The 72,089-nt window shown below is 35.4% G+C and overlaps 1 protein-coding gene across 1 annotated transcript; it reads left to right on the top strand.

The window, feature by feature from the left end:
* Positions 1-34,678: 34,678 nt before the first annotated feature.
* obi1 (ORC ubiquitin ligase 1) lies at positions 34,679-66,833 on the top strand. The gene is made up of 6 exons (XM_039745375.1): positions 34,679-34,838; positions 38,426-38,561; positions 45,585-45,676; positions 49,185-49,430; positions 58,265-58,353; positions 64,696-66,833. Exons 1-6 carry the CDS (start codon positions 34,764-34,766, stop codon positions 66,185-66,187), a joined length of 2,130 nt encoding a protein of 709 aa, XP_039601309.1. The 5' UTR covers positions 34,679-34,763; the 3' UTR covers positions 66,188-66,833.
* The last annotated feature ends 5,256 nt before the right edge of the window (positions 66,834-72,089 follow it).

Raw genomic sequence — 72,089 nt, 5'->3', positions numbered from 1 at the left:
TTAATGCATTTCATCATGAAAGTGATAGCAAGTATAAATTTAAGGATTCTAAATGTGCAGAGAGCTGGAATATTACAAAGTATAAAGTTAATGTGTTCTGTGGTGATCGCTGCTGTCAGGTCACGAAGAAGCCCCAGAAGTAAGTAGCGATTAACAGCTGGGTCGGTTTTAAGATGGCGTTTACGATGGTCTACTTTAATGATAAAATGAACTATGAGGTTAAGTGGACATTTCGAGATTAACTCTTTCAGGGCTGATGTTGACTTTTGTCAAAAGAAGGAGTTGACGATGGTAATCAACTGTAAACTGTGCCAAAACAAACTATCATGTTTTAGTTGGACTGTCGTTGCTAGAAGGAAAGTTAGCTTCATTAGTTTGACCAAGATTTTCTGCGCTCGTGTGAGTAGTAAGGTGCAAACAAGCGCAAACATGGCACTGACATAATGGTGAGAGATCAAAGCTAATGAGTAAAGCAAAATACTGCGTGGACGACGTTTTGCCTATTATGTCTGAACTGGACTATGACTTGCCGGACTCAAGGCCAAGTGATCAAAAACGAATATGAAGTTCCAGCTTCAGCTGACTAGTCCCCCAACTAATCGTGTAGCTGACACGCCTACAGCAATGTTTGCCAGGAGGACTGCCACTTAACAATGGTAAGAGGTAGAAATCAGATTGCAATGCACTGTGACAGTGACTGCCGCTGCGGCTGCGCAGCATGCAGCAACAGACGTTTTATGTTGATTTCTGTGTGAAACCTCTGCTTTTCAGAAACTGTTTTTCGGAAAAAAATATTCAGCCCTCAAAGAGTTAAAGCCAAAATTTTCACGTTAGTCACAAAAATACAGCTTTTCAATATAGTCTTTAATTTTTTCTCTGTGGCTCAAATACACTGCCGTACATTCTGATGCTGTTGTGAAGGTGCAAAAAAAAAAAATGACACAGAAGATGGTATGTGAGACCTTTAAAATGTATCGTTTCATTATGATGGGGAATATGCAACGCTTGAATATAAAAGCACCACGAATGCATTTGTATGTCAGTATTTTGCTTCACCAGATTGAACCATTCATCAAACATCGAAGCCCACACATCGATCTCGTAGGATCCTCAAAGTGGCTTTCTGCCATATGTAGATAGTAAACAGGGACTCTGACGTCACATTCTGACTTTTATCACACTGCACCTCCCGACATTTTGCTGGTACTGCAACTCGCGCATGTGTCAGGTTAATTTCTGATGACATGTCAAATGAATGCTAGGAATGCATGGCAGCCATGATGTGTGCGTGTACACATTCTGAGTGTGAAATATAAACAAGCCCTTAGATAGCAATTTAGTCTGGCCATTGGTATACATCCTGCTGTTTATTAAGAGAGTCAGGACCACAGTTTAATGTCTCATTCAATGGATGGCACAATTTTTACAGCACAGTGATCCCATCACTACACTTGGGCATTGGGTTCCACATTCTGACCACAAGGTAAGCGCCCCATGCTGGCCTCACCAACCCCTCTTCCAGAAGCAACCCAACCTTTTGTTAGATGGTCTCCCATCCAAGTATGGACCCAGCTTGAACATGCTTAGGTGCTGCACTAATCCACAATCATCTGAGAGGAATAAATAAGCAGCTATCTTTGCCCCTGCTACTTCCTTAGTAACAGCTAAACTTTGCAGTTTAGTTTTTTTTTGATGTTTGACCTTTGTTATTATTAACTTGTTTACTTTAGTTTTGTAAATTAATTTAGTCATTTTATTTTTTCTTTGTGTTTTGAAAATTGTAAATTCAGACAGTCAGTCAGTTATATGTTAAATGTGTTAGTCATGAAAAGAGAGGGCTCGGGCCTACCCCAACTAGCATAGGGTGCAAGGCAGGGAGAAACCTGGAATTCTAGGTGAAGTTTTGAATTTTATTCCACTACAATTTTATGTTCATTTGTCTAATCAATTTTAAAATCGGGCAGCATGGTGGCGCAGTGGTAGCGCTGCTGCCTCGCAGTTAGGCGACCCGGGTTCGCTTCCTGGGTCCTCCCTGCGTGGAGTTTGCATGTTCTCTCCGTGTCTGCGTGGGTTTCCTCCCACAATCCAAAGACATGCTGGTTAGGTGGATTGGCGATTCTAAATTGGCCCTAGTGTGTGCTTGGTGTTTGTGTGTGTCCTGTGGTGGGTTGGCACCCTACCCAGGATTGGTTCCTGTGTTGGCTGGGATTGGCTCCAGCAGACCCCTGTGTTCGGATTCAGTGGGTTAGATAATGGATGGATGGATTTTAAAATCATGTAGGATTTTGGATTTTGTTGCTTTCTGTTTTTATTTTAAGCTCTTTTGGGTTTGACTTTTTTGTAACTATTTTTTGAATTTGTTTTTGGATTTGCTTCCTAAATTGTCCCTAGTGTGTGTGTGTGTGTGTGTGTGCCCTGCGGTGGGCTGGCACCCTGCCCGGGGTTTGTTTCCTGCCTTGTGCCCTGTGTTGGCTGGGACTGGCTCCAGCAGACCCCTGTGACCCTGTAGTTAGGATATAGCGAGTTGGATAATGGATGGATGGATTTGTTTTTATTTATTTATTTTAAAAATGTACTTGAATAATTAACACATGTATTTTTTGGTAATTTTGATAATTTCCCACATATCACAACAGCTTAGGTTCTCCTTTACCCAACTCTTTGATTAAGAAATGTTTTAACCTTAGTGTTTTGTTTTTTGTGCACTGTGTTCTGTGCAGACTCCTAGCAGTCTCAGAATTATCTCTTGTTTCAAGTCTGTTTTCCTGTACCTAAGCCAGCTTTCATAACCTTTCACAAGATGGTTATCCTGGATGTTAACCATTGTACTGGAGGATAACCTCAAAATACAGTGTAAAATTATAAATGGAAGTACACATGTATGAAACTGGAAATTTGTCAGATTTTAGGTATTACAGCAAGTTGAATGAACGAAACATTACAGTGAATGAATTGTATGCAAAAAATAATAATCACCTAAACCTGCATAAATTAGTCCAATTTCATGCTCATAAATTAAATGTCTAAAGATCACAATGCATTTTCCTTTAAAGTTTTTTGATTAATGATAATAAAGCAGGGTGAGTACCAGAAAGAACTCATGTATTTCTCATCTTAAACTTGGAGGCTGACATTTTAATTAACATAGTTCAATAGAAAATAGTTTTGGGACACTTTTATATACAGTATGTTGTATATTAGAATATACACATTTAATTTAAAATATTGTTTTAGGAAATACTACTTAAAATGCTTTGCTGAGTATAAGTCTGAGCTTTCTTCTTTCAGGGAACCAGAGAACCAAGCAAATCTTTATCATTAATTGTCAAACTGAGAAGTTACTCCTGGTCAGATAAAACATAAATAAGAAAAATCAGAAGTAAGCAATCCCAGATTACAACTTTAACAAGTGAGCTATGTGGCTGTGTCAATAGTTGTTTAGAGAGCATTAGAAAACAATTTCTACCACTTGTTTTGCTTCTGGTGAGTTCACTGATAACACAGAAATGTGATATAAGTGAACTTAAATGGTATTTCAAGGTTTCAAGTGCACTACAATGCAAACTATATCTTCAAATTTAAATACTCCAATGATTTAGTTACTCTCTAACACAGTATTAGTCTATATTTTGGGTGATTTAACATGCTATCCACAACTTTATTCTAATGTGTTTGAGAATATAAACGTTGTATATTCCTTGAAATTTATGCAGTATGTTTATCTTTGCAATACTGATATATTATGACTAGTTCCTGTTACAAAAAAAGCTTTTTTGTCTTACTAACACATTTTTTCTCCAGCTGTGAAATTAAAATAAAATTCTCTTTACAGATAAAGTCAACAGAATTGAATCCATCTTACCAATGTATACAGTTGTTAGATAAAAGATTTACTTGGGATTGTTTTATTGTTGCACAATACAACAATCTCTGTCAGTCCAAAATGTTACGTTATGTAAAAGTGAGTTTTGTCTTTTCTCAGAAGAAAATATAAGTGTGCTCAATTATTAGGCAAATAACTTTTGTTTGTTCGCTGTGAAGTTTTTCAGTGAGTGCAATAAATAACTAGCATATAATGACATATAACAATTAAAATAACAATTTTTGCTCTTTCAAAAACATTCAATGTCTAGTATAGACACCGTTTTTTAAATAACTTCAGTGAGTCTCCCATCTATGGAATCTTTCAGTTTCTTGATTTGTTCATGATAAACTTTTCCTGAAGCAGCAATTACAGCCTCTCAAATGTCATTCAAAGAGGTTTATTGTCTTCCCTTATTGTAAATCTCACATTTGAAAAGGGCCCACAAGCCCGTGACACTTAAGTCAGGTAAGGAAGAGACTCAGGTCGTTATTCAGTCATCTTTGGAGCCTTTGCTGGCTCACCAAGCAGTGGAGTACTTGGATGCATGTAATGATGTATTGTCTTGCATAAAGATCATGTCTTTCTTCAATGCTACTGATTTCTTCCTGTACCACTGCTTGATGAAAGTACATTATGTTCCAGGGACCGGCAGTAGAACTGTCAGTTGAGTTTTAGCTCATTTTCAACATGAAAAGGTCTGCTAGTTCATTCTTAAGTATAACAGCCTCTACCATGGTGCACTCTGGTCCTAATCTGGATCCTAAATTGGTTTGTCATGTGGTGGGTGCGGCAATGCACTGTATCAGTGCGTGCTCCTAACCTCTCTCTCTCCCACTACCCCTCCTTCACCTTGCTGGTGCCTGACTCAAAATGGCACCTTGTGTTACTTAGTGGTCTAGCCATGGGTCCACCTATCTGGTTCATCAACAGTCATTCTCATTTTATCTGTCTGTAAAAGTTTTGAAAAATCAGTCTTCAGGTATTCCTTGGCTCATCCTTGATGCCTTAACTTGTGAATCTTATTCATTGGTGGTCGTGTTTCATCCTTCTTTACCTTCGCCATGTTTGTGAGTACTTCTGGACTATCCAGGAACGTTGCGTTTCTGAAATATGGTGGCACTAGAAGCAAATGGGTTCCTGGTAGCTTCATGTTTGATTCTTCTGAAGTCTTTTGCAGTTAATTTGCACCTTTTCTTCTCCATGCATTTTTTACAACCCTGCTTACAGTTCGCAACAAAACATTTGATTGGTGGTCACACCTTGATAGTTTCTCAATTTACAGAATGTTGCATCTGTTTGAAAGGCATTTTACAATTTTTCACATTTCATTTCAGTTAAATCTCCCTTTGGCCTACTTACCTGTAGTAATGAAGCTGCCTAAAAGTTATGTACACCTTAACATATGATGTTAATTACTTTAAGCCATGCCCTTTCTCATTAATCAGTTACATAGCACCTGAAAATGACTACATCCAATGACTATTCAGGTTTGGAAAATGTACCTAGAAATAATGATAAGGTCAGAAAACTGACTTGCCTAACATTTGTGTATGAAGATTTTTTGACGTACACTTCTTAAATGCAGGAATTCACATTTTCAAATAAATTGTGATACAATAATGTCATATTCACAAAACGTTCTTATTATAAAATATTGAAATATCAACCAATCTTGTTAAAATGTATTTGATTCATATTCCAGATGATAATTTACTTTTTTAAGCAAAATTTTAAAAAATGATTAACATTATTAGTGCATGTTGCGTTTCCATTAATTGATTACATTCTGCAAGTCCAGCATTGTGATTGCTCCCATAGGTACTGACATTATTAGCACCTTTCAGAGCAATAAAGCCTTTTAGGATGAGTAAATAATTTAACACACAAGGCTATACTAGACTTAACACATGCAGATTTTGATACTAGAGCCAAATTTAATCTTTAATGACCATGCCGCATGCTGTGTGTCCATGGTCCATAACTAAAGCACTAACAGAAGACAGCTATTGCTTTGCTAGATCTTAATTACACTGATTAGTCTCACTTCTGATGGCAAAGCATTTTATTATGGGGTAAATTTCACTTTTCTTGTGCTGATCAATAAATTCACAGTCATGGTGTTATTTACTTTCTCATTTCTCTTTTTACTGCCTAGATCTGGAGTTTGATGGTAAAAAGAAAGCTTTTAATGTACACATCTACTTTTAACCCTTTAGTTTGAAGACTATTTTAAAAGCAATGCAGAACTATGCCAATATCTTTGAGCAAATTCTTATTATTTAAAAAAAGAGAATATAAATATACGTGTACATATGTATTTACACGATGACTTGTCCATCCATCCATTATCCAACCCGCTGTATCCCAACTACAGGGTCACGGGAGTCTGCTGGAGCCAATCCCAGCCAACACAGGGCACAAACCCCGGGCAGGGAGCCAGCCCACCTCAGGGCGTGCACACACACACACACCCACACACCAAGCACACACTAGGGATAATTTAGCATTGCCAATGCACCTGACCTGCATGTCTTTGGAGTGGAGGAGGAAACCGGAGTACCTGGAGGAAACCCACGCAGACAAGGGGAGAACATACAAACTCCACACAGGGAGGAACTGGGAAGCGAACCCGGGTCTCCAAACTGTGAGGCAGCAGCGCTACCAACTGTGTCACCATGCTGCCCTATGATGACTTGTTTCTCTTGGAAATGTTTAAGAAATGTTTATAAAGTAACATAAATAATGTATGAATCTAGATTAAACCTTTAAAAAATGTTTTCTGAAATTGTTCTATTTTCAATTAATGTTTTTATTCCAGTTGTCCAAAAATTATGAAACCTTAGTAGAGAAATTATTGCAAACTCAAATATTTTGCATGTGTGACCTTTTTCATTATAACTTTAAGTTATTGATTAAAACAGACTGCTTCTTGTTTTGCTATTTACTTGGATCATACTTTAATTTCCTGAAAACTACTATTGTGTTTTTTGCTTAGAATTCACAGCTATCTGAAAAACTTGATAATGTAAAAAGATTAGTGTTCACTGTAGTTGTTAAAAATGAGTTACCATATAGTATTCATTGTGAATAATTTAAAAATATTCCAAAACCCATTTTTTGTATTAATGTAAACAGTTTGCATGCTGAATAAGATCATTAATTGAAATATACTTCAGCATTTTTTATAGTAACAATAAAATGAGCAGAAATAGCAATTAAGTTGTAGTTACAGTATTGCTATTTGTTTCAAAATACAAAATATGATAAACATTCTGATATAAAAATAAGCACATGAGAATATTAAGAAATATCCAAGAATACCACAACAAAGCTGACAGTAAGACAATAACAAGTATGAACATTGACAACAGTTGTATTGTCTTTCAGTATTTTGTGTGACAGCCTTTTTGCAGTCACCACTGAGAGACTCCTCTAGTACAGAGAGCAGATTAGCTGCTAAATCTCCAGTTGAGAGATGTTATGTCATTCCTGTAGTTGGGCCTGGTAAAGTTGTTGCTCACTGGGAGGCAGAGGGTCATGGTTTGTGATTTTATAATTCAGAGCATTTCAAAGGTGCTTAATGGGATAAACATCAAGAGACAAGGTAGGCCAAAGCAACACCTGTACACCCACATTCATGCCTCAAGATAGTTGTGACCACAGCATTTGTGTGTGGCCTAATATTGTCTTGCAAGTAAGGTCGTGTCATTTTGCCCCACATAGGAATTATGTTTTTGCTGTGCAATCTCATCCCTGCTGTCAATGAAGTGGAGCTGCTTCTAGATTCTGTGGTGAGTGCAAACTCATCACCAATTACACTGTTCCACTCTACAACCAATTTCCTAGACACAGGTATCAGCATCCTTTCAACCTGTACACTCTGGTCCTCATTTCTGTATTCAACAGGCTGAATTGTGACACTTCCTTGAAGAGTTTTTGAGTGCCACTGCTAATGAGTCCAGCTAGTCAGCTGTCATTTCTAGGAGGTGTGAGCAGAGGACCTCCATCACCTTTGGTGTCTGTGCTGTAAAGCCAGCAGCATGCAGCCTATTTCTTCAGCGTCCAATCACTAATGTAGTCTTTGCATATCTGCCTGGTGGCAGTCTGCAAAATTACATCAGGCCTACTACAGGATTTTTCTAGTGGTTTCAGTCATAACTTTCATTTACATGATTTTAGTGGGTCATGGTGTACACTGGTGATCATCAGTGGCATAGTGTGACATGTCCAGCAACTCATTGATAGCACTCTGTAAGAGTGCCATGTTTGATTTTGTTTTGAGTCATAGAGATGTGTAAGACAGTGGACAATTAAAAAGCACTCAGACTAAACTACAATACGTATGGTATGAGCACAAGGAAAGGAAGAAATTGGGAGTTTCAAAGTTTGCAAACTGAACAGAGGCTTGTCAGTCTGATGATTTCTATATATCATACCGAGACAGAATAGAAAAAGAAAAAAGATAAGGCAAAACTGTAGCTGAACCCACCATACCTTGAAAACATTCCATATATCAACTGGTGCTGCCAAGCAGCATGTTAATCGACAACAAGCTCACATTATTTTGGAAAATTTGAAACTGTGCTGAGAAGATATGAGGAAATTATGTGATGGATTATCTCCTGGCTACAGCTACTTCACTGTAAGATCCACTTGCCTAATCATTAGAGAATAAAGGTCCAAATAACACCTGGAAAAATGTGAATAAAAATTATACTGCATAATGGTGATGATGACCATTAAAGTCTTAAAAACCAAGGTCAAAAACACAATATTATCTAAATGAAAAAAATACATTGATTACATTTCAATAAATCTTCGCAAATCCCATCTTGAAATTTCCAGTATTCCAGCATTTTATTATTTACCCTGGTTGTTTATTTCACTCATTGATATTTGTTATTATTAGGATACAATTAGGGGATCAAACTCGTCAGAAAATAGGGAAACAACAAAAGAGAGTCAAGAACTTTATACTGTGGCAAAAGCTTGAATACAGTATTTCTAAATTTCATATAAGAATACGAGAGGTAATAAAGACAAGCTGGTTAAAAAATAAGATTAATTAGAGGCAAAATAACTTACTGATTGTGAAACTGGTTTTGGAACAAAAGCCTGCAACCACAAGAGTTCACTTGGACTGTGATTAGAAAACATAATTGGGGAAAAAAAGTTGCTACACTGCGTAGGATTGTTAAAGCATTTTTAAGAAAGAAAGAAATAAAACAATAGGATTGCATTGTATGACGTTGGTTTAGGATTATTTATCAAAAGAGTCTTTAAATTTTTGGTCATCTTTTGGCATTTGCTTTATTTTTCATAAGAAGTCAAGGTGATAGCAGAGAACAATATAACAGTAGAGAAAAATTACCTTAAATTACTGTGTGTGTATTTTAAGAAACCATGCTTCACATTTGATTTCTTACTGGAGGGTGCATACTGACATTTTAATAAAATATTCTGTTGAATGGCATCACCGACAAAGCTGATTAAACATCACTTCATTTAGAATGGAGATGTGTAAAATTAAAAAAAAATGTTAAGGTTACAATGTACCTTTTATCATGTTTGATTAATTATTTTGATTTATTCCATGGTGTGTGATATTGCTTTTGGGTAAGAACTTTCAAACGGGACCACATCATAGGTATTGTAAGTGATCCTTATAGGAATGGAAATATGGAGAAAAGTTTGACTGATAGTATCAGCAAATGACTAATAATAAAATGTGCGTAATTTAGGCTGAATGAATCCAATGGAAATGGTAGGAACCAGAACCAGAACAGATATGAGGAAATGCAATATACTGAAAGGATGTCTATGTTATTGCAATCCTTTCATAATCATTGCAGCAGTATAATAATTCTACAATAGGATTTGAATTCATTGCAAAAGTAGCAGAACTCAAGATTCTGAAATAATAAAGACAGTAGATTTAGAAATAATAGCTGATGTCAAAAATGTGTGGAAGAGTCAGTGAAATAAAGATTAAGGAAAAGAAACCAAAACAATTATCTAAAAATTGAAACAAATTGATTTTGCTGCAAAAGAAGTTCTGAAATACTCAAGAGAGTAGATCTGAAATAATAGATGACATCAAAAACACACTCAGGAACCAGGGAAACATACTGTAGATTAATGCAAAAAAAAACAATTACCTAACACATGACTACAAAATGTTATGAACTGTTCAAATGTGGTGTATTGGTTATTGCTACTGTCTCATACTTTTTAGAATCTGGACGTAATGCTACCTGATTCTCTCTCTCTCTTTATCTCTCTCGGTGGATTTTCCATGTGATCCAAGTCAGAACTCTTTCTTTCTTTTGAATTTTCTTGCCATATAGTCGTGTATATTTATTTATTTTTGTACTTATTTATTTAAAGAGCTTCTGTATAAAAGCCAAATTTCCCTTTGGAAGCAAATAAACTTTTATCTGTCTTTCTAGAGTCCAGATCTAATTATGCAGTTCCAGATCTTCTGGATGACTTTGATTTATGCGGGGATGATTCCAGTTCAGCATGAAGACGATTCTTCATGTTGTCAGTTCACACACTTCTCGATGGTCTGGGATTTTTCAGGTGATTTTCAATGTAATAAACTTAATAAGTTATAGCGTAATGAAAACTGCATAATTAGATCTGGACCATCCTATATCTATCTATCTATCTATCTATCTATCTATCTATCTATCTATCTATCTATCTATCTATCTATCTATCTATCTATCTATCTATCTATCTATCTATCCAACCTAATTTCAATTTACTTGATTTTTTTACAATCCCATAAACATGTGCTACGTAGATCATTGATTCTTCATTGACCTGTATGTGTGAGCAAGTTTGTGTCTGCTCTAAATTGGACTGACACACTATTCAAGATTGGTTCCTGCCTTTTGCCCAAACTTACATGAATAGCCGTCAAGTCCTGCAAAACTATATATGAAAAAAGTGAATCTGGAAAATTGATGACTGGATGAATTGTTGTAAACAAAGTATATAATGAAACTGAAATTTATAATATAGCGCATGTGGGGTAAAAACTTGAAATTTAAAAGGCATGTCCACTAATATATTTCTTGCCTCTTACCCTTTGTTAAATAAAAGATATGCAACAGAAAAAAAGATTTTTAAACTTTATCTGTGGTGACCTGGTAGCAAAAATGGATGGCCACAAAAAATGGGAGATGAAGAAAAAGCACTTGGGAAACATGCAAAGTAGTATGAGTCTGTAAGCAAAAAATAATATAACAGAGTGGGCAACTAAACCAAAAGGAGATCCTGGTTAAAATCAGCATAGCAAAGATGTCCTGACCCATACTGATACAGTTTTCTTAAAGAAAACTGATACACTGCCTTGTTTTTTCTTTGGTTTTATCCCAAAACACAGCCATCTTTTATGTGTTTTGCCATCTTGAAATGTCTTAGCATGCTGACATCAACACCCCATCGGCATCAGGTGACATGCTTGACAGCAAACACCATTGGTGAAAACATCATGAATGCAAAGCAATATAACAGGTTAAACAGTAATTATAACCATTTACAAATCAATAATAGTGCTAAAAGTAAACAAAACATGAATTCAAACATTCCCAAAATCCTATTGATGACATTCTGTGATCCAAAAGACACCACAGTAATCAGTTCCACAGAGCATTGTTTAGATAGCAATGTAATTTATTTTGATAATATAAAATAAATTACAATTCAAAAATGTCAATACTAATGGGTAGAATAGAAATAATTAATAATATGGTTTACTTATCTTTGCAGAGCACTAGTACAAAATAGATATCCATAAATAGGGAAAATAATCAGTTTTTGAAGAGTGCTGCTTTGAAACTCAAATAACTAAAATAGCATAAGTCATTTCAGTTGTCATCAGTGTAGCAGGAACTCATTAATATAATGCTGTCGTAAACATGCCAGGCCTGTCCTCAACCTTTTTTATTTTACTTGCTGTTTAATAGGGATCTGTGTTTTTAAAACCCTCTTGTTTGGGTTGGGATAATATACTGTACATTCTTAATATGGTATTTTAATTTGTTTTATTGACTGGTATTCTGTTAAATTACACTGCTTCCAAATTAAAGGAATTAAATAAAACAAAAACTGACCAACATCCTCAATTCCCAACCTCTTCAACAATTCAGGGAAAGATGTACGAGGTCTGTCTATTACAGTAAATAACAAGACTGACACCATAACTCACTTTTATTTATATAACAGTTCTAATGCTTGTCCCCTTCAATATACTCCTCACTTGCAATTACGCATCGATGCAGTATTTCTTCCCACTGGTCCAAGGCGTGGAGCAGATCAGTTTCTGTCAGCTGATTCAGGACACCTGACGTTTTCTTCTTTACTTCTTTACTGCATCCATTGACTCAAAACATGCTCCTTTAAGCACCGATTTCAATTTAGGAAAAACACATGCACACAAGACAGTTTTCCCAGTAAGACACAGTAAACATTTGAAAAGATTCCATTGCCGTTTTCTTTCAAAAATTTCAAATTGACACGTTGCTCCACTTTTAAACTTAGCATGATTCTGACACACAATGGGAAACACAACTGCATTAAACGGTGACTAAACGGCAGAGAGTGTTTTGTTGTTTGTTGTGCAGGTTTGGACAGGTTTAAACCTGCATGGCAAATTGTCATAATCAGTTCTCACTGCTTTGTTAAAGAGATAGAAACACAGTCTTGTTATTTAATAGACTGACCTTGTATGATTGAGATACTTCAAACAGTGTTTATAGTGCACTAAAATCTTCAGGATTTATAATCATCTGAATAAAATGTATTTGCTACAAAACCTCTACTTTATTTTGCCACAATTTAATTTTTTTTTTATTCCATTCTTTTGGCATAACCCTCGCACATTAAATATACAGGTGTCAAAATTGAGAGGTGAAGGAGCACAATGTGACAAAATTAACTAATGAAGGATATTTAAGCACATTAGAACATTACAAAAATCTAGACAAGAACAGGCCGTTCAGCCCAACAAAGCTCACCAGTCCTGTCCACTTAATTCTTCTAAAAAATTGTCGAATTTTGAAATTCCGTAAAGCCTTGCTGTCTACCATGCTACTTGGCAGCTTATTCCAAGTGTCTGTTGGTCTAAGTGTAAAGAAAACAAAATCCTAATGTTTGTGTGAAATTTACCCTTAATGAGTTTCTAACTGTGTCCCCATGTTCATAATAACAGTCTCGATCCACTGTACTAATCCCCTTCATAATTTTAAACACTTCAATCATGTCACCCCTTAATCTTCTTTTGCCTAAAAGGTTCTAATGTTCTAACATTGGCATTCACTCTCATATATTCTCACAAACAGCCCCATCTCTCAAAGGAGTTTGCCTGTGAGGAGGGAGGAGGAAGGTAATCTTTGATCTTGGCCAGCCTTGTGTGTTGGTATTTCCACTTGACGCCCTACCAATATATTGCTTGATAACTGAAACAGCATAAAGTTCTCTTGTTAAAGGGTCAGAACATTAATTGGATGTTTTTTTTTTTTGTTTTTGCATTAGTGTTCCTGTCAATGAAACATTATTTAAAGAAAATCCTTAAAAAAACCCACAGACATAAAGAATTTCTAACAACCACTTCAGGATGTACAGTATCATTCAAGGATGTTCTACATTCTGTAGGTACATTCGCTGCTAGAACAGAAGCCACTCATGAAAACCATGGTACAGTCAGTGTTTCAAACAAAAGCCCATCAATTAAGGAACACATATTGGTCAATACAAACTTCTGATTTATTGCTCTGTTTATGTATTTTACACCAATATTTACAGCTACGTGCATACAGGTATTTTATCTTGTAATAAGAAAAATAGATGTTTTATGAGCTGTGAGAGAAAGCCTTTCTCAGATGTTAACTTCGAACTAAGATAGAGCTGAAAGTCTAGCAAAAATAATTGTTATACAGTGTATGGAAATGAATCTTTAATTGGACTAATTTATTTTGTCAATAATATTTGAATAAGATGATAAGAAAGAGTAGATACCATGCTCTGCTGCTGTCTTGCTCATTGGTGGTCTCTTTCAAAAAGGTTTAACAACAATTAGCTGTCTTATTGGAGTTCATCTAGTCATCTACCTGCACACACTCCTGAAGAGCAAGAACCTTTGTTGTACCAGAGACACCCTTTTTTGAATATCCACTTCCTTCCTGTCTTTAAGCAGCAATTTGATTTAAGATTTTAAATCAGAACAAAATGTCTAGCAAGGTCTGTGCTCTTTTTCCTTTACTGCCTGTTTAAAGATGTGAAAATGTGTGTATTTTGGGCTAGAAATATATGCAAGATAAAACAACATATTGTTCAGTGAGGATATGTCAACTGAAAAATACAGCCTTGCCTAACTATACCAGGGAAAGAGAGTAATTTATTAGCCAAGAGTATCCTTGGGGCTTATATTCAATGAAAATAAAAATTTCCATTTCAAAGTACATGAACTTTGCTGCTTTCTAAGTAAGTACTTTTTAGTGGTTGCAAAATATATCTTTTTAATTGCCCACATAATTAATCCATTGTTGCAAAAAGACAAAAAATTCTGGAAGCTAGGGTCTAGAAATCCACTCTAGTGGACTTGTTACTGTGGGTGCCAGACCCTCTTCACGATGAACAATAATTCAAAATGCATAAAATCATTAATTTCCTCATTGCTATCATTAAAGTGCAGTGACACACTCCGGTACCATTTTGCAATGTTTTCCTTTTTCCTTCAAATATGGTTGAAGTGCTGTATCACAGCAACATCTAAACCTATACCATACATTTCTGGAACATCCTGATTCAAATGTGTACAATTTGATGGACGGACTATTATCTACTAAATGAGAATGGTGTTTCAACATTCAAATTACACCACAATCCACTTTCTATATTTCAGAATTTTATTTTCATAAAGATGTTTCTGAATCTTGCAACTATTAGTGTTGTAAATTGCATACACAGTATAGGTTCTTTACCAACTACAGATATTCTGACAATAAGATCTGCCTTTCAAAATGATACAGCACCTTTGGTCTTCAATAATTGATATGTATGCTGTGGACACTTATTTGAAAACAGAAAAAGTGAAGAAAAAATCTTGTTTTTTGCACTACTATAAACATGTAAAATTAGACGTACTACTTGATATTTCATAACCATTTTTTTCTGGGTATTCCTGACATATTCAGTGACATTTTTATTTCTGTTTGTAAGCTTGCTTCAACATGTTTGGAAATAAGAATAACATTCAAAGTGCATTTTTTCCGGCAAAATCGTTACTGAATTTGGCAAATTTTTCTACTGCAACACAACTATATTCTTAAGGTGTCAAAATTTGGAAGCAAAAATGTCTGACCTTTATTTTGAGGGGTAGAACCTGAATATTGAATGAAAGATGATGAAGTTATAGACCCCTAAATCAAAGTAGAAGAAAATGAACATAAAAAGGGGTTGGGTTTAAAGGGTTAAGAGGTAGACTTGGTGATAATGACATCCCTTATACTCCTTTAACCCGCTGTGAGTAAATATTTCATATCATTTAAACCTGGTTTATTAATAAACTCTACTTGTTTTGGCTCCTTGCTTTCATATGCTGTAGCTAAAATAAGAATTCCTTCCTTGAACGTTTTCATATTTATACAACATTGAATCACAGTGGATGTAATTTGGATTTTTTGACATTGACGCTAAAGAATAATTTTTGTGGATCAAGGTTACAACAGATCTCTGCAAGGTGATCTAAATTAACAAATATAAAACACAAAATAATTGATTGCATAATAATTGATTCACCCTCATCAAGTCAGTATTTAGTATTTGTGCACCTTTTTGGAAAACATGTCTTTTCCCAAAGTACAGATTTCTTTAAGACTGTATCAGATTTTCCTCCAGGATTTCTCTGTATTTTACCCTCTACCCTAACAAGGCATTAGGGGTCTCCTGCAGAGCAGAGAAGTATCCCTAAAGCCTAATGCTTCACAGTAGGGATGGTGTGTTTTTGATAATGTGCAGTATTAAGCTTATGCTAAACGTCATTCAGTCTAATGGTTGAAATGCTCAATTCTGGTTTCATCAGGCCATGCAACCTTCTTTTAGCTGAATTCAGAAACTCCCATACATCTGGCAAACGCTGAGATGCCACATATACTTTTGACAGTCACTTTTTCTTTGTCACTCGCCCATAAAACTGTGATTAGTGTCACAGAACAATAGTTGTTGTTTGCATAGTTTCTCAGCTGTAGCTTATATCTCCTCCAGAGTTCTCCTTGGTCTCTTGTTGGCCTCCCTCACTAGTTTTCTTCTTGCACAATCATTCAGTTTTTATTGACGTCCTCCTTTAGACAGGTTTACATCTGTGTCATGCTCTTCCATTTCTTAAAGGCTGATTTAACTGGATTAGAATGGATAATCAGTGACTTGTATATTTTCTTGTCTACATCCCCTGACTTGTGTGTTTTAATCACTTTTTCATTTAGTTGCCTTCTCTGTGGATGTTAGACTATCATACCGACAATTTGGACTTTCCAGATAAGGAGCATTTATATTATAGTCAATTTGAAACCCTTCAGCTTTAGAACGGTGATCTGTATTTAACTAATTACGTGATTTCTAAAGCCAATTGGTTCAGGTGTGTCATATTAAAGGGGGTTAATATGAGGAATGTTCAAGAAGTTTCTGCACTTTTATATTTTCATTGGAAACGGTGAAGGCGGTAGGAGTAACAATTGGGCATTAAAAAGTTGTTATGATGCAGGGAAAATTGCATCGCAAATGAAGGTGACTATGTAGAAAAATGATGTACAGTAATTTGTTTTTGAAATTGTTAAATTAACAGAGTTAAAAAAAGTGAGGAAACTTTTTGAACTTCCCTCATACTTATGCCATTAATTATTTTATGTTTTACATTTATAAATAATATAGATCACTTTTCAGAGATATGTGTTCATTGACATAAAAATCAGTGTCAAAAAGCCACAATAAATCCACTGTGATTCCATGCTGTAGAGCAATAAATGTGGAAACTTCCAATGGGGTGAATACTGTACTTTTGATAGGCATTGTGATAGGCAGGCATCCCTACCGGCATGGTGCATGATTCATTACCTGGCTGGGAGGCAAGCGTACTGAATAGCCGAGAAGAAAATTAGGCTGTTTTCTACCTTTGCCCAGGAGTTTGGTCAGAGTGAATTCACCTCGGAGTGAATATGCTGGCATCCCACCAGAGACAGACTGAAGTTCCTTACCTGGCTGAAAGGACAAAATAATGGAGGGACAGGGATTCTTTCGATATACTAGAGGGCAACATCCCCAGGCTAGGATTCCCACATGGATACCTGCAGGGCATGCTGGGACTAGTAGTCCCGTGGAGCAACCTTGTTGGGTTCCGCAAGTGCCACCAGGGAGAGCTGCTGTGATCAGTAATCCCTATTTCTGATAGTGTCAGAAGGAAGCCTTCGTAAGAAATTTGTTTAATAAACCTTGCATGTACACCTGGGATTTGTGTCTGTCTGGTTGTGTGTGGGGCTCAGAGGCACTCCCTAAAGGCCACAGCATTGTATTTAGACTTCAGTCATCATTCCACTACACATACAGTATATTGACTGGAATTTATTCTTCAACCTGAATTTCTAAATGCTTTGAGTTGTTCAAAAATTGAAAGGCATTTATTAAAAGGTTGACTGAAATGCCAAAAATACTGTAACATATTATTATTATATTCAGAGTTTATCTTGACAATATCAGACATAAGGTTGAAAACAACCATGGAATGATTACTAGTCTGTCACAAGTGCACAGCCATCATAATACTGGGCCAATTTGGAATCAACAGTTAATCTAATACACACACACCTTGGGAATGTTTAAAAAGAAAGAAACTTGAAGATTAACTTTATTCCTGGGAAGCATAGGTTTACAACATTGGCATAAAAATATATAAAACAGCCACAAACAAGCTGTAATGGAAAGAAAATACATAAAACAGTATGAAGATATATTGTTCCATACATTGTAAGTGTTTAAAAGTACACATAATTTCAAATGGATGGAAGTTTTTACAGATCTGGAGAGATGAATATGCAAATTAAAAGTATTTAAAAAGTAGAAGAAAAAGGTGAAAAATGAGAATCAAAAAATGTTTGGAAAACTCATATACTACACGCTCCAATGGGTAAGGCCTTCTGCCACATTGCAGCTGAGCTGAAAACATTTTGGCAATTGCATGTAGCAGGGACAGAAAATCTTCTTTGTGAGCTTCAATGGCACATTAAATCTTCATTGGATTTGCTGATTCTTCAAGATGTTACCATGAATTGCTATTTTGCTGCATTAAAAGGAAAGGAAACCATTCAGCAATATAAGCCTGGAAAATGCAAAAAGGTTTTCATGGCAAATGTTTCATTTTAACCACAGTATTCTGATTTGATATAAGAGCTTCATAACAGGTTTCACGTTTTATTTCCATCCTCCCATTTTTAATCATGTTTTATGTGTTCTATGTATGCGCGACTCATCCAGCAATTTCCAAAACAGATTGCTACAATACTTGTAATAAAAGGGACAAACCAGCTGTTCAAAAGAAGAGGGCAGCAGGCTATAGTATTACCATAATAATCTGCCTTCATTCCCATGGGCCTTCTGGTACATACAAGCCTTTCGATTTCTGGGCCTCATCTGGAGGACTGCTTCATGACACGTGTGCCAACCCCAGCCTGTAGGCAAAGTAATAAACACAGCAAAATGGTACTGAAGAGAATAAATAAGACTTCATCATCTGTGTTGGTTTTTGTGTCTGTCTGGAAAGTGTTTGCAGTGCAGCTAATCAACCCACCAAAGGACTTATATTTTCCTTTTACTTGAGATGTATTTTACACAATGTATGGCAAAAGTACAGACAAAAATCTGATGGGGCTGTTATATGCACTTGGTCTAAATAAACAGCTTTGCAATATTACTAGTCTAACGTGCGTGTGCATGGTACAAGTGTAAATATATATGTGTATATGCTAGCTTTGCAATTCATTAAATCCTAATCAGATATAAGTATGAAAGCTGGAATATTTCTTAGTCTTTGCTCAGTCTTCAGCCCATAAGAACAGCCCATTCATGTAAGAAAACATCAAACTTCTTGAAATGTGTAATGCCTCAGAGAAAGAAAAGGAAGGCCACTCAGCACATTGCAACATACCGATTAATTGTTTTGCTAAATAATTCAATGACTGCATGAAGCCAAAGCTGGCTGTACCCATGAGGGAATCATCTTACAGTCTCCCTTTTTTAACACTTACTCAGCTGACAGAATCTATTTTATGTTTATTTGTTTTTTTCTGGGTGACATTTGCACCTGAGAGGGAGCACATATGAACTCCCACACACGGTGACTCTATGCCAAATATCATCTTTCAGCCACACAGCAGCAGTAGCAGCAGATATTTCACAAGTGCACTTCAGTGCTGTCATTCAAGAGAACTTTGCTTTTCTGATGTTACAAGTATAAATCACAAGCCAGATTTGTTTATCTTAAAAGAAAGAGATGAAGCTGCTAGCTGGCACAGAATCCAGATAGCATAACACACACACACACACACACACACACACACACTAACTCATTCAAACAGACACATTCATTTCTGAAGCAAAATCTATGTGACCCTCCTTGTGATGCTTACTCATGCTGTTGGTATTTAGAATTCTTAATAACATACAAATACAATTTCAAAGATGAACACTTAAAATAACCTAAATGTTTTAAGATTTTTCACATGCATAAAAATAATAATTTGCAGACATCATTATTGTCAGTTTTACAATAGGTAACTGTTTAAAACATAAATAGAAATAACTTAACACTTCAGGTATAGCTATCATTTGAACTATGGTGTGTTTGCAATTAAAGTTTAGGAAAACTAATTCTGTAACACTTTAGTTTGGGTGCAGCAAAAATGCATCGATTACTCATTTACTCTCATGTAACAAGAACATAACAAAGGTTTCTTTCGGTCTTTATAACACTTATAAAACATCAGTAGATATTTATTCACCTCGGTAAAATGCAACATATTGACATGATGGGCAAATTGACTTGTTAATATGAAGGATTCACAGGACTTATAGTACATATGTAATGTAAAGAGAAATGTGTCTCAGTTAAGCCACCTCAGACCACTACAAAGAGAAGTTTTATTAGTGGGTCACATTGCAAAGATGAATAAACATTTTATGGGAGCTTTGAAAGTGTTATGAAGACCCAAAGAATTGCTTAAGGTCTTGCTACATAGTAGTAAATATGTAATAGATGCATTTTTGTAGTACCTAAACTAAAGTGTCACTGTAAATGTCAAATTCATAGAATTTGATATCAAATAATACAAAAAATAGGCCCAAACAGATTTATAAAAGTACAGTATTCTTTGAAATTTGCATAATTGAATGAAAACAATTATTAGTATCGAGCAGTATGATGAAAATGTTCTTCTAAGATAACCTAATTTGATTGTAAAGGATTAAGAGAAAAAGTGATAAATAGTAAAAAAACAAAAGAAACATTACATGTGTATATGCATTGAAATCAGTTGTATAAAACTACGACAAGCTAATGAAAATTTGTTATCTTTCTAACCGAGTACTATAGGGCGGGTGCTACCATTAAGGCATATTAGGCATTCACCTAGGGAGCAGATCATAAGGGGTGAGGGGAACCCAACCGCGTAGGTTAGATACTGAAAAGTCAGTTGGCAGACAAATAAGCTTGGCCTAGGGCCCAAAACAACCTAGCACTGGCACTGAAAATATGGCGCAAAGAACCATGGGAAATTCTAATTGTAAAAATCATATTGTTTACATACAATAAGATTTTTTAGGTTGTTGATTTGTCTTTTTGTTTTTAGTTATTGCTGTTGTTTTGTGTCATAAATAATAAATATATTTATATATAATATAATTTAATTATAAAATTGTCCTTCTGAGTCCCACTAATATCTTTGGCCTAATGATCTTAGAGCTGTAGTGCTTTATTATAAAATAACATAGCATAATATTCTTAAAGCCACTTAATCTCATAATTGGCTGTGTATAAATGAAAAATATTTATAGTAAAACATACATGATTATCCAATCTTGTATTCCTTTTTAAAATATTGAGTATTTGTGTTTAGGAAAGTGATCAATTAACATCTCCCTATCCTATACAGGATTAGCAGCATAATACAGTGTCACAAGAAATGACCGGAGATATCAGAAAGGTTTGGAGCAGCCACTCGTATGTTATTCCCTGGCTGTAAATTGGCTTTAAGCACGTATGATGTGTACAGGTTCGAGTCCAAGACAGAACTGATTCTCTGGCACAAAGATGGAGGCTTTAAAGGGGAGTTGAGGAAATGACGTCATCGTAGGGGCCGGAACTGGAAGTGATGTCATCAAGTCTGGGATCAGGAGTGATGTTGTTTTTGGGCCCAGAGCTGGAAATGGCATCATTGAGGTTAGAAGTGATGTCATAGAGTACCGAGACTGGAAGTGACATTGTCTTTGGGGCCGGAACCAGAATTGGCATCATTGAGGCTTTAACCGGAAGTGACATCATTGGGGCCAGGTGGAATTTCCCGTAACTGGACTGCAGAGAAGCAAGAGAAACAGTTAGTTCACTCTGCCATCCCCTGGTCTGACATGGAATTACTCTCGTTCAGGCTCTTTAGTTGCCTCCCTTGCACATGTGTCTGACAGCAGATATTTCAGTTATCTAATACACAAGCAGCTCCCTTTTCCAACTAAAACACTTTCTGCACTGCTTCCACATCAGTGAACTTTTGACTTCCCATAGCTCTGAATTCTAAGGTCAAGGATCACTTGTAGGAAATAACTGTCTGCTCTCCTACAGGTTCAAGAGTCAAGACCAGAGTCACTTGTGTGATTATGAGTATCCCAGGAATATACCACTGACACTATACAAACATCCATTATCCAACCCGCTATATTCTAACTACAGGGTCACGGGGGTCTGCTGGAGCCAATCCCAGCCAACACAGGGCGCAAGGCAGGAAACAAACCCTGGGCAGGGCGCCAGCCCACCACAGCACTATAAAAACAAGTTTACTAATTACAATTAAAGAGCCTCAATACTTCACTGAGCTCAAATGCCAAGGAGTTACATGTTGAATTTCTCTATATTATTGTTGCCCTCAGGTTTTTTTGCTGTATTTAATATGGGGTATATTCAGCCACCAATTAAACTCCTCTAAGATCTAACCTGGCTCATTTGCTGGATCACCCCATGACACACAGATGCCTTGCACAAAAAGTGTAAAAGAGTGGCAAATGAAAACAGAAAGTCTCTAAAAGGGCAAATTATTGGGAGAAAAATTAACTCTGAGGGACAGAGAAGCACATTCAAATTGATAGTTCACATAGGCAGGATCCACTAGGAGAGATGTGCCTAGTTTTATTTTTCTAGACAAAGATATTCCAAAAGAACAAAACAGAGGAAGTGATCAGAGAAGACTGAACTGAGACCCCAAGTGACCGTTACATAAGTATGAAACGAAGTGCCGAAAGTGTTTCTGGAACCATTCTTGGACATTTTGTTTTTTTTTAAATTGCCCTAAAAACTTTTATATAGGTCTTCCCTGGGTACACCAGTATATGAGATATGCAGGTTAGGATGGCTGAGTGAGTAAATGGAGCATTTGATGGCGAGGTGCCCCTCTGTAGCAGGGTCCTGCCTTATTTCTGAAACTGCTTGGGTAGGATCAATGACATTGTATTGGAATAAACATATTTGGAAAAAAATGAATGAATTAATATATATTTGTGCATTGTATCTAATGACAACTATACAAGTAAAGAGTACATTGAGAACTTGAACATTTCACCATGGGCTGAATTCTGCAAAGACATGGAGGACCTCAACAAGCATATTCCTTAAAGATTGGATGCAGCAGACGTTACTTTTTGTCTCTTGTTCTCTCTCTTTTTCACTCTGTTATGAGGAGCTTCATCCTAATGAATTCTGGCTAAGTGAAATGAGACCATCTTAATATTTTGTTTTAATCCAGCATTAGCTAGCATGGAAGTGGAGTGGAGGGTTTCATCGACAAAAGCGCGATGGACATATGAGCGCCGACAAAACTGCGAGGGACAATTGAGCGCCGACAAACTCGCTAACTGGTTTTCGACAAATGCGCCACGACCAAATCGTGAGAGAGGCCAAGAGAGTGGGACACGTACGTGCGCATTATATACACATTACAGTATGTGCTAGGTTATAACTGCTGATGGCATGCTGCGAACAAATAACTCAGTCGAGGGTTGGCGTATACAAAGCGGAATTACCAGCAGTCAGGCAGCCAGCAAGTCTAAATATGCTCAACTATCAAGACGTCTTGCTGCAATTCTTCCTACATATGCAGGGCGTGATCTTAAGGACTATCTGCATGCCGTGTCTCATAATATTGACTTCTAAAATAAACATTATTATATATACTTTAAACTAGTAATTCATATTTAATGAAACTTTCGCGATTTTGTTGGCGCGATTTTGTCTGCGCGATTTTGTTGGTACGATTTTGACGCCGCGTTTTAATGGCCGCTATTTTGTCAGCGCTCATATGTCTATTGCGCAAATGTTGGGTCACTGAGTGGAGGTGGTATGTGGTTATAATATAAATGCAATACAGTGGCGTTTCCTTAAAAATGCATCTCCAGTATTTAGATCAGGCCCCCTAAAAATCCTCCAGTCTTGGTACAGGTGCTGTATTTTTCATCTACTTTTTATCTACACATTGATAGCTACAGTATACTCCGCTTGCAACATTCAGATGTAAAGAGCAAACCTGAGCTAGAGAAAAAGTCACATTATTGTTTATTTAAATTGGGGAATATTTTTGTTTATCTAAGCAAATCAAGGCGGTGTATGGTTAAACAGGATTAGGCCTACTATTTTTAGCAATAAATGAATCCGTTTTTATGAGAATTTTAATTCATTACTCACATCCACATGTATCACTGGACTGCAGAGTCGACTTAAAGTAAATTTACAGAAAGTACACTAAGCACACACAGTTAAGTTAAACTGAACACCATAGTGTAATAAATCATTCGATTCAATTATGAAAGCCTGATGTGTTTTCATTTTTTTTTCTTAAATACAGTATGTCATCATTTGTATGTACTCTTTAGCTGTCATTATTATTTTTTCACTGTTTTCTTCTTTATCTCTTTTTTTATATTTATTTATGACACATTTTAATACTCTATTCATTCCAGTAGGTTAGCGTCCAACTGGGATTTAGTAACTATGGAAAATGAATGAATGGCTATACACTCCTGTTATTCTCATGTTTTATTTTTTATATTTTGCATGCATAATAAGTTGTAGCCTATTTTATCATTCTGAGTACTGTACTTTTTTTCTCATCCATATTTTGCAAGAATTTCTATTGCATTTAAATTCTCTTTGAATGTGATATATACAGTACCCTGTAAAATTACAGAGAGACAGATGCTGTTGGTAAAGAGATGCAGCATTTTAAGACAGACAGTTATAAAGTGAGAACCTAATTGTGTACCAGCACTTTACTAAGGTGCTTCTGAGAGTGAAGCAGCTGTCACTCAGGAGCATGAAAGATTTGCGGAGGCTAGTTGAGTACTGAGGCCTGGCACCACCATGCTGAGCCTTTCACAGCTGTCTGCAGTCACTGCTGTTAATAATCGGTAAATAAGATCTGCAGGTGGGCTCAGGAGGCACCCTGGGCCAAGACGCTGTGGCTTTTAGATACTGTGAAGGTAGCTGGGCTCATTTGCACTCTATGCGTCCATATTTCCTCGTATACACACACACACACACACACACCAAGCACTCACACACACCATCCTATGGACAACTTCTTTAGCATTGCTTAAAGGCATAAAAACTGTGAGGCTGGAGATGTGAGTGGCTAATTAATGCAACCATTTGTCAGTGATTAAGCTTTAAATATAAAAGGTCGAGTGAACACCAAATGAGCCATCTTTCCGGGCCTTGCTCTTAGGGCAATCTAAACCTTTTCAGGCTAAATGGTAAGGTGCAATTTCATGTATTAAAAAAAACCCACTACCGCCTGGCAAGCTAGTCATTGGTTTTATCTGGCCATTATGCATACAAGTTAAAAACGGCGATTTGTGTCATTTAAGAATGAAAAATAAGGCCCCACACAAGATCAATAGTCGTTTCAGTTGGTACCAGACATGATTAATTGACTGTCACCAATTAATGACTGAATGATTACAGGCCTCTGTCTAAAACATATACTGAAGAAATATTAGCTTTAGAGAGAATGCACTTAAGTATTCTGGAAGCCTTTTCTGCACCATTGAAATGTTCTTTTTGTCAACACTTTAAAATAATTCACTACTAGAGATAAGAGCAAAAGTCTTCTGGGACAATAAAGTGACCGATTGAGTTAAAATATAAGAACTTACATGTTGATAACTATTTAGTAATGGTTATGTATTCCATTATATTTAAATAATATTGGTTGCTTTGGATAAAAGTGTCTGCCAAGGAAATAAATGGAAATGGAAATAAATTCAATTATGAATCCTTATTCTTTAAAGGCAATGTTTGCGTTTTAATTCTCTTACTTTCTTATTTGTCGTTTAAGGACCTTGTTTGAAAGGTATTAGCCTTTTAAACAAAATAATATCTTAGCATGTGTTAACAAATGTGTTGATTTCTGACTGTTGCTTTGATACTCCTTTGTTTATAATTATAATAACAAAATGGATAATCCCTAATTAATGTGTGACAAATTGATATATATTGTAAAACAAAAATGCGTCCACACAAGTAAAATGATGGGGTCTGTGACAGAACCCTGTCTAATTGATAGTTAAAGTAAAATTAATGATTGTAGAGTCAAAATCTTCATCGCAAAGTAACTTCTTTCATGGATGTCTCTTTTGCTGACTGGTTCTTAATGAATGCTGACTTCCAGTTGATTCTTTTCTTAAATAGTGGAAATGTAATGGGTGGGATCTGAAGACAAGGGAGGGGAAATAATTTAAGTGCACATCAGAGACAGTTTAAAGGCTTTGGTGATGGAGTTTCTCTTCCCCAGTCTAGGGGTTTGTGCTTTGTGATAATGGCCTCTCTTTTCCTCCTTTTGCAGAAAATAATATTGACAGCTCTCATCTTCCATCTTCACTTCTGGGATCCACCATCTGGATTTGAATCTTCCTGCCTGCATATGTCATAAGTGGAGGAGCTACCATCTTGTCAGTCATCTAAGAGGACTCCGGTCTGAGGACAACTCGCTTTGCGTTTAACATGTGTTTTTTTTTTTTTTGTTTTTAATTTATTATTCATTTAATTATACGGGACAAACCGTAAGGTACCCCAACAGTCTGACATTGTCTTGACTAGTTATTACTATACAGGTATATATTGTTACACATGCATGCATGGGAGGCAGGCTAAAGGGCTTAATTGAGAGTATGACACAGAGTCAGGGGTTGATGAATGGTACTAATGCCTTTTCTCCCTCTTTCACAGACCTCCAGAAGGAACAATTGGTGTAGTCGGCAGAATTCGTATTCCAGTATGTCAGAGAAATAGGACTTGAACACCATCTTGACTGATCTTGCAACTGAACTCCAGAGAGTCCAGGTACAGATGGCCGAGTCTGAGGCAAGGATTGAGGCATGGCTTGCTGTCCAGCAAGACCAAGCTAAAATGCTCTCACAAATTCTTGTCCCACTCACCAACCAGGATGACATGAAAACTTACTTCCTCATCTTGGATGGAACCACAAGCCAAGATTGGAATGAGGTAATATTCTGCCACCCTTTCTGAAGGCCAAGGCGCAGCGGGCCTATCACAGTTACTCAAGCCCTTAAGCTGTCTTCCATGTGCATATATGTACACACATGTGTGAGTACACACATTAATAATTATGTCATGTATATAGTTACTGATAAAAATATTTCTCTTGCTTTTTTAGCCTCAATTAAATTCATATTTTTGGTTTAATTTTTGAACAGATATTTTTAGACATAAATAATCCTCAAAATGTTTAATGTTTTTCTCTGTTCTTTGTACTCTCTTGAACCTTTCACCTTTAAAAACCTCAAACAGTTTTCAAAAATATTTTAGAAGTAGACAACTGTAAATGCCATCAATCAAGAAGCACTACAGCACTCCTTGCATGTCTGCTGCTTTCTTAGTTAAACACTTTATAGATGGATTGCATTCATTTGAAAGATTTTTAAGAAGGCAATACCATTTTACAAGAAACATAGTCAGTCTTACAATATGGAATATTTATTCATGAACAAAATTAAAAAGATATGATGGAAGAAAATAATGGTAAAGATGTGTATGTTTTCTTGCTGACTGAAAATATTTACATTTCATTTTATACAATAATCACACACATACACTAAAACGCATTTATAATTTTCTACTAAAGCTATGTTTCTTTTCAAGTAATCATATGGTTCATGCTTTTGCAGAATGGGACCTTAGAGGGGAAGCTCCAGAGAATGACTGAAGGAGAGTTTAAGTTAATAATTCAAAGGAAAAAAAATACAAATTATATACAAGAATGCCTCTGTGAGGGAAAAAAATAACAAATGCAATAGGAAAAAAATTCTTTCTCTTTCAAAAAAAAAAAGCTCCTTATAACTTTATTCAGTTTGCATACAGCAATATCTGGTCAATATTAGCTCTTTAAGAGTGTTGTCAAATGAGACTTCAAATGTAGATACCCTACTTGAAAACATGATGCTCAGTGTGAATAAACATTTGTTTCACATTGCAGTTTTTTACTGCCATTTTTGTGCTTTTTCATATTTTAGATTATTGTTATGATGTAAATTATAGTTACTAATGTTATTTAATTTCCCCCTTTCCCTGTACCATTGTGTTTTCATTTTGACTTTTGGTCATCACCATTTTAGGACTTCTGTTTTACAGTAGTTATGTGATGAGGAAGTCATAAGTCATAAGGCAGTGGTGCATCTGGTCTTGCATTCAAGCTTTTGGACAAATCCAAAATTTACAATGAGACTATGTAAAAGTCTTAATATAATTAGGTAAGGAAATATTATGATTTTTTGCTACTGCTTTTTGAGCCCTGAATTGTGATGTTTTCAATTTTGTTTGTGAGATCATTTTGACTTTTTGGCTCTGACTCGCATGAATTTTACAACTGCTCTTTTGGTTTTTCCTTTGGCATTTTATCTCTTCAGGTTAGGTGCATTGGTGATTCTAAATTGTCCCTAGTGTGTGCTTGGTGTGTGGGTGTGTGGTTGTGCGCCCACCGGTGGGCTGGCACCCTGCCCGGGGTTTGTTTCCTGCCTTGCACCCTGTGTTGGCTGGGATTGGTTCCAGCAGACCCCTGTGACCCTGTAATTAGGATATAGTGGGTTGGATAATGGATGGATGGATATATCAACAATGAACCAAGAAAATTCAATATGGGTGGAAAATATTGAAATAATTCACCATTCTCAATGACTGGTATGAATACTTTAAAACCTTTATATTTTTACAACACTATGGTTAACAACTGCTGATATTCTGATGTTTCTGTTTCTGTGTCAAAAATCAAAGTGAATATGAAGAATGTACTCAAACCTCTCTCATAATAGAAAACATTCTTTTAAATACAGACAAGATGGTTATCTATTCAGAATATGCTCACACCCTGCCTTATAAATGCAGTAGTAAGATGAAGATGATGATGATTAAACCATATCATACCATTCTCTACCTAATTCAATTGAGGGTCGTGGAAAGATGGTGCATATCCCAGCATCTCTGGAAACAAGTGGACAACCCTGAACTTATTGCCAGTCCTTGGCAGGTCTCACTAATGCACACAGCTACACTGACACTCACGTAAGGGACAGTATTGAATTGCCAGTCAATCTAACATAGAAGTCTTTGGAGATGTGAGAGGAGAACTGGGATACCTACAGAAAAACCTATGTAGACATGGGGAAAACTCCACACAAATGACGACTGCCTATGAGATTCAAGCCAAGGATGCTACATTAGTCTGGCATTATTATTATTATTATTATTATTTGTATATACATCTTTTTCTGACCAAAGAATGACTGAATAGCTATTGGAGAATTCCCCTTTGACTATCATGTTAGATTTTCTTGAAGTAAATGGCTTGCTGAGCCACTCACTGACAATAAACAATATAAATATGCTTGCCCCTATTTCATCCTTTAGTTTTCTGCTGAAAATATTGCTATTTATAATTGTTTGACTGCTTACATTAAACTTGTACACTTTTATCTAATACACAAATTTTCATCTGTTACAGAAATGAGGGATATTTATAAGGAAAATTAGTCTCACCTATATTTTTCTATACACGTACTGTCTCTGATTGGAATTATTAGTCTGTCTGTCATTTTAAATGCTGTTATTCCAGGACTGGCATCACTGTCAGTCTACCTTCAAGCATTAACCAACAATCTCATAGAGAAATGGCATAGGTGAATTGGGATGTGCGATGTTCCTTTGTTGCCATGTATGTTCATCTCATAATCAACCTTGCTCATTATTAACTTGGGCAAAAGTTTCAAGAAATTCTTCCAATATTCCCTCTATGTGGGTTTTAACAATCACTTCAATTTATTATGTTATCCTATCTATCATTTCTGTTAAATCTTGTACTATTATGTATCTTCTGTGTTATGCGTGATGATATTCACATCCAGAACCTGTGGAATGTTAAAAGCTCTGGTACATCTAAATCTGTTTGTCATTATTAGATAGGAACATTTTTCTAGTGGAGATATTTTCAGGTCAACTGACAGGCAGGCTGGCAACGTGGTGTGGTGGTTAAGGCTTTGGACTTCCAACCCTGAGGTTGTGGTTCCAAATCCTGTTTTTCCCCTTGGCATTAATAAAGTATCTATCTATCTATCTATCTATCTATCTATCTATCTATCTATCTATCTATCTATCTATCTATCTATCTATCTATCTATCTATCTATCTATCTATCTATCTATCTATCTATCTATTGATACTGTGAGACCATGAGCAAGTGCCTTAACCTGCCTGTGATCCTATTGCAAAAGCAAAATAAATGCAACCAATTCTATCTCAAATGTTGTAAATTCCCCTGAATATAAAAACAATTGTAAGCTTGAACACAAGATCATACTAAACATTTATGCTTCTTTTTATCCATGAAAAATCATCCCACTGAGTTACACTGGGACTTGTGCATTCTTCACCTTGCCAGCCCTATGACTTATCAATTGCTCTTATGTTGTTTCAGGTGAGTAATATCTTTTTTCATGAATCTTTACTAAAACTTATTACTAACTCTTTGGCTCATTACAGACCTAAGCCAAGCTTATTAGTGCGTCAACTGACTGTTCGCCAGCTATCCCGTGCAGCTGGGTTTTTCCACAGCCTTATGATCTTCACTTTAGGCGAATGCCTAATTTGCCTTAACAGTGGCACCGGCCCTGGGTGTTGTCTTTTCTGAATTCTTATAAACTTATTATCATGCCTGTGGCTACCCGTCATGTTTTGTTGCCTAGTAATAATTTGACACCACAGTCACTTTTAATGATTGGGGCTATATTAAAAACAAATTATAGTATCTCAGAAGCTTCTGTTAGTGTAAGTAACTGGTGTTTCCTCATAAATGATCACTTATTAAGCTAAGTCACAAACTTTTTCCCAAGTTCTGAGTAAACATTTTCTCCACACTTTCATTTACAGTACTTGAAAATTGTCCTTGTCTATTTCTGTCTGTAACTTTGTTCTCCTACATACTCAAATTGCCCCGATATTACAGCTGTTTTTTTTTCACAAGAGCAGTTAAATCATAAAATGTACCTTATAAGGTGTAATAGGCTATTTTAATATTTGGAAAGCTCTGCAACTGATAAGTGACACTAACATTTAAACTCATTATACATTGAGCATGGCAACCCATGGAGCAAAAAATAAGTTAGACATGAGGCACAGTGCAACATCCATCCATCCAACCATCCAGTCATCCATTTCCTGAATCCAGTTTTTCAATTAAAGCTACAGTGAAGCAAAGTATGGGTTTGCCAGTCAGGTGTAAGTCACTATCATGCACATACCCACACCACAATAGTTCAGCAATAACAATTAACCCAACATGTGCATGCTTTGAAAATGCAGAAAGCACAAATAGATGAACATGACAGTTTAACACAGTACCCTAGCCAGAAACTGAACTCAGGGTTGCTGGAATATTAAGGCTGCAGTTTAAACCAGAGTGCCACTTTGTCAAGGTGAAGTGCTTTAAAATGACTGTGCTGTATAGATTTAAAGAGCTGATTAGGTATCACCTTGTGATGAACTAAGGTGTATGACTATTTCTGTGCTATTCCTCAATTTATAGCTCACAATGAACTCTCCCATGAACTTAGCCCATGACTTAGAAGATGAACTTGCCATTTTAGAAACTGCAGATTGTAAGACAATAGAACATGATAGTTTATTTTACACATTTGCAAATATTGACTTTTTTGCTACCAATGCAGTATGCAAACCCTAATCCCTCTATACATTAGGATTATGTGATTCACACTTTGAAATTATCATATAATGTGTTTTTATAAATGTTAGGCTTCTAATGTCCATTGACCCAAAGTACTCCACAATTCCAATGAATAGCAAAGTAAGATAATTCTTAAAACTCATACAATTCAGCATTAAACTTTAATATTTTTTAAGACCAAAAAGCTGTCTTCTCTCTTGCAGATTTTCTAGATTCACAATAGGTTTGGGTTTCATGTTTGTAATAATTAGTTATGTAGTTTCTGAATAGAATACTGCTTGAGTGAATATTTTGATAATTTTGATAAATTACGATAATCAGTAATCATGCCTAATTGTTGCATATTTTTTAGTACATGGAAGTAAGAATTTCACAGCACTCTGTACATGTGATCATAATGACCATATAAATCTATTGACCTTCCACATTGCAGGTCTAACATAGCCCAGTATGAGAGAATGTGCTCTTCTATGAGAGCTTCCAGGATTGCTTCCAACATTCAACCCATTACAGTATGTCCGGTATGGGAACCCACACACTGCGATGTTGAACTACCTAAGTGGGTTAGAAAATAGAGGGTCTTTTTTGCCTACCTGACTGTTCTAAAATGTGTGACTGAGCACATGTCAATTGTCAATTTATGTCAATTTATTTATATAGCACATTTAAAACAATATAGGAATGCTGTGGCCAAAGTGCTTTACAATAAAAGAAAAAAAAAACATGCAATTAACATAAATAACATAAATAGAAATAAAATAAATGAACATAAATAAAATAAATAATAAATAGAAGTAATGTTACATAATCACAATGAGGAAACCATCAGTAGTACTGAAGGTCATGGAATGTAAGCGAATAGAAATGAGTCTTTAATCTTGTTTTGAACAGTTCAATTGTAGACGACTCCTTTATGTAATGAGGTAAAGAGTTCCACAGGCAAGGGGCAGCAGGTGAAAAGGCCCTGTCCCCCTTAGTTTTACACTTGGTACGAGGGACAACAAGAGACGACTGACCAGAAGATCTAAGCACTCTAGATGGCTGGTGTAAAACACACATTTCAGATAAATAGGCAGGATCAAGCCCATGTAAAGATTTTAAAACTAGCAACAAGACTTTAAAATCAATTAGAAAACTGACAGGCAGCCAGTGTAAAGAAACTAATATTGGAGAAACAGAATCAGACTTTATTGCCCCAACCAGAAAGTGAGCGGCAGCATTCTGGACCAACTGTAACCTGCGTATCAGGGATTTGCTAATCCCAGAATACAGTGAGTTGTAATAATCAAGGCGGGAAAAGATAAAAGCATGAGTAGCTTTCTCAAGAACCCTAGAAGATAAAAAGGCTTGATCTTACCTAAAAGACAAAGAAGGAAAAAGCAACTCTTGACTACAGAATTAACTTGTTTCTCAAAAGAGAGGCTACTGTAAAAAATAACACCTAGATTGCGGACTTGAGGTTTGCAAAAGACAGAGAAAGAGCCGAGAGGTCCTAGACCAGTTTGGGCTTTAGCTGAAGGACCCACCATAAGCACCTCTTTTATTTTGATTCAGATCAAGAAAATTATTAGCCATCCAGGATCTTCGTTCAAAAAGACAGTTGTGCAGTTGATTCATTGCAGAGTTGCAGACGGGAACATAAACTTGTGTATCATCAGCATAGCAGTGAAAAGAAATGTTAAATTTCCTAAAAATAGCTCCAATAGGGTGAAGGTATATAGAGAATAAAATAGGACCCAAAATGGATCCCTGAGGAACACCATATTTAAGAGGAGCAGTTGACGAAAAAGAGGAATTTAAAATCACTGAAAAGTGTTGGCTACTTTATTGCTTTATCCGAGCTCTGCATGTGTATCTTGCTATTTTGTGCTTGAGCAAGTAGCAGTTTTTTTCAACAACTTTCAGTGTACTTTTTTTAGTTTCAGCGAGATGGATCACCTCCAAAACTGACCTTTTTTTAAAACACCTTTTTTATAGTTTATTTTGATTCATGTATAACAATCCTCATTAAAATGCTGATAACATTCTCATTTAATTAATTAAATTCCAGACATCCATGACCCTAAACTGGATTGATCAGGTTTGACAATGTTTTGTTATTTTACATTAAGTTACTGATAAAGGAATGCTGAATTGGGATTGTGCAGATTAGTAAAAAGTAATAATTACAACACTACAACCTATCAAGTACAGATTGGAGGAATAGATTGATATTTGCATTTATTTAGAATTTGATATTATAGACTGCCATGGACTGGCACCCTGTCCAGGATTTGTTCCTACCTTGTGCCCTATGCTAACTTGGATAAGCTTTGGCAGACCTCGTGGCTTTATTCAGAACTAAACTGGTTAGAAATTGAATGAATGACTGAATGATATTACAGACTTGGATTGAAAGGCTTTTCAGTTGTAATTATTCTGTTAGGCAATAGGAATCCAGCTTCTCTGTGACCCTGCTCAGGATAAAGCAGGTTGGAAAAATGGATGGATGGATGTATTTCCACAATAAATTGATGTTACATATTTATTTATTACCTTTACAAATGATGGATTTAATCGACTACCTTGTCAATGCAATGCTTTCTGGTTTGGGTTACATACAATATTTTGAAACCTATTCATAATGTAAACTGTTTCATGAGATAACAACAGAATTTTAGAAGTCTCTGGGAACATACTCATAACTTAATGAATTCCAATCTAAAATAGATGGTGTACCCTTTTCCATTTTACACAGCTCACACATACCTGTACTTCGCACAACAATAAAGTAAAAGACTTAAGGATATGGCATATACAGTACAGGCACCCAATTCCTGTCATCAAACTTTTTAAATCTATACAGTAGACAAGACCATGCATAGCAGGCATTTTAGAGCAGATATTTCAGCGTTATACAGGCTAAAGGTTGTTCTTCAGTTTAAAGAAATTCATTTGGAAGGAGCCGGGGTCTTGGTTTAGTTAGGCAACTAACCCTAAAATTTGAAAATAATTTGGAATTTTTTTAGTATTTTTTAATAATTGTTTCGTTGTTCATTTTAACAGTAGTGATTCTGAACCATCAAAATTAGTATCTAAAAAATTCTGAAGTCATAAATAAATATAGTTTATATTAATTGGAGGCTGAAGCACGGCTCTTCAAAGGCGCGTGACATTGTCTCAGATGCTGAAACGTATCGGGATTTGTCAATTGAAACAAGTGTCAAGCGTTCGCCCGTACTTTTTGTACTTCGGAACTTTCCGTAATTGCTGGAGCATTTCGTTCTCAGAGTTGGGCGGAGTTTGTCCGACGCAGGAGGTATTCTGTCTGCTCGTGACAACGGCGGGAATTTAATGCAATGATGGCTCAGAGCATCCAAAACGTGACTCTCTCGCTAACGTTGCCTATATCGTGTTTGGTTTGCCTTGGAAAGGTAGGGGAAAGATGTACTGAAGGCATGCCTAATTATTGCATTCTGTACGATGTGAGTTTGGTGGTGGATCAGTAGCTCATTGGTGTAAGAAATGTGGAAAGAATTGAGCTTGCTTGCGTTCATTTAAATGCATTACCTGTATGATTAATATCTTTAACGTGGCATATTGTGTTCAGTGTAGACGGGCCTTTTATCAAGCACACTTCAGCATATCGTGTTCATTCAGCGTGGACGGGCTTCTTCACGTGTGTTTCTTAGAAGGCAAGAGGTGGAGGGGTGGTCAGTCACATTGATCTTATTAACTGTATTATGCCTTGGATTTCAAAATTACACTGTCTGAAAAGAGTATTCATTCAGCTTTTTACATATTAGTGCAATCTGGGTAATTAGAAAAGATGGCTTCATTAAAAAAAAGCAGTAAGGTGGCTCACATCACAGCTAACAGTACCACAATCTTGCATTACAACGAGAAGTCTTTTGTAGAGGTCAGCATGCATCTGCAAAACTCCACGCAAAAATAAAACGACGCATAAGTAAAAAGAGAACGTTTTCTCCATGGGTAAACTCACACGTTGTCTATAAAGTTTGTTTTTCAACGTGAAATGAAGCTTTGCGTATTTTTTGTTTATATTTTACACAGCTCCTTTGCCTCTTGGCTTTGCAAATGCAGAGCTGAAATACTACGACTTTCACCAATTTGTTTTCCAAGTTGAGCATATAACAAAAGCGAACTGATTTGCCTGTGCTCGCAGCAGTGAGTCAGAAGCGGAAACTCAACTGACAGTCTTTTGTTTTCCACTGAAGTGCATTTGCCACTAGGCTATGCTGGTTTTAGTCTATTACAGAAAAGTTCCCATGTTCTTACAGTGTGTCATTGTAGAATAAAAAAGAGCACTGATTAGAGTACAATAAAGATAAAAGGTGATGAAAGAAATTGCAGTTAATATAGGCAAGTTTCTGTTTTTATATACTTTGTCTGGCATTGATTATATTGAAAACTAAGCATTTCTTAAATTAAAAATCAACCCTAATTTACAGTATATGAGGAAAAGTTTAATTATTCATGTGATTTTGTGCCTTGTTAAGTTATAATGAGACCTGCTTTAATATTAAAATAATTTGTGTTGATTTATTAATATATCCATTTATTAATACATTTAGTTTATTAATTTATTAAAATAAACTTTGTTCAGTACCTAAGCAGATATTTTTTAAAATGTATAATTTGTTGAATAGCAAAAGGAAACCAATGATGTCTTCTAATATCAAAACTGTTGTATTATTATAAATATTTCCTAACAGGAGTGTAAGAAGCTTTTGTGTTTACTGTGGAATTTTTGTTAAGTTGAAAGTAGCTGGTCGTTTTCTGTCTCTTGTATGATCGTTGAATGTGAAACATAGTGTTGTATTTTTTTCCAAGTTTATAATTGGGGAACAAAATACTATACTTGTTTTAAAATGACTATTTTAGTTTTATGGGCAACTGTATTTGTCCATATGACCTTGTATCTGGATTGATGGACCCTTCGAAGGCAGTTCCTTATTCCTCACCCAATGCTCAGTCAGTCTCTAGTGTCATTATTGGAATTAGTGTTTTCAGAAATTGTACATAAGCATAAGTAAAGCCACATCTTGGCACATTACAGTGATTCGTGTATTCTGTTAAGTTGTTTCCCATTATAAAAGATGTTAGACTTTGCTTTAAGACACACTTGAAGATAATACATTTAAGATATAGTATGTGACAGTAGTATGTGTAGTTAGTCAGGAATAAGAAATTGTCTCAATAAAATGAACCATTGCCAGCGTTTGAGAGTAACATGTTGCCATTACTCTCTTGCTGCTAGTTAGCAGTTAAAAGAATTAGAACCATAGATGATTTGCCAGGTAGCCTGAGTGAACATTAACTTGAGTATGCATTACTTCAAATTCGTCCATTTGTGTCTGTACTGAAAAATGAAAACAAAAAAAGTCTCCTCTTTGTACACCAGAGGCAGAAATTTCAGCATTCATGAACTCGTTCTACAATTTTTAGAAAGCACATGCCTGTGTTTTTTTTTTTTTTTTCTTTTTTCATTTGTGTAGCTAATTTGTAAACTAATTTGATAGATAATTTATATCAAACTGTTTGTTTTCTAAGCAGTTAAGTGTTAGTGTTAACCATGGAACATATGTAACTCGCTAGCTGTGCTAGAAAACTGTGCTAGTTGTTCTAGAAACTAAATATGTAAGGTTTTCTAGTTAATGTCATATGATTTTGATGTATAAAATAATCAATCATTACTTTTATTTATAGAAGTTGTGTTATCTAGCTTTGAATCAGGTGGACTGGTAAAGAAAAAAACATTTCTTAGTGTGTAGATAAGAGTGCAACAGTTAGCAATCATTTAAGTTTAGATTTGGGAGTGTCTGTATGTTAAAGACGGCACTTCAGAGTTAATTTAATCTGAAATGCAAAAGTTTATGTTTTCAAAACGTAAAAGCAGCATCAAAGTATTCTGAGTAGTTTTTTGACCTGACATTTTATATTTTAATCAAGTAAACTTTTGATTGAGTACTTTTACTTGAGTATTGGTTTGGGCTACATTCCTCATCTCAGATCATTGTTGTTTCATCCTAGTGTGTAACCATGAAAGCATTCTAAAATCTACTGCATTGAAAATTATTTTGTTCTTTCTCAAAGAAAATATATTTTTAAAAAATGCTAATTATTTCAGTTATGCTTATATTTCTTAACCAACCACCATACAATATGTATTTATTTTCATCTATTTTTATAAAATTTTAAATCTTTTGGGGAACATTTTTATTCCTTGTGCATTTTATTGCAGGGTTTTTGTGACTGATTGCCTTTTTGTTTTGCACATAAAGAATTATTTATGATGTACATAAAAATTATTTATGGCCTGATAACTGTATACATCATCGAAAAGATATTGTTAATTCGATAATGATTATTAGGGATTTTAGCCATCCTTTCATATACAGGGTGATTTAAAAAGATTCATCCGTTTCCAGAATGATTTATTTCACATGTAAATCATTACAGAACAGTGCAATAAATTGTAAATGGTTTAGTTGAGCATAAAGTTTATTATGTAATTTTACAAGTGCTCAATATGACCTCCTCCAGCTGTACAGACAACATCAACACGATAGACAAATTCATCCCATACTCGATTGAGAATGTTGGGGGTCACTGTACTTTCAGCTCTTTCCAATGCAATTTCGGAGATCATCCCGTGTTGCTGGGAGTGGTAGCGGTGGCACATAAACAGAATCCTTAATGTACCCTCACAAAAAAAAACTCACACAGTGTGAGATCTGGTGACCTTGGGGGCCAGAAGTGGAGTGCCAAATCGTGGACTCCTTTTTGGCCAATCCAGCGATGAGGGAGCTCGTTGTTCAGAAGGGAGCCAGTGACAGTCAGAAACTCTATGACACCCTCTTTCAATTCGTATGTAATTGGTTCCTAGGCACTTCACGGTTGTAAAAATATGGCACTTAGAAATCGGATGAATCTTTTTGAATCACCCTGTACATTAAAGAGTGACATTCTTTGAACTCCATTTTTTTTCCCCCCAAAGGTGCGTCGCCCAGTTATCTGCTCCAATAATCATGTGTTTTGCTCTACTTGTATTGAAGAGTGGCTGAAGAGAAATAGCCAGTGTCCTACCTGCAGGATACCCATCACCTCAGAAAACCCTTGCAGAGAAATAATAGGTCAGTTTTATGTTTTTTTTTTTTTCTTTTTAATTCATGAAGTCTTTACTAGTCATTGCTAGTTCATCTGCTTTTTCCATTTTCATTTTTTATTTAATACTATCTTTATAAAAGGTTGCTCAGACATACAGTATCTACAGTGAAATAAATTCATGCTGTTGCTATTGATTATAATGAAAGCAAGCAAGGCTGTAAAAACACGTTTTCACTGCATCACTTAATATTATCATGTTTATAAAGAAAATGTCATGTATGTTTACTTGTAAATGAAATTTTCAAAAGGTTTTTTCTGCTTTCTTATTCCCATTCTCGTATATTTTTTATGTGTTACAAGACTAGTCCAAAATTCTACCTCTACATCTACCCCCTGTTTAGTGATTGAATGTTAGAGGCTCTTTGGTGCGATGAAAGTCAATAACTAGTTCCTATTTTTTTTTGGTGATGTTAAGTTGCAGGCAGTTCTTTCTGCACCAAAATGCATAGTTCTCCACCTGTCTTCTATAATTTCTCTCACCTCCATTATCATTGCACACCATTTGTGCAGAATCATCTGAGAATTTTTGCTAGTGACATGACCTGGGGCCTCATGTATAAATGGTGCGTACGCACAAAAATGTTGTGTATGAACGCTTCCACACGATGTATAAAACCTAAACTTGGTGTAAAACCACGCATATTTACACAGTAGCTCATACCCTGGCGTACGCAAGTTCTGCGCTTGGTTTTGCAGACAGACGGCACCCAGTGTCAAAGCAGTGCTACTGTTCCAGTGTGGTTTCCCTTTCTTTTTTAGATCTACATCCCTGACGTGGTTTTATAAATACACTGAAATTAACCGCATATTTATTAGTTTAATGGATCTAATTGTAATTAACCTGTAACAATGTAATGGTCCACAGAATGGTCAAACTATTCCAAATACAATAGCTGCTTTAGCGTTGTTACTATCACTGCACCTTCTTCTTCTTTCAGCTGTTCTCATTAGGGGTTGCCACAGCAGATCATCTTTTTCCATATTACTCTCACTGCACCACTCAGTATTTATATCGCTGTATCTGAGTGGGGAATCACAGCTGTACAGCAGCTGATCGGAAAGAGAATTATTGGTATACAGCATCAAGCATCCGCTGCCTCAGCTATGCTGTCTATTGAACTGCTCTCATACGGCAAACACTTCAGAACCTTTCCTGTACAGACCTCGCAGTTCAGAAACAGTTTCATTCCAAGAACTATAAATGCAATCAATCAGTCCATGAAGTGCTCCTTGTAGAACTGTTTGTACTTATAAGTACAATTACCTCACTGTAAACTTGTGATAGTTATAATATTGCACAACCTGAGCCATTTTATAAAGTGTGTATTTATGTATGATGATGATGATATCATTTTTAAGATGAAATGCAGCAAAATATGTTTATTATACAGATAAAACTTTTAACTTAATTTAAATAATCTATATTGTTAATAAATAAACATGTGAGGACACAGCGTCTCAGAGCTAGCAAGGATCTGCTGCTCCATTCACAGATTGTTTCTGCCTCGCGCTGTATTCTTGTTGGCAGTGGCACGGCACTGGGTAGATAGAATAATTTAATTTAACATGCACTACGAAGATATTTCAGTGTTCCTTAAAAGTTTTCAAGAATCAACATTCTAAGCTTACAGATGGCTTAACGTCTATTACAGAGCTGATTGTGTGGCGATTGGGTATTTGGACAAAGAAAAGTAAGGACCGGAATTGGGGGTTAGTATGTTTGAAAGAGACAGTACTGCTGCAATAAATTATTTCATCGAGCGTCGAGCACGACGCAGCAAGTATCTTGTGTGAGGCATGAACAATCACTGCGCCACCTTGTTCCCATGTTTAATAACATGTTTTAACTTGTATCATCATGAAAATGATATCAAGTATACATCTCAGTATTTTAATACTGTAATATCATGAATGTAATGGATTCTGCATCATGTCGGAGGAAGAGAAAGCCCATTTAAGAATCACATAGTGAGTCACACACACAGATCACATAGAAGCTCAAATACAAAACAAAGCATTTAACATGCTACTTTAGTTATGATGGGATTTGAGAAACTAGTAAATTAAACAATTTAAAGATGAAGTTTATGATGTTCTACTTTAATGACAAAATAAACTACATGATTAAAGTGGAAATTTCGAGATTAAAGTTGACATTTCGTGGTTTTATCCCACTGTGTGCCTATTTTTTTTCTCTGTACCCTAATAAGCTTTCATATGACACTCAGACGGTGGGCTACGACTCGCCTTTTTATGGCGACTTAGATATCTGACAGCTTCTTTTTTATTTCGGGCACTGTGTGACTTTGTGAACTTGAGCTTTCGAGTTTCTCCGACACTCGATCAACTTTTGTTGTTTATACCACTGTTTAAACCAACAAATAGCACATTTTTCCTTGCCTCTACTTGGTATTTGCTGAAATTCTTCTATTTACCCCATGCTTTTGCCGTTGCCTTTTCAGAGAATGCTGAGTTTAAAGGTTGTTTATATTGATTTGCATATTCAAACAGGCATAATTCTGGGATGAGTTTGGGAGTGGCAGGGATGACTGACTGGGATTTATGTAGTCGAAAAACGTGGAAGTTGGCGAACGCAAGATTTATGCATCAGGATTTTTTTGTGTGTATGAACATTTTCACTTTTGTCAGTATGCCATGTTATAGTGTGAATTCTTTGCATGGCGTTATCCATGAGGCCCCTGGTGTACAGAATGAAGAGAAAAGGAGATGGGAATGATTTCTTTTGGTGTTGTAGTTTTATTTATGCCTGTATCAGAAACCTTGGTTCTTACAAACTGCGGTCTGCCCAGAGATTGTCTGTTATTCAGGACACCTTTAATAAGCTGTACATTAAGATCAAGATACAATTTTCAAAATCTCAGACAATAATTACAGGAATTTTTTTTGAATGACATATAATTAAACTTTGTCAGTCAGACTTTATTTTGTGTGTTTTGTTTTTCTCCCCATGGACAGATTCTGAATGATACTGTTTTTGAAAATTACTTTTGTTACATTTCCTTTTTAGTAAAGTAAAATATTTAAATGATCTCTTACAGGCTTTAACTATTTACTGAAATTACACTTTGTGACTACTGGTGTTGATCAGCGAAATTCTCCAAAGCATTTTTGTAGCAAATATACTATGTTAGCCAGTGATCTAGTTTGGCGAGATATTTTCCAGGAAATTCATGAGTAGAACTTTCTTGTGTACTTACTGTAAGACAGTAAACTGCTGACATGCCTATCACTGGGTCGCAAGCACACAGTAGAGGAAAGAAAACACCATTGCACGCAACAGTACTATGCAATATTTTTCCTGTCTCTAACCACACTTATTTTACAAAGGGGAAATCCCGCTCTTCCACTCCCTGTTGTTTCATTCCCTCCCAAATTTCTACCCTGCATGCGTTTAAAAATAAATAAAAAGACCACACTGTTTTCATTTGATGAGCATTGGCTTACTATAATAAGAATATTGCCAGTATTGCCACCAGATGTATAACACTGATCCCTGTGGCTGGCAGCATAACATGCAAGTTAGCCATGTGCCCAGCTAGATCCCAAAACAAGCCTTAAAGCAGCCCTCCCCATCCCTTCATCAGAGAACATAGGGCACGCTATAAAATAATAATAATAAAAAAGATTTATTTCTATTTACAAGGCATTTCTTTCTTATTGATAAAAGTTTCTGCAAATAGTAACCAAAGCAGATGTTCCAGCTGTACCTGGAGCCAGGTCAAACAATGGCATGAGCCAGTCCCATGCTGCCCCTTTGTGCTATGGCCTCTGTATGCCTCAAGAAGGGAACTCTGTGGTAGAGATTGTTGTCTAACACTAGTGCCTAAGAGACAAGTAGCTTCTTTGTAAGGTATGCATTTATTGTTAGCTATCAGACATACAATGGTGGTGCCAACGGGAAATGTAATAATGCATTTAAAACTGGTTTTGACCACCAAATCATTGGTGAATAGCAATTGAATTTCAGCAGTTACACCTATTCCTGCATGGTTTAATTTAAAATAGGAATACCCTTCTGCTCTTTAAGGCCAAAAATAAAATCAAATAAAAATACACTACTTGTATGTGTTTTGAGAGCATTGTGATGTAACCAGTCAACTTGATGTGAGTTGTAGTTGTATTAAATTGTAGTATCAAGCATTTGAATGAGAAAGTTGAAGTAATAGCGAGATGAATCACTTTTTAATACAGCGTCAAACAAAACTTAAATAAAAGACCAGAGACTTTGCATTGATATTCAGATAATAATGAACATGGTTGTCTTTTTTCCATTCGTCGATTTTCTAACTGGCCTGTCCAGTTCACGGTCTTGAGAAGGAGATGCTTATCTTTGCTCCCCTGGACGCAAAATAAGACACTGTCTTGGATGGGGTGTCAAGCTTGCATACTATACTTATTCTTATGGGGCTAATTCAGAGTTGTTGTGTAATCTAGCTTGCATATCTTTGGGGTGTGGGAGAAAAACAGAATATAATCCCCAGGAAACTTGACATATATCTTTATCTATGTCTAGTATACAGAAATGACTAAATACACTGTTCAAAGAGTTTATTCTAATATAAATATTTTTACTTGGTGTCTCACAATGTCTACATTTGCCAGACATTCTTGCTGGTCAGCTGTCATAGTTTTGAAGCACTGGGCTGAAACACTTCATTGTTGAAAATGAATAGGAAAACCCTAAGTGCTTGTTTTGGTTTTTAACCCAAAGTAATATTCTTTAATAAAGCAGCTAAAATACAACATATATAACACCTACTTGTAAGGTGCAAGAGTGAATGGGATGCAGTTTCTACTTACAAGCAGTTGCTACTTTTAAAGAGAGTCTAGTTCCTTGGCTAATTTTAATTAGCATATAGGCATAAGCTGTAACAACGTCTGATCATGTGTATGAGTCATTTTTTTTTTTCTTACAAAAGTATCTGGAAGGTTGAGACCAAAAAAGTGACTTGAAAAGTGCACTGTTGCAAAAAAGCTTTATATTATTTGTGTACATGAAAATATCCTTAAAAATCTTGGTATTTTACTGATTTTTATTTTTCCAGTTGTGATGAGAAAAAGAAATATTTGCTTATTTTTTATTTGCTTGTTGTTTTTGATTTTATTCCTATCCTGGGACCACTACTGCTGTGAGAGGCTCAGACCCACAGGGTCCCTGAATTGGATTAAGTGGAGTTGAAAATATTACGTTACTGTAATATCATTAAATGATCTGATCTTGCACTGCATAAAGGAATACATGTAGTATTGCTGCTTCCTGTTGTAGTTGCTGAACCTCCTGCAGCAGTTTTTATAGAAAGCATATACAGAGCTTTAATGAACTTTCTATTTACTTGTAAATAATCTGATGGCAGCCATGGAATGCATAGCAATTGTTTGTTTTTATTATGTTTTCCATTTACAAGAAGGTTTTCATACATGTGTCAATTTCTTTTAGGGCAACTGAGGACTGCAGTGTTAGAATTAGACAAAAATGGGAACTTCTTATTTTACCACACTTCTTTTGTTTTTTAATTAGTGGTCATCAGAATCAAAGATTATAGTAAACCAGAGACTTTTAGCAGCATTATGTGTAACTCAAGAATTCACCCAGGAGTTTATCAATAGGAATACTCAACCAGACAGCAATAATAAATGTTTTCTCTATATATCACCTAAATGTAAGCAGAGTATCGATTTTAAAAAACTTGGTGTTACTGTGTTGGAAACAAGATGGTTAAAGTTTAACTATAAATAAAAAAGACTCTATTTAACAGCTTTTTTTTTAATTTTTTTTTTTTAAGTATAGCTAAATGGACACTTTTTTTTAATTGTTATGGTATAGCTGAATGAGTGTTCCTGAATTGTGGCTCCTTCAATAAAGGAAAAAAAACTCCGCTAAAAATGCCAGTTTTGTGGTTGAATTGTATTTGAAACGGCACTATACACATTAAATAATTTTAGTTTGCTGTTCATTTTCAGGAAGAAATGATAGCTTTTCTTTAAATGCTTTTTATGAGGATCAAGGTTGCAGTTCATTGGGGACTGTGTGTTTCTCTCAAAAGTCAGACTGAAAATTCACGTAAACTAAACAAAGTGGGAATGTAAAATGTTAAAAATGAGAAGTCTGAAAAGCTCCATGGCTCATGAACACAGCAGTAACTGTATTGTGCTATGATGCAAGAGTAAGGGACAAGCACAACTCTTACAGAAAAGATCATAACCTATTTTATAAATTTATTTGCCTGGACCTGATGCTCACTGTTTACATTTGACCTGAAGTTAAGAAGAAAAGTAGTCTTAAAAGTATCTTTACTTGTGTTTCTAAGGGTGACCAATGGGTACTTTTCCTGATGCTCTAAATTAAAGTGTTAAATTGCTCTTAAATTGCAAGCATAATCTTGGTCAAAAAAAATTCTTTTTGGTGATGGGCCAGTTGGTGACAGTTGTTTTTAGTAACACAATCCAATCAAGAAAAATGTTTCTAGAGAAAGGGAAAAGGTGGTAATGTCTGGCATCATGAAGTGTCTGGAAATCGAAACAGAGGAAAAGAAATGTGATATAACAGTAATTTTCCCACAACAAAATAGTCCTCTTGTACTTTGGCTTAATATTTTATGAAGTACTAAAAGTAAATGAGTATACAGTAAATTAAAACATATTGTATTTTTCAAATGTGTTGAATTTCTTTTTCTTCATTTTTGGTAGTCACTGGGGTTAAGGGGGTTGTTGCCTTTTTGCTTCATGAAAGTTGTTTTAAATTCTTGCCTAGTCAATATCTGCATTGAGTTTGTCCATTTTGTTTGTTTAGATCTGGGAAATACATGAAAAAACATGTTAGATTGATTGGCAAAAAGGGATTTTTAAGTATACCTAAGTGGCTGGTTCTTGTCTAGTCTGTGATGCATAGAGATATATTACTATTTAACTTGTATAGAGACATTTTAAGTCTGTTTTAAATAAATAAGTTGATTTTGATGCTTTTATAGGTGCTTCAAATGAATGTGAGACAAGTGATAGCCGATCTGTTCGAAAGCATCTTCGAAAGACACGACTTGAATTGCTTCACAAAGAATTTGAGGTAATTGTGATGAAATACTTCCTTTATTTTAAATAATGCTATATTACTGATGTAGTACAAGCCATAGCAGTGATCTCATTACCCACAAGGGAAATGGTAAGCTATCTGTAGCACTTCTAGATGTGTAACAAGTTGGATTGACCAAAACAGACTAATATTTGGTAATAGACACTTGTACTTGGTATTTATATATTCTTGTTTCTTTGGTGTATGAAGAGCTGGTGTAGTATACATGAGGTGTAAAGGATGTTTAGCATAATTATTTACATGCCTCTTAACTGGGGAAGTGCTTATGTTCTATTATTTGGCCTTTGTCAGATTTACCACTACTCATAAGCAAGAATCTGGCGTTGGATGCTTAGCAAGTATGTGATAAAGCAACAGGTCAAAATATTCAGAATTTTTAAGTTACTAATAATTCAGTAGAGTCTATCTCTCTATCTATCTTTCTATAATCCTAGAATGTAAAAGCCAGGTGACGAGATTTGATCTTACCGGAAGTTCTCGAAAGACATTTTAAAGACCCGCGAGACAAAAAAGACTGACAGTGTAGCGTCTCGCGAGGCCATGGAACATAAGATTCTTGCAAGACACGCCCTTCTTATCAAATAAGACCATGGACAGCCAGCAAAACATTCAGTCATGTACCTTTAGCAAACAAGAAAGAGCATCGCGGAGAAAAGACACCCAAGGCGAGATACATATGCAGAGAAAGGTACAGAATGTGAAAGCAGTAAGAGGTGAAAGTATTGTAGCGTCCCAGCCAAGCTGAAGCCTTTTTTGTTTTAAGTGACTGTTAGGTCCGCTCGAGGGAGGGCAGAGTACAGCACGGCATACTGATAGCTGGGTGCTGATTAATGCGGTAAGAGGGAGGTGACACCTGTGGGTGGAGGGGTTGGAGAGGGTGCTAGAAAGTTGTGGTTGGGGTTACACAGTCAGAGATTGTTAAAGTAGAACTTTTGTGACACTTTACGTCAGTCGCTACAGTATCAAAAAAATAGATAGCACAGATCGCACTAACAAAAAACAAAAGGAAATTAGTTTAAGTTAGAGAATTTTTAAAACAAGGTTTAACTCAAATGCATCTATTGGTTACTTTGCAAAAAAATTAACTGCCTATGATATGGATTGTTTTGTCTGTGCTGAAATTCCAGAGAAACCTATCCTAAATTGTGGTACAAAGTCATTAAACGCAAGTCTCACAGACCTCCATTTAAAAGATTCAGCATATTGGGACATGACAGATTCCAAATATTGTTTTTACAGAAGTTCTGAAATAAAAGTGAAACTAACGAAATGGCAACGTGAAGGCCGAGTACAGCACGGAAGACTGATAGCTGGGTGCTGATTGATGCAGCAAGGGGGAGGCGAGACCCGTGGGAGGAGGGGTTGGAGAGGGTGCTAGAAAGTTGCGTTTGGGGTACGCAGTCGGCGATTGTTAAAGTAGAACATTTGTGCCACTTTATTATGTCAGTCGCCACAGTATCAAAAAAAAAAAAGATGGCGCAGATCGCATTGACGCAAACAAAAGGAAATTAGTTTAAGTTTGAGGATTTCATACACGGGGTTTAACTCGCATGCATTTATTGGTTACTTTGCAAAAAAAAAAAAAAACATTAACTGCTGAGGATATGGATCATTTTGTCTGGGCCGAAATTCCAAACAGAGAAGCCTATCTTAAATTATGGTACAAAGTCATTAAACACAAGTCTCACAGACCTCATTTAAAAGATTCAGCATATTGGGACACGAAAGATTCGAAATATTGGTTTTACAGAAGTTCTGAAATAAAAGTGAAATTAATGAAATAGCAACAATTCAAAGAAAAAAAAAATCTTACAAGTGTGTATCCAGAAAACCAAACACGGGGGTTGGCGAGCAAAGCGAGCAGGGGGCCAAGCCCCCTAGTTTTATTAATTTTATTCTTATTGGATGATGTAAAAAAATGAAAGCATGAGGTATATGAAGAGTCGAGATTGGTGAAACAGGACATTGTAAGTTATTTTTTTCTTAATCATGTTTGTTTATTTCACTAATGTCTTGTAGACATTGTAGAAGCCTTATGTTCTATTTTAAGGCATTATAGTTTTAAATTTTTACAGTCAAGTGCAGACAGTTGCTACCAGTTCATTGTTTGTAACAAAATGAGACTTATTGTTTGAACATAAATAAATACAAAAATGAATAAAATCCTTGAAAATGCACACATTTAAGCCCTAAAACATGTACACAAAGCATTTATCCAAAATATATATGGTATAAAGGAAAATAGTACTTGTCATATTTGCAAACTATGATTATAATAAAATGTTCATATTAAGAAAATGCAAGGCTAATATACTTAACAGATTGTGATTAATGTAAGCAGATTTGTCTGTTAAGTTTTTAGCAAGCATATTTCTTACTAAGCAGTGAGGGCAAATTCTTCTTTTTCTTTTTGTTTTGTAATTTTGAATTAGGACATCCTCAGCTACTGCACTAAACACAAGCTCACTTACTGTCATCACTTAAGACAGGAAGAGTTTGGTTAAATTAAAGGGCAAAATACCAGGTCTAAAGTCATTAAAAACAGAGTCTCTTTAGATTTCTGGGTGAGCTGTGCCTCTTTGTCAGTGGAACCCTTTTTCTTCCACTCTACGTTCCACTGGATAACATAGACATTTGGGGTTTATCTGTATACACAGGGAAACTCCCCTGGTTCATTCTCAGTGTATTATTCCACTTTTTTATTTAATGTTTACTGGAAGATGTTCTGGAAATAAAACGACACATACATTTCCTTAAGTAACAGAGTTCTTTACCATAATAAATGTGCAGTGCTTCTTTATGCAAACTTAGAAAAGCTTATTGCTTTTTGAGATAATAAAAATTACTGATCAGTGATTGAGTCATTTGGAGTTGAAACTGGCTGATTTAGATCAGCAGCTGATTACTTGAACCATCACCAATTATTTTTAAAATGTATATTATTACAAATATGAACTGTGGTGGTGGAGACTTAATGGCTTTGGGCATTATTTAAATCTTTTAAGTCAATTTGTGCCATTAATCAGCATGTTACAGCAAAATTTGGCTATAGTCCTTGCTGATAAAAATGATACTACCAGTTATAAAATCTGGGTAAAAGATTTACATACTCTAATTCTATTGCTATGACTTTGATAATAAGGTTTAGAATAGTTTTCCTATTTGTAGTGAATTAGGACACTTACCTTAAAATTATTAAGGGTTAGGATGATTTTTGTATTTTAAGCAAGTTATTTCTGTTGGTTTCAACATGTAGTTAAGATATTGTGTGAGGTATTCCACTTGATGTGGCAATTAAAATAGTAACTTTGGTTTGTCTTGCAGATCTGTGTGCACATAAAAATGAGCAAAAAAGTACGACTTTTCAGTTTCATGTTTTTTCTGGGATTTGCTCGTATCATGGTGCTAATGAAAGGTATAAACAACCATAGTTACTACTATTGCTTGTGAAATCAAAATGTTTTTTTCTTTGTTATTACAGGATGAAATAGAGACTCTTCAAAATGAAAATGATGAGCTGAGAAACAAAAACTTAAACTTGGAGTTACAATTGAAATCAGTTCTTTACCCTGCAAACCAGCCATTATCAAATAAAAGTGAGAATGCTGAGCAGAAGAGAGAGGATAAAACTGTTGATCCCGGCTTTTTGGAGGAGTGGACAAGTAAACTCAAAGCTGCTAGTGATCTTTATGAGAAAGTGAAAACTGATATGGAAAAGCTGAAAGAGGTAATAATAATAATAATAATAAGCCAAATGTATCTCTAGATTAAAAGGCTTTGGAATACTGTTGTGTTCAGCACAGTTAGGGTTTTTTTAGCAGCTTGTTAATTAAACACTGTGTTTTTAAAACTGCTATGGATCTGTAGAATATTTATTTATACAATCAAATGAGATTATCATTGAATTAGAGAAGTCTTCCAGGAGGGGAGACCACTTTAGTTAAGTAGCAAGAAAAATAAATTTAACTTTCCACAAGAGGAAAATTAATTTTTTAGTAGAGATTTTTATAAACTGACCACAATATCACCTAAATAAAACAGACATATTGTTATTATGATATACAGCACTGTACAAGGATATTTCTGACATGATATCAAGCTAATGTGAAGAAGATTAAAGTTAATTTACCACAAGCCGTTAACCACTGATTGCCATTAATGATACCTATAAGAATTATAAATTAAAGCTGAAACTCTGTATTAAAGAAAAATGTAAGTAAATTAACTTGGTTAGAATGACTGGATTATATGCTGTATAAGCTTGAATTCAGAATGTATTGGGTATACGCTAATTTTAGCACCACACATTTGTAAAACTGATTTGACGTATTTGGTTTTCAGATCTCTTTTACTTTGGTTCTTTTAAAAATGTTGTTTTTCCTATTTCATTCCTAACATCAGTAATTATTTAAAACTAGCTTAGGTATACATCTGTTGAAATGTTAAAGATTTTATTAAGAACATAAAGAGAGAGTTCATATTAAAAAAAACTTTTGTTTTTGTATCATTAACTTGCATAAAGGGAATATTGCACCAATTCACATCTTCAACCAGTGGAGTGTGACATATTTCATTCTTATTTTGTAACCTTAAAATATAAAAACATAATCTGTTTTAATATGTTACAATCTGCAAAGTCCTTTTGAATATAGGATGTTTAAAAGAGGAGAAAGAATATACATACGAGAGGCCTAGTTAATAGGGACTACATGTTAGACTTACTCTTAAGCCACGGAGTCCTTTGCATTAATCGGTCAGTAGCAACTAAGTCATTAAATGTATATGTAACTCCAGAACATTGTAACGTTGTAAAAGTTTAATATAAGAAACATTTTGAATCATTAATTAATGACTGATATTTTTCTTTTTCTGAGCAAAGTTTTATTGGAAAAATAGACAATGGAATAATGAAACAACAAATGCATGAAAGAAACATCCCTGATACATATATCAATAGATAGACAAGTCCCCAGAAAGATATTGGGTTTTTTACAGAAGCTCTGTATACAGTACATATAATATAAAGAGTGTCCTGAATGTGTCCCATAACTGAGCCTGCCCTTTTAATTGTTTGTTAATTCAGTGGGCTTCTCTTGAAGTGATGTTACCAGCCCAGTACACAACACCACAGAATAGAAAACTGCATTTTGCCCATACTAGCACAGCATTATAAATAGTTAATGGTTGAAGTGATTGTCACATTGCATGTGTTTGTCGTTAGTTCTTTTTGTTTAATATTGCTCATATTTTGATCCAGGACTGCTTTATAAAGAATTTCTTTTTGGTTTTTTGGAATAAGCATATATTTACAAAACGTGATTCAGCTACTAAAGACATTAGAAAGATAGTTGACATCAGTGGTTACTTCTTTATACATATACCAGTCTGTTTATATTTCTCAGTTCACTTATTGTCAGTGTTTGTTTGTTGTAAATAAGGAGGAAGAAGTTGTGATCAGTAGAGTTTTTGGATGATTTACCTATGAATTTATTGATTTGTAGCAGAAGTCAGAAAGGTGATTGATTTTTTTGGGTAGTTTACATATTGACACATGATGTTCAGAGGTTATTTGTTTAGCATGAAATTGTTTAAGTCCACCTCAGTGAACTTTGGTGTACAATGAAACCTGTTATTTCAATAATATAATTTCCGTTGTATTAGCAGTGTTTTCCTTAGAATAAATGTACATAATTGTAACATATTTCTGGAAATTCACCAAGCAAATAAAATGGTCTGATGATGTAAGCAGGTAGCAGTTTTATATTAACAGAGCCTTATACCACCATGTGTTGCAGTAAAGATAGGATCCAGGGCTGTCATATTTACCTGTTGCATACCTACTACCATTCATTCTCATAGGGTTTGCCTAAGGATTGATTGGCGTCACTGATTGTCTAATAAAACGGTGTTTGCATCTGTAAAAGTCATGATGCAGAGTTTTCTGGAAAAAATTGCACTTTTCCTGATAGTATACTAAGAAAAAGAATGTAGTGTATGAAAGGCATGCGTAAAAATACAGACTTTTCTGATTAATCGTTACTTTTCACTTAACCAATTAAATAGCGACTCTTAAAGTCTAAAGATTGATATTGTGAATCTCTATACTGCTGCATTACTATATGTACATTTTTGCTGATCTTTGTCTTTGGCATCTGATCCATTTTCTGTTGCTAATGCTTCTATTAATGCTTTCTACAGAAAAAACACTTTACTACCTCACATAAAAAGGTGTGTCCAACTCATATAAAATCTGCTCCAGCATTTAAATCCAGATATGTGAATTTGCTACAGATTCAAATAGTGCGTCGGTAAAGAACTGGATAAACGCAAAGCTATATGTAAGCTGTGCAACTCGGAAGTATTCTTGTAACACAGCAAAGTTGGAACATTATTTATCCTGCTGGCACATAAAAACGTAGCCTGAACAATCTACACTGAAGATGGCTTTTAGCTTTAGGCTTCCATTTAATTTGCCTCATGCTCAAGAAATAACCGAATTTATAGCAGTTTTCTTTACTTGTAAATATATGAGACCATACAGTGTTGAAAATGAGGGCTTTTGACAAATGATATGAGTTTTGTAGCCACTGTATGCTATACCAACCAGAAAGCAAATTAGTTAAGTTATTGTACCTAGGCTTTATGAAGATCTTAAGCAAATCGTCACCATGTTTCTCAGGTCAGCAGAGAGTGTACCCCTAACTTGGGTCAGCTAGACATGCATGGTAGCAGATTCCTATGTGACAGTTGCATGTAACTACATAAAAAATTGCTGCGCACCTGTGGCGAATGTGTTGCAGACATGAGTGCTAAATGTTAGTCACACCGAGAACAACTTCACTGTCTATATGTAGAGTTGCTGAGATGACTGCCTGTTGTTCAAAAAACCTTACTGTTATTTCCAATGTGCTGTTCCATTGCATGACCGCATTACTCGCAAGGATGTGTGATGGCAAGTCCAATAAACGTTTCTCTTTAAAGCACATGGCTAGCTGTTCAACGGTGGAAAAAGACTGCAACGTGCCTCCCCGGCTGAACAAACGGGCATTTGTTTAAATTTAAAATGCAGACTGCAATTCCAAAGTGAACATGTCGGCAAAGCATCCGACATGAAGTAGCTCCATAAGCAGTACTGCACAGGTCATATTAGCGACATTGTCTGTCACGATGGTTGGTTCTGTCTTTTATGTTCCATTCATCCAGCGTTTCTATCAACAAGCATTAGCTCTAGATCCTTGTTTTAAAAGGGTTCCTTTTTATCTGAGGAGGAACTTTGAGGACACATCTTTGAGACTGATTAATGCAGCTTAAGATTTTTGTAACTTGCAGAATTATAGAAAGACACAAGTCTTCCTGCTGTATCTTTTAATTTTGACTAATTCAAGATTATTTTAAATATCCAGCAGGGGAATACATTTGGCTAACAGTTTAGTTGAAGGGTTTCTACATGGCAATTCATAACACGTGAATGGGTTACTGAATAAAAGTTTATTATTTAAGAAGCAATATTTGGTATTTTTTAATATTGTTCACAAAACATTGTACCTGTTTTATAAAGTACAAACCGGATTCCAAAAAAGTTGGGACACTAAACAAATTGTGAATAAAAACTGAATGCAATGACGTGGAGATGGCAAATGTCAATATTTTATTTGTAATAGAACGTAGATGACAGATCAAACGTTTAATTCGAGTAAATGTATCATTTTAAAGGAAAAATATGTTGATTCAAAATTTCACGGTTGATTCAAAATTTCACGGTGTCAACAAATCCCAAAAAACCACAAACAGGAATGCTACTGTAAAGGAAATCACAGAATGGGCTCAGGAATACTTCCAGAAACCATTGTCAGTGAACACAATCCACCGTGCCATCCGCCGTTGCCAGCTGAAACTCTACAATGCAAAGAAGAAGCCATTTCTAAGCAAGATCCACAAGCTCAGGCGTTGTCAAAAATATATTCAGGTTCTAGAGCAACATATGCTCCCATCCAGACATCATCTCTTTCAGGGAAGACCCTGCATTTTTCAACAAGATAATGCCAGACCACATTCTGCATCAATCACAACATCATGGCTGCGTAGGAGAAGGATCCAGGTACTGAAATGGCCAGTCTGCAGTCCAGATCTTTCACCTATAGAGAACATTTGGCGCATCATACAGAGGAAGGTGCGACAAAGAAGGCCCAAGACGATTGAACAGTTAGAGGCCTGTATTAGACAAGAATGGGAGAGCATTCCTATTTCTAAACTTGAGAAACTGGTCTCCTCGGTCCCCAGACGTCTGTTGAGTGTTGTAAGAAGAAGGGGAGATGCCACACAGTGGTGAAAATGGCCTTGTCCCAACTTTTTTGGGATTTGTTGACACCATGAAATTCTGAATCAACATATTTTTCCCTTAAAATGATACATTTTCTCAGTTTAAACTTTTGTTCCGTGATTTATGTTCTATTCTGAATAAAATATTAGAAGTTGGCACCTCCACATCATTGCATTCAGTTTTTATTCACGATTTGTATAGTGTCCCAACTTTTTTAGAATCTGGTTTGTAGATGCCTTTACATTGTATTAAAACAAGGAGACCCCCCTCTCTGAAATATATGTGGACTCTAATGTGGCAATGTTAAATTATGGTGAAGTTTGAATCGGGGCAGTGCTGTGAATTTTTTTTTTTTTTTTTAAAACCGTGATATTCATGTTCTCAACGCATGGTTAAGTAATTTATATTTAAAAAAAAAAAAAAAAAAAACCTTAAAATATTTCAGTGCACGCAAATTCAATCAAGATAAAATTTATATTAATTTGAATCGAAACTGAATTGAATTGGGACACCAGTGCTTATACCCAGCCCTAGTGGATGGCCTATTTCCCCCTCAGTCCTAAATACACTTGACCGCATATACTCCATTTATGTGATTTGTATGTGTTGCTTGGATTGTAGGACTCCTGTCTTTTTACAGCTTAATCGGAGCATTCTGTATACAGTGCAAGGTCCACAACAGTCGGAACAAGTGACTGTTTTTAATTCAACCAGATTGAAGTTCAAGTTTGACATGTGCACAGAATACAGCGAAATTTTCACTTCCATAATTTAGCTGTAAGCACTATCTGAATTACAGAGAAAGAGATGGGTGATAAAGATTCCACAAAGCAATAAAGCAACAATAGAATCTGTGACTCCAACACATACTCCAAAAAATCATTCTCTGAATTTAGATTTTTATCTCATGAAGAAATATTACTCAAGACAAAAGGCTCAGATGGCAATACTTTAGAAAAAAGGCAGACAAACGGAAATACTGTCAGTCACCAAGAACTGTACTGATATTCAGAGAAATTTAAAAATGATTTGTTGTTTTACTGATACTGCCAAAATTACCACTGTTAAGAAAGACAAATCTGTCTTTGCCCAGGATCTCAATTGATTTCTGTAGCAGTGTCATGTTACTAATAACAAAGTAAAACAAATTTTTGTAAAATTGTAGTTAATAGAGTAGCAATAAAATTTTTGTATTTTTGTGTGTATTTTTGCATTATTTTCAGTACCAGTAACGGCGCACTGCACGAATACACTTGACTTGAGCATTCATAGTTTTCATACTGTTTCTCTGTACGTTTGCCATTCGTTTGCTCAGAGGTTGATGCGCTTGCTGCTTCCTGAGCAGCTCTTTTTTTCTCCGCCCTAGCGGCCCATTTCTTCTGTTCTTTTGTCTGCATCTTTTTGAGTTAATTAACTCAGTGTTTGTGTTGCAATTACTTAGTATATTTTCCTTACCTTTTTACTTAAGCTGGCACTTAAGTCTTCAATCTGCCTCAAGAATGATTTAAGATATGAAGAGGTAGGTAATGAAAATGGCCCCCATACACTTGCTCTGCCACATGGCTGCCCTGCTGGCTGCTGCCGAGAGTTGATTGTACAGTAAAATTAAAATAAAAAGAAGGAAAAACCTTGGAGGTCAATTATCACCGCGACAGCAGATAGTAGAGGTCACGTAGTATATGTGTACCAAATTTCAGGTCAATGGTTAAAACGGCTTGCGAGCTACAGGTGATTTAAAATCCTGGACAGACAAACGGACAGCCACGGGAATGTATTATATAAGAAGATTATTACAACTTAAAACAATCTTATTGAAGTATTTTTATTAAGCAAAATATTATCAAATGGTTATTAAAACAGTTTGTTTGATCTCCAACACATGGTTAAGAAATAGCCTTTGCAAATAACAGGATTAAACTAATTGGAGTCTTGATGTAACACTTTAAGGGAAAAGAGTAACAAGATACAGATGAATAATTTATAGTTCTTTAAGAAATGTCTTTTTAATTGTTGAGATGCAAGTTGATCCATGTCCAGTGCTGGAAATGTTGCATGTAAGTTAAGTGATATACATATTTGTCTTTGTGTATGCATATGGTATTTATGTTTGTGTGTGTATGTGTATGTACAGTTAGGTCCATAAATATTTGGACCAGGATAATTTTGGTTCTGTACATTACCACAATTTTAAATGAAACAACTCAGATGCAGTTGAAGTGCACACTTTCGGCTTTATTTCAGTGGGTTGAACAAAACAATTGCATAAAAATGTGAGGCAACTAAAACATTTTTTTAACACAATCCCTTTATTTCAGGGGCTCAAAAGTAATTGGACAAATTAAATAACTGGAAATAAAATGTTCATTTCTAATACTTGGTTTAAAACCCTTTGCTGGCAATGACAGCCTGAAGTCTTGAACTCATGGACATCACTAGATGGGTTTCCTCCTTTTTAATGCTCTGCCAGGCCTTTGCTGCAGCGGCTTTCAGTTGCTGTTTGTTTGTGGACCTTTCTGTCCCAAGTTTAGTCTTCAACAAGTGAAATGCATGCTCAATTTGGTTAAGATCAGGTGACTGACTTGGCCATTCAAGAATTCTCCACTTCTTTGCTTTAATAAACTCCTGTGTTGCTTTGGCTGTATGTTTTGGGTCATTGTCCATCTGTATCATGAAACGCTGCCCAATCAATTTGACTGCATTTAGCTGGATTTGAGCAGACGGTATGTCTCTGAACACCTCAGAATTAATTCGGCTGCTTCCGTCCTGTGTCACATCATCAATAAACACTAGTGTCCCGGTGCCATTGGCAGCCATGCACACCCAAGCCATCACACTGCCTCAACTGTGTTTTTCAGATGATGTGGTATGCTTTGGATAATGAGCTGTTCCACGCCTTCTCCATACTTTTTTCTTGCCATCATTCTGGTAGAGGTTGATCTTGGTTTCATCTATCCAAAGAATGTTTTTCCAGAACTATGCTGGCTTTTTTAGATGTTCTTTAGCAAAGTCCAATCTAACTTTTCTATTCTTGAGGCTTATGAGTGGCTTGCACCTTGCAGTACACCCTCTGTATTTACTTTCATGCAGTCTTCTCTTTATGGTAGACTTGGATATCGATGTGCCTACCTCCCTGGAGAGTGTTGTTCACTTGGTTGGCTGTTGTGAAGGGGTTTCTCTTCACCATGGAAATGATTCTGCGACCATCCACCACTGTTGTCTTCCGTGGATGTGCAGGTCTTTTTGCGTTGCTGAGTTCACCAGTGCTTGCGTTCTTTCTCAGGATGTACCAAACTGTAGATTTTGCCACTCGTAATATTGTAGCAGTTTCTCGGATGTGTTTTTTTTGTTTTCGCAGTTTAAAGATGACTTCTTTCACCTGCATGGAGAGCTTCATTGACCGCATGTTGTCTGTTCACAGCAAAATCTTCCACATGCAAGCACCACACCTCAAATCAGGCCTTTTATCTGCTTAATTAATAATGACATAACGACGGACTTGCCCACACCTGCTCATGAAATAGGCTTTGAGTCAATTGTCCAATCTCTTTTGAGCCCCTGAAATGAAGGGATTGTGTTAAAAAATGCTTTAGTTGCCTCACATTTTTATGCAATTGTTTTGTTCACCCCACTGAATTAAAGCTGAAAGTCTGCACTTCAACTGCATCTGAGTTGTTTCATTTAAAATTCATTGTGGTAATGTACAGAACCAAAATTAGAAAAAAGTTGTCTTTTATGGACCTAAGTGTATATGCTATATATTATATGTGACATATTCAGGTATTTCAGTGCTACAAACTCCACTCTATTTATTATTCTTACCTGGAAACTCTAAGTAGGTCTTATATACTGTAAGTTTTGTGGGCATACCTATGTAATTCATGCAGTTAAAACTGGTGCCCTTGCTGAGTTGGTTCTAGCCCTGTACTCAGTGTTCCTGGGATAGGCTTCAAATCCCCATGAACCTTCTTCTGTTTGATGGAGTTGGAATAATAGAAAGGACAGGTTTGCACAGTGCATGAATGACTTAAACAGCATCTTCAAGTTGTACATAGATATTAAAACTTCTACCCAATGAAGACATTCACATTTTTGTATAATAGTTGATGCTTTGAGCAGTTTTTCAATCTGTACCTTTCCCAATGTCCGTTTTTAAACATTTTTTATATTAAATATTTTGTGTTTATATTTATATACATGTGAAAGTTGAATTGCAGCAGTCAGTACAGACGTTTTTTCTTTAGGCTAATAAGAATCTGAGAGCACAGAACATTGACTTGGTAAGAGAGAATCTACGCTTGAAAGCAGAAGTTGAGAACAGATCTCCACAAAAGTATGTGTGATTTTTTTTTTTTAATATATATAATATATTTATCATATTTAAAAAATAGTTATTCCTTTTTAATGAAAAATGATTCTTTTTTAATGCATTAAATATTGTGAAAATCAGCTTATTTTACATTTCACCTAAAACAAAGAAACTTTATGATTCGGTTTAATTTTATCTTATTATTTGATAACCTTCCCCTTCTAAGGAAGGGACCATGTTCAATCCATGATGTTGTGTGTTAAATACTTGTCAAGTAGTTCCAATCAGATTTAACAATTAAGATATATCCTATGGGTGTTCTGTGATATGCCTTTAACTATGTGGGCATCAAAGATGTGCATGGCATTGTTTTGCATGGTATGGTCTAATCCAATACAAAGTACACTCCTAATGAACATCTAAATCACATCTAATTTAGACTTGCCAATTAATCTACCCTTCGTGTCTTGAATGTGTCATTAAAATAGAGTGACCAGAGAAAGCCTATATGGATGTAGGTGATGTTCAAGTTCTACAAAGATGGTGACAGTGATGGAATTTGAACCAACTGTCCTAGAAGTATGAATAAGTAGTGTTAACCACTGTGCCTTTCTACTGCACAATATTTTAATGTGTAGTTTTTTGTTTTTTTTTATACAACTGCATGTTTACATATTCTGCATATCCTGTAGATCAGTTTTATCAACTATATAAAATGGTAAAATTGATTAGATACTTCCTTCCTCTCTTGGAAAAGATCTTCTGTATTTTGTAAGAGGTCATAGATAGACATTCAAGACCTCAGTAGTGGAGACAACTGCTTGGAGCTTTGACTGAAAGATCAAAAGATCGTTTATGCCATTCGTGATGGCCTCTACAAAGTCCATTTGGTAGACACCAGTGCTAAGGAAGAGGCCTTCACTATTACATTAACAGGAAAGTCGCCAGATTTTTCCAAGAGGTCCTGCGCACGCATCTGCTGCAGTGACTTAAGCAAAGCTATAAAGAGTGTCTGTGTGGGTAAGTTGGTGTGGCAATGGAGAATGACTTTTCAGTGCCTGTACGACTTTCTGGCAAACCATTTGACAACATAGGTAAGGTAGGTGGGATGTCACCCAGTCTTTTCTCAGCAAAGATAGGGAAAAGTCTAATTTGGGAAGATGTATGTTACATACAAAATCATCAGAATGAGACAAAGCCAAAAACACTGTTTGTGTCTGCCTGTTGTGGCAAAGGTTGCTAATCAAAAACTCTGTATTGGCAGAACCAAAGTGGTAAAAGAAGTCATACTAGAAATACTGAAAGGACTTGGTGTTGTGGAGATGTTCTGGCTAAGAAAGGATATGCTAGGGTACTAAACTGAAACTCTCTCTTAGTTCAACTTCAGATTCAGGAGAAGCAGTGCAGCTTCAGTACTGGTCTTGGACAGTGAATCAGTTCTTTGCCATACAAAATATGGCCATGAACAGAAAGAACGACTTTGCAAATATATTAACCCAAAAGTGACATGGTCTCACTTTCACTTTATGAATATTCATACTTTTTTGACTGGTGGTGGGAGTTGGGGAGTTCTTCTCCAACTCCACTATATACACCTACTGTATCTGGTTGTACATTATAGATTTAAAGTATTGAACCAATGTAGAAAGTAATTTATGGTAGAAATACTTTTTTTGTGGTTCTAGTGTGTGTTAACCCATTTAATGGGGAGCCAAAAACAACACTGAATGGGGAGACCGTCTATAGAAATGCATAATAAAAAAAGATTTTTCCCTCCTCGGGGAATGCGATCCTTCAGATGTGTTCTCTGCATGGTTCTGCTGTCTAGTGTGATTTATATATAATTTTTTTTTTTTTTTTTTAAAACTCTGTGGTCATAGTGGCAGAGGTACAGACATTTTTTACTTGCGTGAAAGTTTTATGGTAGTTACGAGACCAAAGAACCTGTAATGGTACTTTTTCTTTCACTTGCCCTCAGTCACATTTTTAAGAGATAAGGATTTAGTTTTAGCATTTATTTTTAGTGAACAATCGTCTTTCCTTCAGCAGTATACCTTCGCAGTTTTTATCATGTGCAAAGTTATAAGCGTGTTTTGAACATTTGAAATTTCTTTGATTACTGCTCTTATTTTGTGAGTGGTAATTCGGTTAGTAGTTTTGTCTGTGTTTTGATGCTTTATAAGTTTCATTTTTGAGATTTGTCCCTTTTTGTGTAGCAGTTAGATGTGTGTTACACATTATTTGATAATGAAGCATATAATGACGCTGGACCAGTTTCTCCAAAGATGTATAAAATCAAGCCTTTCTTCGACCACTGCAATCGAAAATTCTCTGGAAGTTACATTCCCGAGGGAGATCTTTCAATCGATGAACATTCACTGCTATGGAAAGGCCATCTAGGGTGGAAGGTATACCTGTATGTTCCAAAAAAAGATCACGTTTTTGGGTTGGAATCCTGTATAAACTTTGTGAGGCAATAAATGTGGGTATGTGTGGAATATGAAGATGTACACAGGGAAAAGATAAAGAACTTGTAAACGATGTAGGAGGGGTTGATGTACCGTTGCGGATTGTGCTAACACTTGCGGAGAAACTACTGAATCAAGGTTATCTGATAGGACTAATCAATTACTACAGCAGTCCCGAGCTGTATGAATTTTTGAATTCAATGGAAATTTATGCAGTAGGAAGAGTGAGATCAAACAAAGGACCTGAACAATTTCTGTGACGACAAAACAATTGGAATCGGGAGAAGTTGCTGCTGCATTCAGAAATAAGTCGATGGCTTTGAATTGGAAGGATAAGAGAGATGTTCGCATGCTGAGGAAACATCTCATAAGAGATGTGTAGTGTGTTTGTCACACAAGCACAGGAAGGAAACAATATAGTACTGCAGAGACTGCAATATTCCACTCTGCGCTACTCTGTGCTTCTGTGTGTACCACACGCAACTGGAGTACTAAGTGAAAAATGGAAAATTTGTACATAGTGTAAATAAATCTATAAAAAAACCTAGCATAAAATTCGTTTATTGTTGCAAACAAAAATTATTTAAATAAATTTGTACTTTAATTTTTTTTTCTTCCAAGAATTTAACTTGCATCTCAATTAGATAATATTTTAGCAAAATTCAATCATTTCTATCAAGGGATTAAAAAAAAATAGGGAAGTGACTACTGAAAAAGGGCCCCCATTAAAGGGGTTAATCATGTATTCCAGCACTATTTAACCTACAGTGCATTTAAATCATAGTAGTCCTTAGCAGTTCTGACCTTTCAAAGCCCCCTTTGTTGATTTGTTGTATGCATTCCTTTGATCAGTTAAGTCTCAAATACTTAACACCTACAACAGATCTTTCATTTTTATATAATTTTGGATATTGTCAAAAGGAGCATTCCCAACTAGGCTAGTCTTTTATCAATATCTACAATTTTATATATTAGCATGGAGGAAATTCTAAACTCCTGTCAATCAGTTTTACTGTTTTCCCTACCTAGATGATGTTAAGCAATGTTAGAAAAAGGATCTCTGAATTAGTATCTCGGACACTAATTGTAACCATCATTCATAACATGTACTCCTTGTCAATCTGTCCAAAATTCATTGTAATTTAGCCTTAAGTGCTATGTTGCACACATCTTTCAGTATTAAAGTTATCCAAAATACATCAGGGATTGGACCCTAACTTTGTATGACCTTATGTGCTGACTCTGTTAGTCTAGGATGATCCCAAAACATACTATATGTTCTAAGACCCTGTCCACATATACCCAAGTATTTTCTTTTTTTTTATGTGAGTTTTGGCCTTTCGTCCACACACAAACTGCTTTCTAGTTCCCTGAAAACAGACCCTTTGAAAAACTCTGTCCAGGGTGAAGATGTTTTGAAACTCTGTCTTCCCTGTATATACTGGCCATGGAAAAGCATTGACATGAGAAGACATAAGGCACATCCTTGGTGGAGTCTAGCACCATCATTCAATGTACTGACCTAATGCAAACACAACTCTTAATCTGTAAGTATAGGAAATAAATTGCACACAGCAGCAGTCCCAGAACACTTTACTCTTTCCCAAAATATTACAGGGTCCATGGTTGTTCATAAGCTTTTTAAAACTCCACATAGAATTTATAGATGGGATTAGCAATTTCTGGAATATCTGTGGAATTGCCATGAGCTGGACTACTATTCCACAGTTATGATGGAATGTGTATTGTGCCTTCTGGGTCTAAGTTTCTACTATCATGGAGTGTCCATTCCTGTACCCCAGTGTAGGCTTTATCAGGGAAACTGCAGAGAGTGATTTGTTGGTAATTGTAACACTTATCCTGGTCTTCATTTATTAAATAGGAAACCACCATACCAGTCTGCCACTCTCAAGAGACTGCTCCTCTTTACACAAATAATCGATAGGTGTGTTAGCCAGAACATTTCACAATATTAAGTGTTTTCAGCATCTCGCATCATACCTTATGCACTTGTGCAGCATTGCACCTACCAAGCTTTTTAACAATCCCAAAGACCTTGTCCACAGAGTTGGACTCGAGCCCAATGCATGTGTATGGAAATGTCTCCTTCAATGTATATCCACCAGGGTTAGAAGTTCTTGAAAATGTTCCTTCCACCTAAATAATATCCCTATGTTTAGCTCATCCTTTCAAACACACTTGCTGAGAACAACTTGAACGACATCCTTCCTACCCTTCCTGAGTTGTCTTGTGGATGACCTGAATCTCTTTGAGACTGTCTAAAAATCATTTTCTAAGGCATTGGCAAACTCTGTATTAGAATTGTGGTAGCTAGTGCTTTTTGGTCAGGAAAAACTTAAATTAACATTGGAAGGTAGGCCCCTTTAATTTGAGCCTTACCACTGACACATTAGGGTTGCTGCCATGATAGGTTCTCATCTTACCTCTTGTGTTGTTATGAACAGTCCATAACTAGATCAGAAATCCAATTACAATTCACTACTCTGGTTCACTGCATTTATTCCTTTTTGAAATTTATGGACTCATTCCTAACAAACTGTGTTAACTTTATTAATATCATTGTGGATTTATTTCAGCCCCCATTGTGTTTTTCCCCCCTTATACTTTTGGCGTGTCCTTGTGGTTTTTTTTTTTTTTTTTTTTTTTAATATGATAATCTTGACAAAATTCATATTGCATTAATTTATGTTAGCTTGCAAAGCAGCGTTCTATAAGAAATACTGTCTTGCCTTGTAACAGAAAAAATGTTATTTCAACCACTTCCTGTACTGGCAATAAATGTTTTTGTAAGTATTCTCCCACTAACAAGGTAATCATATAATTGACTTTAGGGCACCTAGAATATTTATCGTCAAATACTGTTCTCTTAACCTTGAATTAAGTTTCCTAGTTACAGAAAATTGGTAAAATACATAATATCATCACTCCAACAAAAACACACTTAACATCTTTATTGAAGTGGTTATGAGGAAGGAAAATTTGCTTCTAATTTTTAAGCTGTACAGTTATACTATAGTTAGCTGAATTCTGTTAACAAGAAAAGCAAACCTTACGTGACATATTAATTCTGTTCTGTGCATTTATCTTTTTTCCCCAGAATGCTCTAAGTAAGTAATTAATTTGGTGGTAGTTAACTTCCACTCTTTTGTCTCCTGTTAAGCACATAATATTAGAAACCTCTTCAGAAGCACCTTTGTTACATTACACATAACCTTGACCCTGACTATTTCCATCTGCAGTAGAGGAAGGTATTTTTCTTCTTTAAGAAATAATTGTGTTTTTGTTGTGTATTGGCACATCAGACACTACGCTACTTTTATGTTTTAATTTTCAAAAAGGTTTTTTACTTTTTCTGTTTAAAAAAAGTTGATCTAGCAGGTTTTCCAGCTCAAAAGCAATGACACAAACCTATTGTAAATATTTTTCCTTTACTTAAATTATTCATGCTTTATGGCCCCAAGTGTACACTACAAATTTCTAGCTAGGAATTTTACTTTAAGGTCAGCCTTTTAATATCATATAATTAGTGTTTTCTTATATACATATATATTATATACACTGTGTATAATATAACATCAGTGATTATCGTAACAAAACTAGATACTTTTAAATAAATTGTTGAAGCCTGTGGCAACCTGTGTAAAGCCGCATAAGGAGCTGAATTTTACATTACTCTAACTGCATGAACTAATATTCTGTATTAAAATATATGTACTTTTTTGGACATACATGTACATTTCATGAATATCTGTAAAATCTATTAAGTGGTGATTATTTTTAAAGTTATGTGCAGTATTAACATTTTCAAGCAATGTATCATTTTGAAAATAGTTGTATGTGTGTTTACAGTTGTATAATACATAATTTACTTCTTTAGATTTGGCAGGTTTACTGTTGCTGCATTAGAAGCAAAAATTGACCAGTACGAAAGAGATGCCAACCGCCTAAGGAAAGCCCTTGAAAGAAGTGACAAATATATAGAGGAGCTAGAGAATCAGATCTCTCTGACTGGGAAGAAAGTAAATGATACAGACAGCTCTGCAGAGGTGAATAGTCGAAATGATTGTAAAGCAAAAAAAGCAGAAGGCAGTGCTGAGTGCTTTTTATCTTGGAGTAGCCAAAATGAAGGAGAGCAAAGTAGAATTTTAACAATGAGGAAGAGTCTGAGTGAAATGGAGCAACCTTCAGTTAGCAGTCTTGACAGACCGAGCATATTCAGCAATGATTTGGATCTAGACAATGAGTTATTGGAGCCCGAAGGGCTGCTTTTAACCACCGCAACTAAAGGTGTTAATATTGAAATGGAGCACAGCAATAAATGCATCAGAGGAGAGAGTACGCCTGGGAAAAAACATAATAGTACAAATTTTGAACACCTTGTAAATCTCACTCCTTCTTCATCTTTTAGCTGTCTTCGCTTAAGCAGCCCAAGTGAAGAAATTAGACGAAGGCCATTGTCCTACCTACGAAAGCTCAATTTTGACAGTTCTGGTTGTAGTCAAATAACTGAAGAAAGAAAGCAAGCAGTGGATAAATGTAATCAGGACAGCTATGCTGCCAGAGAACAGACAGAAGACAGTGGTTTAGATAAGCAAGTCTTTTGGAACTCTTATGATGTTGGTATCACAACTGCAAATTCTGATCAGTCAGCATTACCAGAGCAATTGACAGGTACAGAGTATAAAAATATTCACAGCTCTAATACCACTTTTCAACTCACTTTGGAGTCTGAAGTGATTCGCTTAAGGACCTCAAGTGAGGCTTCCATGGATGCTGCCTATCTTGATAAAATCTCTGAACTGGACACTATGATATCTGAGTCTGAAAACAGCAGGAGCTCTCATTACTCTTTAATGTCAACACGGTCATTCAGTGTCGATTCCACTTTGATACCAGATGCGGCAGGTTGCAGTGAACTTGTGAATGAAGTTGATACAAGACTTGAGACAGAGGTGAGAGCAAAGCAGCATGCTGCTCTGTGTTCTCAAGGTAGTGGTGAAGAGGGTAAACCTGCCACAGCTTCTGACAGCAATTCCAGCACTTCAAATTTAAAGACAGAGTTTTGTTTGTTTGAAAGTCAGGAGTCACAGATTGGCAGTCTTCAGGTAAAACAAGACTCGGATGAACTTTCTTTTGACTTATTATTCACAGACTCTCAGGAATTTCCTGAAAAACTAAAACCAGGATCTTTGGATTCCTCCAGTCCATCTGAAAGTAACTTTGATGAAGCAGAGCCTTCTAAGATCCGTCGCACCACTGTAAAAAAGCAAAGAGAAAGATCAAAAACAAGCATTGTACAGTCAATCAAAAGAAAAACTGGAGGTGGTTTGGACATAGAAAGTCCTTCAAAAACCACTAAATTACTTTAAATAATTTTAGAATAAAATATGAATGTACATTTTTTTTGTTTGGTATATACAATGTATAATTATTTTTTTATCAGGTATCTTGTCTGTAATTGAATAGTAGCATTTTGATTATGCTTGAATGTACATTTTTTACAGAACATTTCAAACATTTTAAAAGGCTCCTTCAGTTTACACTCATGCTATACAAAACAAAACGTTGTTAGAGTAGGAAGTAATGTTTTAAATTTGATGTATAAATAATACAAATGAAACAATGTTGTATATTATTTCTGATTTCATAAACCATGATAGTTTACTTTTTTATATATATTTCAGTAATGGTGTCTCAACTTTCATGGGGTGCATGGAGTGTAATTTTTTTCTCTTAAAGCAACAGGAATGAAAAAATATTGTGTCTAAAACATAAGATACAACATGTGCATATTGTGCACCAATTTTTTTTTTTTTTTTAAATAAAGTGTTTTAGTAATGTTCCTTGTTCTTATTAACCCACATTGTGTCCTCTGTATTCACATTGATATGCACTTTTCAATTGCATTTCTATAAACATTTGTACATAATCAATCAGTGTACAGTATGTCTCTGTAAAGATTACTCCAGCAAGGTGCAAAGGAAATCAAATTGAGCAGAGGTGATTTAAAAGCATGCCCAGAAGTATACCATTAAGGTCATAATTTATGGGTAAGTCATATTTTTTTGCTAAAAGTATTTGAATTTCAGTCAACAAATGGATTCTTTTGTCTATTAGTACAAAAGCTTGAGACAAAAAGCATTAAATGTTACGCAGAGTGATTTGTGAGACTATTTGTTTGATCAGATTTCTATTTTATATATTATCTTTTCATTTTTACAATAGATCTTCAGTTTTTTTTTTATGGATGCTACTCATGGTTTTCACTTTTAACAGTGTATTCCTTAGAATAAAATATTTGAATTGGTATGCCATTAAGATATCTTCACAGGTGGCGCAGTGGTAGTGCTGCTGCTTTGCAGTAAGGAGACTGTGGGTTCGCTTCTCGGTTCCTCCTTGTGTGGATAGCGCTTTGAGTACTGAGAAAAGCGCTATATCGATGTAATGAATTATTATTATTTATCTATATTTACCTTCATGTGTTATGAAAGATGTATCTAAAGAATGCATACATATTTACATATTTGTTACACCACTGATCATTTGATATCTGGCTGATGGCTTTTATGGGTTCCAGTTCCATTAATTTCCTAGTCTCCTTTCAAATTGAGGGTCAAGAGGAGTCACTACCCATTCTTGTAGCCATTGCAAGACCAGAAGCTAATCCGAGCAGGGTACCCACACTAATTCAGGCCAGAGTTTTTAAGTTTTCACAACACAGTGTAATGCATTGAACATTCTAATTTAGCTCATGCTCTTATTGCCTTGTGCAGACCATCACACATACTGTATGTAATTCACCTTGAACTTCATGTGGGAAGTGTAAGAACTCAAAAGCGCAGACTCATATTTTTTTTTTAAGCAATCTCTCCCTCCACAGACCGCTGTTCCTCATTCAGCAGCATGTTGAGAGTATGAGGTACAATTGCCTACATTTTTTTTTCTTCAACTTTTTCAGAGAATGCCAACAAGAAGGTTGTTCACCAAAGGTATTAATTGACAAATTTTGTATTTTGAGAGTTGTGTAGTTGTGTTAATAGCTTGATATTTGGTCAACAATCAGTTTATTGATGTCAATTACATTTACATTTATTTTCTTAGATGCTTTCATCCAAAGTGACTTACAAAAGAGGTAAACATAATTGAGTAACATTAGGCTAGGGCCTGTTTTGTTCAGAAAGTGTAATAGGACAGGTAGCAAAAGTTGATTGTAACAAGTGAAGAGTTGTAATAACTAATAATTTATTATCATAGATTACAATCAACAATGCAATTGAAGTTAACAAATTAACCAACAATATAAAATATTTCGGAGCAAATTTTTTTTTCTCTATCTCTCTCCTTTAATTCAACAGATATTCACAAATCAGATAGGTCTTCAATTTCTTCTTAAATACATGGAGAGAGTCAGCAGTTCAGATACAGTTGGAGTTTTGAAAAAAGTCTAAATCAGTTGTCATAACACACCATTTGGTTCATAGTACAAGCAAGTGAGGCAGTGTCACATGAAAATATAAATTTTAATCATGCCTTTGTAGTAGTGTGTCACATGGAAAAATGCAGTATGAGCCAATGTTTCTTTTGAAGTGCGAGTATTGATTCCAGTTACGTAAATTAAAAAAATAATAATTTATATTACGGACTTCAGTTTCTTGGCAAAATTCACTTGTACTACACCATTCAATCAAGTTTTTCTAAATAATAGCATTGATTTTACAATTACTGTATAATGTTTATATAAAACAATGCTTTTTTTTTTTTGCAGCTACAGAAGTAAAGTACCATATCTGTCTTTCACACTACCTGGAGTAAGAAAGTCCTGCCATAATTGCAATGTCACCAGTCATTATATAACAGACTGTAAGATGGTTTTTGTTCAAACATGGTAGTAGAAGTGTTGTCATTTGTACAGAAAACAATGAAATTCTTAGTTGCAGGTCCAACCAACTTTCAACATGGTACTGCTGTCCTGCACCACGATAAACCTGTATGTTCAATATTTACAATCTGTTTTAATTTAGGATCCAAGCATAGGAATAAAATCAAAAACTTACATTTGTCATACTCATTTTTTTCATTTTTGTTTTATCTAAAAGGGTTCATTTTTCATATTTTTGCTAGTTTTCTCGTGTTTGTGTGTGTGTGTGTGAAGTCATGTCTAAGAACACTGATTTACTTTGCAAACAAACTTCCTTCTGTTACTGAGTAATTCTAGCAGTTCATTTTCTCTTGTATATAGTTTATTTTTTAAAGTGTAAGATTTTCACTTGTGTTCACTGTCTTTTATGTTGTCTAAAATTAAGGAAATATGTCTCTGAGTTCTTAAATATGGTGTAGTTTTCTGAACAGACTGCCATTAATGTGTGTGTGTGTCAATTCTCACCTAATAAACCCATTAATCTGCTTTCTCATGCATACAAATATACTTCGAAAATGAGAATGGTTTATTATAGTGTTAATTCAAATGTCCAGAGCATTTAGTTCAAAAAGAGATCTGTTCTTGGATAAATGTGGAAAATAATTGGCTTGTCATAGTCTGCATATCCAAGCACTGAATATATGCTTAAATTTCATACAACCTACATTGAAAGAAGCATATTTAAACAAGTCACGATGATGTACTGTTGCTTTTGTGTGTGTATGTGTGTGTGAGAGAGAGAGAAATTCTTGAAATCTGGCTAATTTGCACCATTGTAGTGAAATTGTGTTAATAGCTTCACATTTCGTGAACAAGAAAATGTATTGATGTCAATTTCATCAAAGGTCTCCAGAAAATATAAAATACAGGTGCAGTTTTTAAAAACAGTCAAAATCAATTGTCTCATGACACACCAACATTTGGTACATCACCCTGTAACATCAAGATTACAAATGAATGTTTATGAATTGGCAAATGTTGATCTTTGTTACATTTAGAGTAGTGTGACATATAAGAAAATGCAACATGAGTCAAAATGGCCTTTGGGGTCCATACAATGATTGATGTTCAGTAAGTATATAAAATGTGTGTGTGTGTATATATATATAAAATGTGTGTATATATATATATATATATATATATATATATATATATATATATAATGTGTATATGCACACAGTTTAATAATTTTGTTGACATTGGAGATTCCTAAAATTGTTTTTCTTTATTATGTTGCATTACACATTTCTTGAAAAATTAAACTTGTACTATGCCAGAAAGTTTTCCTAAGTAATAACGTTGATTTTACACATAGTATGTTGATAAATAGTTTTAGTCTCTTCTTTTTTATCTGCTTATCTGTGTTTTCAAATGTATCCTCTTTGCTAAGATTATTTTGGTTATAGTATTTTCTTATTCTGACAGAGCTTTTAATGTCCACTGGTTTGTGATCCTGTGAATGGTGACACACAGTAATTGTCTTTTAAAATGATAAAGACACTTTACAGAAAGCCAATGTTAATCTCCAAAAAGCTGATTGTAGAATCACCAAACACCTTTCCCTATGTAAATTGGGCTATAAAATATCTCTAAATTTTTTTTTATTTTATTCTATTTTTTTTTTTTACTGAAACGGGTTTTCTGAAAAGTCAGAAATATGTTTCTGTTTAAATTCTTGTTAACAAAATTAAAGATTTCACCACCAACCTCATAATAAATAAATCTGATCACCCAACTAAAGTGTTTTAATGATTGTCATAATTGATTTATTCACAGAGGCTGAAGTACTGGATTAGTGTGAATTCTTTGCCCTCAAACTGGTGCCGTTTGGCTTCATCCACACTACATTATGATGTCCTAATTTTATTTTCCTCGTTTCCACACTATCAAAGACCTGTTTGTCCAGTTTAGGAGTACTGCAAATGTATGGCTATTTTTGAATATCCAGAATCTTAATCCGCTAGCATATTAAATTGTGTGAAGCAGAACTGTAAGGTAGTCTTGAGTTGCTTTTCTGTCATTCAAGTTTACATAACTTGATGTCTGTACTTCAGAGCATGCATAACAGTCTCAAGATGAAAGGCGACTTAAAATGGCCAAAATAAATCTGCCGTAGGTGATGAGTTGTTATTCTAGGGGTCACAGCTATGGAATCATCACTCTACAAATATTAGTGAGGCAGATGATTCTGAGATTTAAATCAAGGCTACAAGCTCACTGCTTTAGCATTGCATAGTCTTGGCAGAACTGTTCTTGAGGTTTTCCTTGCTGCTTATGAATAATGAATATTAATAATGTCCTGTTGTGGCATCACTGCCATTTTGGTTAGATTATACCCCCGGCACTAAAATGAGGTTTTAAAGTGAATGTGTCATCACAAGTGATTAATCTAGAATTAAACCTTTCTTTTCCAACTTTTGCCAAAATAAGAGGGTTCTGGTTCCCCAATATAATGTTGGTGTGCCAAGGCCAGAAATTATCTGTAAAGACTGGAATTTTGTTTTTCAGTTCCCCATTGTTATTTGCTCAAAGTTAAATAAAGTTGTACTTTATTGTTGTTTATTTTTGTTAATATTTTATTGCATTAAGAACCTAAATTAGAAAAAAAGGAATACATACGAGTCAATATAAATTGCTGTATTATTTCTGTGGAAACATACATTATAACATAGTGTTTTGTGTCTGGTGTTTTGTGCATACTATTTTGTGTGTGTGTTTTAACTCTATTGATTAAATTGTACAGTATTCATTAAATTGCTGTATGCTAAGAATTGTATTGGATTTGGTCAGTTTGAGATGATTGTGAATTTAAAAGATACCTCCTGTTTAATTTAGTCTCTACCAACAAATACAGCTAATTTGAATAGCAGCACTTAAAAGCATTCACTGTTTGTTTCTCTGAATCAGGGGGGATAAGTAAATAAAATGAAAAGATTTGTAAGAGAAATCCTGTACATATTTAGTCATTTAAATATTGCAAAGAGCATTCGCAGATTTAATTTATAAAGAAATTTAGAAAGATACTTTAACAAGAGCTTAACATTTAATTATAGCAAACCTGTTTTGGTTCATAATTATAATTTTGCATAGTTAGCTGGAAAGGCCAGAGTGCTTTCAACGATATTTAAATATGAAGAGCTAATCCAGCCTAACGAGGTCATTTCTGTTTTAATGGCTCCGAGTCAAGGAAGCTATATTGATGAGTTAATTCATCGTATAGAATTCCAGTCCACATGAAAGTACAGAAATAATTTTTTTTAAGAAATGCAAGTATCAGATCTTTCTAATATTGACTCATCTTTAGCCCAAATTTGCTAATGGTTTCTTATATTTTGTTGTGATTTATCATGATG

This window comes from Polypterus senegalus, chromosome 2, assembly GCF_016835505.1.
Source record: "Polypterus senegalus isolate Bchr_013 chromosome 2, ASM1683550v1, whole genome shotgun sequence".
Taxonomy (NCBI): Eukaryota; Metazoa; Chordata; class Cladistia; order Polypteriformes; family Polypteridae; genus Polypterus; species Polypterus senegalus.
This window is presented reverse-complemented; position numbering and strand designations above follow the sequence as displayed.

Excerpts from the sequence above, each read along its gene's own strand:
- obi1 (XM_039745375.1), top strand. The coding sequence starts at position 34,764 with ATGATGGCTCAGAGCATCCAAAACGTGACTCTCTCGCTAACGTTGCCT. Across the intron at positions 45,677-49,184 it reads TGCTTCACAAAGAATTTGAG|GATGAAATAGAGACTCTTCA; the intron begins GTAATTGTGATG and ends TTGTTATTACAG. Across the intron at positions 49,431-58,264 it reads ATATGGAAAAGCTGAAAGAG|GCTAATAAGAATCTGAGAGC; the intron begins GTAATAATAATA and ends TTTTTTCTTTAG.